Source organism: Phacochoerus africanus, chromosome 6 (genome assembly GCF_016906955.1).
Source record: "Phacochoerus africanus isolate WHEZ1 chromosome 6, ROS_Pafr_v1, whole genome shotgun sequence".
NCBI classification, from domain to species: Eukaryota; Metazoa; Chordata; class Mammalia; order Artiodactyla; family Suidae; genus Phacochoerus; species Phacochoerus africanus.
In genome coordinates, this window is record NC_062549.1 from 64,997,425 (window position 1) to 65,056,965 (window position 59,541).

At 42.8% G+C, this 59,541-nt stretch overlaps 1 protein-coding gene across 1 annotated transcript; it reads left to right on the top strand.

Moving 5' to 3' along the window:
* Positions 1–20,542: 20,542 nt before the first annotated feature.
* On the top strand, positions 20,543–51,803 carry TRAM1 (translocation associated membrane protein 1). The gene is made up of 11 exons (XM_047783774.1): positions 20,543–20,895; positions 28,966–29,029; positions 30,487–30,608; positions 30,726–30,842; positions 31,954–32,012; positions 33,644–33,728; positions 41,571–41,641; positions 41,748–41,852; positions 42,667–42,810; positions 43,312–43,472; positions 50,234–51,803. The coding sequence occupies exons 1-11, from the start codon at positions 20,773–20,775 to the stop codon at positions 50,305–50,307; spliced, it is 1,125 nt and encodes a 374-aa protein (XP_047639730.1). The 5' UTR covers positions 20,543–20,772; the 3' UTR covers positions 50,308–51,803.
* Positions 51,804–59,541: the final 7,738 nt, after the last annotated feature.

Here is a 59,541-nt window from a genome sequence, read left to right on the forward strand (position 1 = left end):
TTTCCACAACTTTTGTCTATATCTGTAGATTACAGGTTTGTTTTCATGTTTCTCTCAATTATATCATGATAATGTATCAGTTCTATAGCCCTGTGTCATGTATATTCTTCTTATAATGGCATCCCACAAGTGATTCATGTAAATCAACGTTTGGTGTTAGAAAAATATTAAATTCCCAGTTAAAGTCATTGCATATAAATAATTCTTTCTGTCATCTATTAATATAACTAACTTACTTTCCAAATTTAGGTTTTAGAATATAGTCATTAACATACATATGAATCATATATCAAAAGGCAGTGACTATTTCTCTTGGAATGGATTTACAGTGAGATCCTACTGTGTAGCATTGAGAACTATGTCTAAATACTTACATCGCAACACAGCAATGGGAGGAAAAAGTATGTATACATGTATGTGTAACTTGGTCCCCATGCTGTACAGCAGAAAAAATAAAAATCAATCAATCAAAAAAAAAAAGGTTGTGAGTTTTTTTATCTTTTTAGGGCCACACCCAGGGCATACGGAGGTTCCCAGGCTAGGGGTTGAATGGGAGCTATAGCTGCCACAGCCACAGCAATGCCAGACCCATCCGTGTCTGTGACCTACACCACAGCTCATGGCTACACCAGATCCTTAACCCACTGAGCAAGGCCAGGGATCGAACCTGCATCCTCATGATTCCTAGTTGGATTGATTTCCGCTGATCCACGACAGGAACTCCCAAAAGTTTTTTTAAAATTAGATTGTAAGACAGGGTATTTCTTTATATAAGTAACTTTTTTTTTTTGGTGTCTTTTTGTTTGTTTTGGCCACCTGGCAGTTTATGGAGTTCCTGGGCCAGGGATCAGATCCAAGCCACAATTGCCACAGCTGAAGTAACACGGGATCCTTAATCCACTGTGTCAGGCTGGGGAACAAACCTGCATCTTGGCACTGCATAGATGCCGCCACTGATCCCATTGCGCCACAGTGGGGATTCCATAAGTAATGTTTTTATAAATAGAGTTATAGGGTCTAAGGTAGCCAACCAATGTTTATTTAACCCATCAGGTTACCGAATGGCAATACAAACGTGAGTTCAGAATCCTGAGGGTTTGCTTTCTCTACTCTTCCCTAAAGGCTTTTTTTAAAAATTCTTTAAAACATTTCCATCCTCACTTCTTCCTGCCCGTTTTCCCAAGGCCCCTAGCATTTTTAAACCATTCTAAACACTGGAGACCTGTTGTTTTCTTGAAACCATTCCACATTCAAAGTAACTGTGAACAACAGAAAACAACCCAATTCAAAAATGGGCAAAGGGCTTGATAGACATTTGTCCCAAGAAGATATACAAAGGGCAGTAAGCACATGAAAAAATGTTCAACATCACTAATCATGAGGGAAATGCAAATTAAAGCCACAATGAGCTAGCACCTCATGCCCATTAGGATGGTTAATTACTAAAAAAAAATCATAAGTGTTGAGAAAGATACGGAGAAATTAGAACCCTGTGCATTGCCAATGAGAATGTAAAATGGCGCAGCCTCTATGACAATCGGTATAATGGTTTCTCAAAAACAGAATTACCATACAATCCAATAGTCCCACTTTTTTTTTTTTTTTTGTCTTTTTGCCATTTCTTGGGCCGTTCCTGCGACATATGGGGGTTTCCAGGCTAGGGGTCTAATTGGAGCTGTAGCCGCTGGCCTACGCCAGAGCCACAGCAACACGGGATCCGAGCTATGTCTGAAAACTACACCACAGCTCACGGCAACCACAGATCCTTAACCCACTGAGCAAGGCCAGGGATCGAACCCACAACCTAGTCAGATTCGTTAACCACTGAGCCACGACAGGAACTCCATAGTTCCACTTCTGGGTGGGTCCCCCAAAGAACTGAAAGCAGGGACTTGAACAGATTATCTACACCAGGTCATGGCACCATTATTCACAGTTGCCAAAAGGTGGAAGCAACCCAGGAGTCCACTGAAGGATGAAGAGAGAAATAAAATGTTGTACATGCATACAATGGAGTATTATTTAGCCTTTCAAAGGTGGGGAATTCTGGCACATGCTGCAATTGGGGTGAAACCTGAAGACATTATGCCAAGTGATCGAAGCCATCGCTAAAGGACAAATACTACATTGATTCCACTTACATGAGATAACTAGAGTAGGCAAATGTGTAAAGACAGTAGAATGGTAGATGCCAGGGACTAGGAGGAGGGAGAAATGGGGAGTTACTGTTTGGTGGGTGAGGAATTTTAGTTTAGGAAGATAAAATTCTGGAGATGAGTGGTAGTCAGGATTGTACATGCCCTGGTGTGAATGTATGCCACTCAGCAGTACACTTTAAAATGGTTCAAGTAGGAGTTCCCATTGTGGTGCAGCAGAAACGAATCCGACTAGGAATCATGAGGTTGTGGGTTCGATCCCTGGCCTCAGTGGGTTAAGGATCTGGTGTTGCCATGAGCTGTGTTGTAGCTTGAAGACACAGCTCAGATCTGATGTTGCTGCAGCTGTGGTGTAGGCCAGCAGCTACAGCTCCAATTGGACCCCTGGCCTGGGAACTTCCATATGCTGCAGGTGTGGCCCTAAACAGCAAAAAAAAAAAAAGAAAAGAAAGAAAATTTAAATAAAATGGTTCATATGGGGAGTTGCTGCTGTTGGTTAAGACTCCAACTACAGCAGTAGCTCAGTTGCTACAGAGGTTCAATCCCTAGCCTGGCACAGTGGGTTAAAGGATCTGGCGTTGCCAAAGCTGGCATAAGTAGCAGGTTCAATCCCAGGCCTGAGAACCTCCATAAGCCACCAGATGCAGCCAAAAAAAATTAAAGTTTAAAATGGTAAATGAAAAAATAATTACATCTTCCCCAACACCACGACCAAAAAAAAAAAAAAATCAAATCAACACAACTTAGAATAGATTTACAAGGAGATCCTGCTGAATAGCATTGAGAACTTTGTCTAGATACTCATGTTGCAACAGAAGAAAGGGTGGGGGAAAAAATGTAATCGTAATGTATACATGTAAGGATAACCTGACCCCCTTGCTGTACAGTTGGAAAATAAAAAAAAAAAAAATCAAATCAGTGCTCCCATCCCTAAGTAGGCACATAACCACAGAATTTAGACAGGAAGAAATGTGATAATGTCAATATGTGAATATTTAGTTACCTCTTATTTGCTTCTCCATTCTTTCCCTTCTTTTTTTAATTTTTATGTTTTTGCCTTTCAGGGCTGCACATTCAGCATATGGATGGAAGTTCCCAGGCCAGGGGTTGAAATAGAGCTGTAGCTGCTGGCCTATACCACAGCTATGGCAATGTGGGATCTGAGCCACCTCTGAGACCTATACCCAGCTCACAGCAAGGCCAGATCCTTAACCCACTGGGCCACAATAGGAACTCCGCCAGGAGTCATTTTTGATATGCCCCCTCCCTCATCTCATATCCAATGCTTTACCAAGTACTTACTAACTATTCCACTGCTAGAATTTATTGCCACATCGTACTCCACCAGTGCTCCTTAGCCCAGGCCTTCATCCTCCTGCCTGGGTTACCGAAATAACCCTTAACTCTGATCTCCCTACTCCCATTCTTGGGAGGAGTTGGTGGCAAGGATGAGAAGGGCATTCTGAACTGGGGGAATCTCACACACAAAGCCACAGACTCATCTTTTTAAGGTACCATGACACACTTCAAGCTGCAATAAGGAGGGGTGAGAATGGGCGGTTACTAAAACGTGTTGGTTATTGAATGAGTCTAGGCAACTGCGCTTTAACCAAAACAATGACATTCACTAAGCCTGTTTTGTGTGGGTACCAGGCCAGGCACTGGGAATTAAGGGGGACAAAACAGCAACTCTGCTCTCACAAGAAGCTCACATTCTAGTTACGGAGACACACACTCACAATATGCAGTAGAGGTAGATTGTTTGGCATAAAGGAAGAGTGTAACATGATTGGGTTAGAGAAGCCTACACCCAATCTTGAAAGATGAGTCAGCGGCAGCCAGGTGACAAAGTGAAGGGTGCTGGGGAGATGAAAACGTGGTTCTAGTTGGAAGAAAAAGTGCATGCACATAAACAGAGAAATGGCAAAGCATCGCATGGTTGGGGAGCTAACTTATATGACTCAACCATGTGGGTTGAGGTCATAGGGCTAAGAAGCAGCTCATGGGGAGACAGAAACCTACAGGAACTGGTGTGCTGTCATCTGGCCAGGCTCCACACAGGCTGGAGGATACACCACTTAGCAACTGGACAGCAGGTGGTGGTCCAGGGAGGGGCTCATATTATTTTGTCGCCTCCTCAACAGCGAGTCTATCCCTGACCGTGTCGGTACTTTTGTTCCTCCTTTTGTTTCCATCACTCCAGCCAATTCCTTTACCCTCCACTCAATACACCCAGGAGTTGTGGCTTACTCATTGCTTCTGCTGGCTCGTTTTCTGTTTACTCAGGAGTTTCTACATTCTCCCAGCCATCTACCTCTGCCCTCTCTCTGTAAATCTTCAGCTTCTGTTTTGCAACCACTGCATAGCCTCCTAGGTGTCTCAGATTGAGATCGCCTCACAGAAAAGGACCTGATTGGTGTAATTACTCTTCCTTATCCCTTTCAGGAGCTCTCCTGCCATCCTGTCTTAGGTGTTAACTGACCAGCCTGTACGGTAATTGCTCTAGACCAAGCATCTGGAACCAGAAGGATCCCAGGAAATTTTATCAGAAAGGTACCCCATTCAACAGAGGCATCATGAGTGTTCCCGTTGTGGCTCAGTGGAAACAAATCCAACTAGTATCCATGAGGATGCAGGTTCAATCCTTTGCTCAGTGGGTTAAAGATGTGACATTGCCATGAGCTGTGGTGTAGGTCGAAAATGGTGTGGCTATGGCTGTGGCATAGGCCGGCAGCTGTAGCTTTGATTCCACCCCTAGCCTGTGAATTTCTATAGGCCGAGAGTGCAGCCCTAAAAAGACAAAAAAACAAACAAACAAAAAAGAAACGAGGCATCACGCATGATAAACATTCCAAGATGGCCTTTTCAGCATGCGGGTGGTGAGGAGAAAAAAAAGGCCAAGGGAGACTCAAAACATAGGAAGAGGAGTTCCCATTGTGGCTCAGCAGTACCAAACCTACTGCATCCATGAAGATGGAGGTTCGACCCCTGACCTCGCTCAGTGGGTTAAGGATCTGGCATTGCCGTGACCTACGGTGTAGATCACAGGTGCAGCTTGTATCTAGTATGGCTGTGGCTGTGGCTGTGGCTGGCAGCTGCAGGTCTGATTCAACAACTAGCCTGGGAACTTCCATATGCCCATAGTGTGGCCCTAAAAAACAAAGCAAAACAAAACACAAAGGTAGTAGAAGATATGAGACGTATTTAAGAAGAGGACGAGAACTTAGAGACCAAGTAGGTCTTGAGGGATAGGGATCAGGTGGAAAGGAAGAAGTCCAATAGAGCTAGAGATTTCTGGGCTTGGGCAGCTGTGTTGATAAGCAGGATGAGGGAATGCAGGAAATGGGGTGGGTGGCGGGGGGAAGGAAGGAATGATGCATTGTCCTACAGATGTGAATTTGAGGTACCAGGAACATCTAGAGGAAGATGCCGAGTGAGCACTTAGATTTATAGAGGTGGGGCTAAACAGAATGCTTTTTGTTGCATATTAAAGAAACTTGTTTTCAACTAAGCAAAAAGGGAAATTCCTGCTGTGGTGCAATGGGATCGGCAGTGTCTTGGCAGCCCTAGGATGCAGGTTTGATCCCCAGGCCAGCACAGTGGGTTAAAGGATCTGGTGTTGCCACAGCTGCAGCATAGGTCACGAATGCGGCTTGGATCTGACCCCAGCCCAGGAACTCCATATACCGCAGGGCAGCTGGGAAAAAAAAAAAAAAAAGGAGGGAGTGTAGTTGGTTGGCACATGTAGCCAACCTGAGAAGGATGAAGGTAAAGCAGGCTTGTGAACAAGAATGAAGATTTGGATCCCATCACTACACCCCAGACCGTCTCTCTTTTTCGGATCAGAACCTCCACCGCCGACTGGCTCCCTCACATGGTGGGGGACATGGATTACAGGCAGCTGTGGGCTACTAATCACTCATAGCCAGCAGGGAAAGCCAATTCTTCCAGCTTCAGCTTGGGAAATCTGAGAGGAAGAACTCAGTGATTTATACTGGCTCATTACCCGTTTCTCAGGCCCATCCCTGTGATCAAGGAAATGTGAGGAACTGTACTTGGCCCAGCTTTGGTCACGAGCCCAACCCTGTGGCCAGAGTGGGTAAGGTCTTTTCTCAGACGGAGAAAAGGGTCAAAGCTTATATTTTCATTTTCTTTTTACGGCCGCACCTGCGGCCTATGGAGGTTTCCAGGCTAGAGGTCAGATCAGAGCTGCAGCTGCCGGCCTACGCCACAGCCACAGCAACACCAGATCCAAGCCACACCTGTGACCTATACCACAGCTCGAGGCAATGATGGATCCTTAACCCACTGAGTGGGGCCAGGGATCGAACCCGCATCCTTATGGACACTATGTCAGGTTCTTAACCCACTGATCTACAAAGGGAACTCCCGGGGCCAGTATTGATTCTGGACCAGTCCTGATTCCTTACTGAACAGCTTGCTCTTCTTTCCAGTGTACGTAAAATAGATAATAAATAAACCAGAGCTCTCTGCAGTAGCTCATAGGATGATGAGGCCAACTCTGTGAAACCTGCATCTTCTCTGTGTGTTTCTGATGACTTTTTGAGTATTTTAAAGTTATTTACAAGTATTTTCCTATCTCCGTGTTGTCACTTCAGGAAAAAGTAAAGTTGGGAGTTTCCTGGTGGTCTAGTGCTTAGGATTTGGCATGTTCACTGCCGCAGCCCAGGTTCAGTCCCTGGTTTGGGAAATGAAATCACACATCAAGCCAAAATAAATCAGTGAATCATAAACATTTCTTCAAAATAAAAGGCCCGAGTCTGTTTCATGCAATCTACTGAGCTAGTCCTCGGAACAGAGGGGAGCTACTCGCCCTCTGGGAAAATGGGAAGCTGACCTGCACCTCAATCTACACAGAAGCTTATGAAGGTCATCTGGGTGACAGAGAGATGAGGAAGGTCCCAGCACTGAGGCTGCAATGAAAGCAACCTTGGGGCGGGTCTATGGGAAGACAATTAGCCAGAAAGATGAAGAAAGCTTGAGCAAGGATAAGATAACCCCTTGGAGAGTGTGTGACAGCTGCCAAGAGGGGCATCCAAAAAGGAACAGTCAGAGGTATTAAATGAAGACTCCTATTTTATGTGCTGGTTTTGCCTATCATATCCATTATTGGACTGGATAACATTAAATGCCCCAAAATGTGGCTGCTTATTACCAGTTTTACCGAGAAAGATTGCTCAAAAATGCTGAAATTCTGAATCCCCAACAAATCCATATTAAAAGCCAGTAACATTGTAGGCAGTTTTAAAAAGCATATTAAGCATTATTCTTTGAAAAGGTCATTTTTGGTACTGACTTATGGCAGATGGAGGGCATGTTTATTGCCACTCCTTCCCAAGACCCAGTAAAAAATAATATATATTAGATTTACAGAGACACAAGTAAAAAAATAACAGGAAAATGTATAAACTTGAGAAGACAGTGCAAGAGGAGACTGCAGAGATTTTAACCAAATTTTGCAAGACAGCGGATAGAGTCAGAGAAGTGATAAAACTAGAGCCTAAAATTGCTGCGGGCGGGAAGAGAGCCAGTTCACCCTAACAACACTTTAAGGAGATGGGGACTTGGAGGCACCAGCTGCTGCAGAAGGTGCAATGCTGCTCTGCTCTAACAGTAAGATTGGTGGGGAGTTCCCGTCGTGGCGCAGTGGTTAACCAATCCGACTAGGAACCATGAGGTTGCGGGTTCCATCCCTGCCCTTGCTCAGTGGGTTAACGATTCAGCGTTGCCGTGAGCTGTGGTGTAGGTTGCAGACGCGGCTCGGATCCCACGTTGCTGTGGCTCTGGCGTAGGCCGGCGGCTACAGCTCTGATTAGACCCCTAGCCTGGGAACCTCCATATGCCGCGGGAGCGGCCCAAGAAATAGCAACAGCAACAACAACAACAACTACTACAACAACAACAACAACAAAAAAAAAAGATTGGTGGGAGTTCCCATCGTGGCTCAGCAGAAACGAATCTGACTAGTATCCATGAGGTGCAGGTTTGATCCCCGGCCTTGCTCAGTGGATTAAGGATTTGGCATTGCCATGAACTATGGTGTAGGTTGCAGACTCGGCTCGGATTCCATGTTGCTGTGACTGTGACTGTGGCTTTGGCTGTGGCCCCAACTGCAGCTCTGATTTGACGCCTGGCCTGGGAACCTCTATATGCCTCAGGTGTGGCCTTAAGAAGAAGAAAAAAAAAGCCAGGTAGAAGATTGGAAGTTCATCTCAGGAGATAGTGAATGATCTAGAGGGAAAAACCTTCACAGACAGTTCTAGGTGTCTATGACAACACAATGGCCACATCCCCCTCCAGTAACACCTACAATTTGACAACATACCCATATCCAGGTTCCAATCACTATATCTTAATATAAACAGAAATCAAACAAGGAGAAAAAGAGTAGGAGTCAGGAAAACAGTACAACATAGAGAAAAAAATTTTAATTATTAGCATCCTTACAGAGATAAGAGAAGGTATGATAACATATAAAACAAGAATGGGATACTGTGAAAAGCAGCTCTGTGAAAATGCCTTGGAAAATAAAAATATGTAACCAAAATAGTTGGAAAACAAAGTTGAGAAAGTTCTTGGAAAACAACAACAACAGCAACAAAGACAGAAAACAGAAGAGAAAAGACAGAAGACTTTAAAAGAAAATGAGGCATTGCCGCAGGCTGCAACAGATACGGATGGTGGTCACAGATGCGGTTCAGATCTGGCTTAGCTGAGGCTGTGCTGGTGGCCAGCAGCTGCAGCTCCAATTCAACCTCTACCCTGAGAACTTCCATATGGCATAGGCACAGCCCTAAAAAAAAAAGAAAGAAAAGAAAAAGAAAATCAAAGGAAACCAGAAAGTACAAAATCAAAGTAATAGAGGGTCTAGAATAATAATACCAGTTGCTATTTTTTGCTATTGTTGTTAACAGAACACGTTCACATATTTCCTTGTGATTATTTCACTTGGACTTGTATCAATTAAGCTCCACAAACTCCATATTTACTCTTTTAGTAAAATCTTACCATAGTTTTATAAGATAAAAATACATTTTTTCCTCTTGGGGGTTAAAATGTCATAGTTGTAAAATCCTGAACAAGTTATGTTATGGAGCCTCTGCTTCCTTACTTGAAATGGGGAAAAGCATCATGTTCCTGGTCGATAGAGGTTAAAATTAATACGGTACATCAACGCTGCTGAGGGGAATGCAAAGAATTGTCTACATTTTAACTGGTTTCACTTGCACTGTATATAAGCTTTGTCTTCCAGCACAAAGGCTGATGCAAACAAGGAAACGGCTCCAAAAAATCCTTGGCCACCACCCCAAGACCTTGGTTCTACTAGGCACTGAGCCATACACCATTCTCCTGATGGCTACAGGATACCAGGTCAGCTCACCAGTCACAGATTCCCTGAGGCATAAGACCTTCTAATTTTAGAGGCAGTTGAGCAAAGCATTTTGTGCAGAATGATGCTCCCATTATTTCATTCTCCTCAGGTGAAAGTGATCTACTAGGTGGCCTCCTTGGCAAAGGTAAATCCCTAGTCGCTTTATGAAGCATTCCCCCCCAGTCTGCTGCTGTGTCCCCATGTACCAGTCTCCCCAGGAACCGTTTACCTACCACCATATTCCTGTCTGTTCATGAGAACTAGGACCCTCTTGCAAGTGAAATAAATTCAAAGTAAGACCCCCCTCCTCTATCCGTGTCTGCTGAGACAAAAATCCATCCTACTACACATCTCCAGAGTCCTTGTCAATCGCCTCAAATACAAGCCACTCCATCTATCTATTCCTCTCATTCACTCATGTCCACACTACTGTTGGATTTTTCTCTCCTGGTCCAACCACTTCCTGCTATTCCTCTACCTTTAGAACCTTCCCACCATATTCCTGACACACTTATGTTGGTTCATGTTCTTATTTGCCCGACAGCCCCCACCTCTGCACCTTCTAAGACGAAACTCACTTACCCTACCCACAGAGAAAATACGAGACCCAGAAATGATCATACAACCAAGCCAACCTGGTCTAGGTCTTTCCTTGGGATTTTTCTGCTAGAACTTGTGAGTGACCATGTTCTTTGCTGTGTAAATGAAGTCCGTGGACTACAAGGAAAAACGAAGCCAACCTGGAAAAAAAAAAAAGAAAGAAAAGAAAAAAAGCTATACCGAGAATCGAGATGAGGTCAAGTGCCGGTTCTAATTTCTAAGACCCACAATGCATCCCAATTCCCAAAGCGTTTCTTTTGAATCTGTTGACTCTTTTAATCTTCTTTTCAACCACTTGCAACTGCAAGAGTTATAGCTAAGAAAATCGATGCCATTGTAAAGAAACCTTGCCTGCATCCTCCACCCCTCATCCCACATTCTCTTGACCAATTGCTTAAACTATATCCTAGCCTTCTCCTCAAAGCACCAAGCCCTCTGCAGTAGGGCTGACTATCTCCTCCTGCCCAAGCCACTCCAGAGCCACCCTGCTCCTGTGGTCATTGGTCATCTTTCACACCACCCTTATAGCTGTCACTCCCCACGCAACCCTTCAAAACTGGGAGATGGCTCCCAGTTTTCCGGGCACTGCCCTTCCTGACCTCATCGCTGTGTGGCAGAACCTCCACTCGGTCTGCAGCTGCCTCGGCTCTGCTGACCTTCCCTCTCCCTCCTTCCTGCCAGTGTGAAAAGAGGTGCCCCTTCCTCCTGTGTCGGAGGTCCCAAACCTTAGAGACCCCGGTCCTCCAATCTTCCCACCTCTCCCCATCTCCCCAGTACCTTCAACCTCTGCCTTTCCCCCTTCTTTCCTTGTCTAAACGTGCTCAACTGTCACATCCTTCGAACATAAACAGAAGGAGCTCCCGTTGTAGCTCAGCGGTAACAAACCCAACTAGTATCCATGAAGATGAGGGTTCAATTCCAGGCACTGTTCAGTGGCTTAAGGATTCAGCATTGCCATGAGGTCTGGCATAGGTCACGTACGTGGCTTGGATCTGGCATTGCTGTGGCTCTGGTGTAGGCCGGCAGGTGCAGCTCCGACTGTACCCCTAGCCTGGGAACTTCTATGTGCCAAAGGTGTGGCCCTAAAAAACAAAACAAAACAAAACAAAACAAAAACAAAAAACCCTCCCTTACTCTTCCTTAGTGACCTACCCTGCTCTCTCCTCCCCACTGAAGCTAAACTTCTGGAAAGCAGTTACACTTCCTGTTTCCACTTCTTCAGTTGGTTTTCACCACTTTCTGGAACTGATCTCTTTTCTACCAAAGAAGCATTAGCTCAGGCCCTGGATTTGCCAAATAAAGGGAGACCAAATAAAATCAAGTAAGGCAGAAGATAAATAAGGATAGACACTCCATCTTGGGCTCCTTAAGCTTCCAGAGGTCAAAAAGTCACAGTCCCGCCCCTGGGGGGACCCAAGAGTGGTCCAGGTGGGTCACAGCCTTTGCATAACCATTGCACAGCCAGCTGTCCCTCAACCGCCAAATCCACCTCCAAGCGTGGCGTGTCCTTTCCTGCCAAACTTTCCTAAGGGTAACAACACTGCATTAGAAATTTGGCTTATAGTTTCCATAGCAGTAAAATTTATACTCAAGAAAATTATATCCTTTCCAACTATTAATGGAGTGATTTTGCTTTCTCAGAGAAATACAATTTCCTCCTCACAACATGAGTGTAATTTTATGTTCCTAAAACTTACTGTAAATGATATAACCAAAGCGTGTAAACAGATAAATGATCTGCTTTGAAAAAGAAAAAAAAAAAGGAGTTCATGTCGTGGCAGCAGAAACGAATCCAACTAGGAGCCATGAGGTTGCAGGTTCGATCCCTGGCTTTGCTCAGTGGGTTAAGGATCCAGCATTTCTGTGGCTCTGGCATAGGCCGGCAGCCGTAGCTCTGATTAGACCCCTAGCCTGGGGCCTTCCATATGTCCGGGGTGTGGCCCTAAAAAGCAGAAAAAAAAAAAAAAAAAAGGCTTTGTGTTTCCAGAACAGAAGTCCAGGGTCATCCTGGTAAGTGAAATCCCCACAAGACTGTATTAAAACAGGAATGGGTTTGTCAGACAGATTCCAGCTCTGGGACTTTGGGCAAATGACTTAACCTCTCTGAGCCTCAGTTTCCCCACTTTTTTTTTTTTTTTTTTGTCTTTTTAAGGCCAAAAACACGGCATATGGAAGGTCCCAGGCTAGGGGTCCAATTGGAGCTACAGCTGTCGGCCTACGCCACAGCCACAGAAATATGGAATCTGAGCCGTGTCTGCGACCTACACCACAGCTCACGGCAACGCCAGATCCTTAACCCACTGGGCAAGGCCAGGGATCAAACCTGAGTCCTCATGGTTCCTAGTCGGATTCGTTTCTGCTGCCACGACGTGAACTCCTTTTTTTTTTTTTTCCTCTGTTTTTCCAAAACTAGTCAGGTTTGTTACTGCTAAGCCACAACAGGAACTCCAGTTTCCCCATTTTTTAGGTTAAAATAACAATTATTTTGCAGGGTTTCTGTGAAAATGAAATGATAAAACCCATGTGAAAGTAAAATACCTGGAACACAGTAGTTATGCAAAGAATATTAATGTCTGCTTTTCCATCCTTTTGCCCCTAGATGTTGAAATCCAGCAGTCCACTTTAGCTCTTACTTTTTTTTTACCTTTTATTTTTTTTCTACTGCACAGCACAATGACCCAGTTACACATATATGTATACATTCTTTTCTCTCACATTACATGTTCCATCATAAGTGAAGCTCTTACTTCTATTAGACACATTCTTATTTACTTTCCCATCATCTCAGAACTGTTTTTTCCCTTTTGATGTAGGTCTTGCACAACCAACTAAAGGAAACCTCTTTGAGGGCAAAGACCAGCTTTCCTTTTTTTTTCTATTTCTCACAATTACAGTGACCCTTTCCACAGATATTCCTGGATAGACCCCATTTCAAACAACCTGCTTTTTGTCCTTTTTTAAATCATTAAAAATATCTTGAAAATCTCCACATTTCGGGGTCCAAGCTACATTTGCCAAAACACCTGTTACCCAGACACCCAGGAGCCAGCATCATGCTGGATACACAATGGCCTCCAAAGCTGGACACAGCTGGGAGTTCCCATTGTGGCTCAGTGGGTTAAGAACCCAACATGGGAGTTGCCATTGTGGCTCACTGGAAACGAGCCTGACTAGTATCCATGAGGATGCAAGTTTAATCCCTGGCCCCACTCAGTGGATTAAGGACCCAACGTTGCTGTGGCTGTGGCATAGGCTGACAGCTGCAGCTCCAATTCAACCCCTAGCCTAGGAACTTCCATGTGCCACGGGTGTTGCCTTTAAAAAAAAAAAAAAAAAAGTTTCTCTGTGAGGCCTTGGGTTCAATCCCTGGCCTTGCTCAGTGGGTTAAGGATTGGTGTTGCTGCAAGCTATGGGGTAGGTCGCAGATGTGGCTCAGATCTGGTGTTGCCGATGGCTGTGGCGTAGGCCCAGCTGCAGCACCGCAGCTCCGATTGGACCCATGGTCCAGGAACCTCCATATGCCACAGGCACAGCCTTACAAGCAGGAAAAAAAAAAAAAAAAACTGGACACACCTGAGCAATCAGTCTGCCTAGGAGAGACCTCCTGAACCAACCCCATTCCCAGCACTGTGACCCCGCTTCAGAGGACTTAACGGCAGTCACGCCTCCCTATAAACTTCTGAAGCCGCCCATCCTGAGAAGGAAGCTAAAATTAGAATCAATTCCCCACTTTTCCCTAAAAGCCCATTTGGATAGCACCCACCTTTCGGCCTTAGTCCCCTCCCAAGGCAAACCTCCAGTGTCACCCATCATCAGCCCGTTCTCTCCTCCACGTGGCTCTCCATCCCCTTATGAGACTTAAGCTCACCTCCCCCCAGCCCTTCTGCTGCAGCCCCTTGAACCCAGCTGTGTCCTCTGCAAAGCTCCACACCCTCCACCCCTTCCCACATGTCTTCTTCGCCCTCTTACACAGGAACTTACCCGCAGCCCCAAGTGGAAACTGAAACCTGCCTCCCCCGCAGTCTTCTCAGGAGGCGACTGCTCTTCCCTCCCACGCCCCACACACCACAGAGCCCAGGGGGGCAGTGGGCATTTCCGTGCACCTGACAGACAGGTCTCCTCCCTCACTCAGAAAGCCCGGCTCCTCTGGGAGTTCCAGATTGTGGCTCAGCGGGTTAAGAACCTCACCAGTGGAGTCCCAGGGGTGCTTTAGCAGTAATGAATTCAACTAGTATCCATGAGGACACAGGTTTGATCCATGGCCTCGCTCAGTGGGTCAAGGATCCGGTGATGCCACGAGCTGTGGTGCAGGTTGCAGATATGGCTCAGATCCGGAGTTGATGTGGCTGTGGTGTAGGCTGGCAGCTGCAGCTCCGATTCAACCCCTAGCCTGGGAACCTCCATATGCCACAGGTGCGGCCCTAAAAAGAAAAATGAAAGAAAGCAAGCCCAGCTCTTCTGGAAGCCCACACTCTCCAACTAAACCACCTACTACCCTCAAGCCACTAACCAAGCTTTCTGGCTCTCTGTGTCCTCTCCCTTTGTGCCAGATGTTAGTTGGCTCCCCCAATAGTCGCTATTCTGCTCCTTCAGTCCCTCTTGACAACAGGAGGTGCAGAGAGTGTGTGGAGAGCACCTTCCCCACAACTGCCTGGACTCCTTGTTTCCAAAATGTCCCCGTCGGTCTGCCTTGGTGACCCTCACCCTTCATCATTGCCAGCGACCCCAGTACTCATCCCAGCATCCTGCTCTCTGACCACTTCCCCTTCAGCCAATAGCCTCACTCCAAGCATCTTCAACCGCAACCCCACGGGCGCACCCCATTCAGAGTCCCTTGCACTCTGTCCTCTGGGTCTGGGGACACCGAAATGGCAAGAACAGATGGCACGCTCAGAAGGGGTTACCTGGAGAGAGTCCCATGATCGGCCCACTGACCGAGGCGGGGGGGGGGGGGGCCGGCTGAGGAAACCACCAGAGACAGAGGCTCCAGTGATGAGGAACCAACAACAGCCTGAAGAGGTGGGGAGGGCAGGAGGTGCTGAGCCCAGAAAGAGCTGGGATGTTGTGAGCAGGGCGGACAGCGTGTGGTCACATGAAAACACAGCCGCCACCAGAACCAAAGTAAGGCAAGGGGGACGGGGGGGGGGGGGTGCCGGGGGGCTGGAGGGATACACCTCCCAACTCCCTTCTGGTTCTTGGTCAGTGGTCTTCATTGGCTGAACTCAACCAGAAGTCAAAGCCAGGCAGCCTCAGGGCCACAGTTAGGAGCGGTTCGCCTTTCACAGCAAAAAAGGTGGCTTGTAGGGTGGTGGGTAACAGATTAATGAGGGGAAGGGCCACATGCTCACAGCCTCTGCTTCATCACCCCTGGCCTCGTCTGCATTCCCCCTCGACGTCCTTGCCTCTCGGTCATGCTGGCCTGGCAAACCCCCACTCTGCCTTCTCCATCCCTCCACCTGTATTTATATTTTTGGCTGCACCTGCAGCATGAGGAAGTCCCCGGGGCCAGGGATCGAACCTGCACTACAGCGGGGACAACCCTGGATACTTAACCTGCTGAGTCACACGGGAACTTCCAGTGTCCCTTTAAATTTAGGTCCCCAAGTTTCAAGTAGGCACTGCTGGCCGATTACATTCCTCTCATCCAGTCAGCCTCCCACAATTTTACCCCATTTTCTCCTCAAACTCCAGTACACTGTCCCCGCTCCTGATGATTTCATCTCATATTTTACTAAGAACATAGAAGCAACCAGAAGACAACTTCATCTATTTTGTTTTTCCCTTTTTTTTTTTTTGGCTGTGCCTGAGGCATACAGAAATTCCCAGGCCAGGGATCAAACCGGCACCACAGCACTAATAATGCCAGATCCTTAAGCCACTGAGCCACCAGGGAACTCTGAAGACAACTTCATCTTGCCCTTCGCCATTCTCAACCTATCAGCAACCTGCTCTCTGGTTACTGTGGGAACCGCACCCCTGTTACTAAATGCCCTCACCTCTTAGGTACCTGCAAGTACCTCCAGTAGAAGAAACTCCTCTCTCTAATGGGTCATTCTCTCTGCCTGCAAATATATAAGAGATCATATCCATGGGAAGGGAGGGATGGATTGGGGGGGGTGGAGGGGTTAGCAGATACAAACTATTACAAACATAATGGATAAACAAGATCCTACTGTAGGGAGTTCCCGTCATGGCGCAGTGGTTAATGAATCCAACTAGGAACCATGAGGTTGCGGGTTCGGTCCCTGCCCTTGCTCAGTGGGTTAACGATCCGGCGTTGCCGTGAGCTGTGATGTAGGTTGCAGACACGGCTCGGATCCCGCGTTGCTGTGGCTCTGGCGTAGGCCGGTGGCTACAGCTCCGATTCAGCCCCTAGCCTGGGAACCTCCATATGCCGCAGGAGCGGCCCAAGAAATAGCAACAACAACAACAACAAAAAAAAAGAAAAAAAAAAGATCCTACTGTAGAACTATACTCCATATCCTGTGATAAACCATAATGGAAAAGAATATGAAAAAAGAATGTATACACATGTATAACTGAATCACTTTGTAAATCATCTATACTTCAGACAAAAAAACAATTTTTCACACAGATCATCTCCAAAAAGAAAACAATAACTTTCTCTAGACCCCTCGACCCCCCTCCAGCTCCTTGCCCATTTCTCTGGCTCCTCTTAGAGGACACTCTCCTCAGATGAGTTCCTTATTCTCATGCCTCCATCCTGGCACTTCCCGTTCTCTCTTGAGCTCACTCCAACGAGCCATTTATTCCCATCATCCCAAAGAAAACCTCTCTTGAATGTCACTACCGATCTTTGTAATAAGTCAGGATCTTAGCAGGAGCAAATAACAAATTTAAATTGGATAATTAGGGGAAATTTTCATCAAAGGGCTCTTTTGAGGTATGGGCAGGGCGTGGGGAAACCACGAGGGATAGTGCATATCCTGAGACAATGACCACGGGATGCTTCAAGGGGCCACGGAAGGGGTGGGTACCAGAGCCTGAGAGAGCTGCAGCCTTCTCTGGAAGGTGGCAGGAGTGCCCAGCCCCTGACTGAGCACAGCAGCAGAACAAGGACCCACACTTCTGCTCAATGTGTCAGAGCTCAGCACTGAGCCAGGGGAAACTTTCTCAGGCTGCACCTCAGTCTGACGCTCTTCCCACCCAGCCCTCCCTCCTTCCCTTCACTGCTGTCAGACCAGCATCGTGGGCTGGAGGTCCTGCCTACCCACTCCTCTCCTGTTTACTTTTCACAAATGCTATTGGTGATAAACTCTTATGATTCAAACTCTGTCTTGACATCCTGGAAAACTGACACGCACCTCTGTCTTGCCAAATCCAGTGGTCACCCCCAGGCCTAGGCTGACCACATTATAGTAGGTTTCTGCAACTGAAAAAAAGCCAGTGGGGGAAGCTCCCATTGCGGCTCAGTGGGTTAGGAACCCGACTAGCATCCATGAGAAAGCAGGTTCTATCCCTGGCCCCACTCAGTGGGTTAAGGATTTCAGTGGGTTAAGGATCCAGTGTTGCCTCGAGCTGCAGCACAGGTCACAGATGCAGCTTGGATTCAGTGTTGGTGTGGCTTTGGTAGGAGCCCTAGCCTGGGAACTTCCATATGCCACAGAGGAAACCCCCCCCAAAAAACAACAACAACAACAACAAAAAACAAATGGGGGTATTTTCTCACACAACAGCGACAACTAAATTTCAAAGTTTGAAAGAGTCCCTTTCAGTTTAGTGGGACAATTAATCTCCAAATGACCTAGAATATGTTCACTGCACCCTTCACCAAAACAAGTCTTGAAAATGCCCATCCCATTGGTAATGACTTGTTTGTTGTCTGTCTTTCATTCCGTATATGAGTTTCAAGAACAAAAAACTAAGTCTTTCTTTGGGGGATAATAAAAATGTTCTCAGATTATGGGATGGTGGCCCAACTTTATAAATATACTAAAAACCATCGAAATATACTCTTGAAATAGGTGACCATAAAGTATATTTCATTAAAAAATTGTCTTTAAAAATGCAATTAAGGAGTTCCTGCTGCGGTGACGTCTTGGGAGCACCAGGATGCAGGTTCGATCCCCAGCCTGGCACAGTGGGTTAAAGATCTGACATTGCCGCAGCTGCAGCTTAGGTTGCAAATACGGCTCTGATCTGACCCCCCAGCCTGGGAACTTTCTTTTTTGGTGGGTGGCCAAAAAAGAAAAAAAAAAAAGCAATTGAATCATTAGAGGGGACCACAGAAGTCAGGGAAGGTTTCCATGGGATCATATGTGCGGGAGAATTAAAGGAACCGTAGGCCTATGCTGGGGAGAAGAGGGGAGGGGATAAAACATTCCAGACACAAGCAGCAGCCAGCAGGAAGCCAGGGGAGGGTCTAGGAAGATGCCATACTATCATATGTATATGGTAGGAAGTCAATAATGCTGGTACCAAGAGACCGGGGCCTAAGCAGGCAGGGATGAGCCTGTGTGGACAGGCAGAAGCCAAACCATGAAGTGCCATTCAGTCATGCTACCTTTCCATGAAGGAGAAGGGAGGCCATCAAAAAATCCTGTTAGAATTATTATTCTGATATAAATTTGGAAGGTGATTTGGAGGTAGGTAAAACTAGCAAGTGTTTGATCAGAAAGTAGGAAAATAATAAGAGCTAACATTTTTTTTTTGGCCACACCCATGGCATGCAGAAGTTCCAAAGATGGAACTTGAACCACAGCAGTGACCTGCCACAGCATTGACAGTGATGGATCCTTAACCTGCTGAGCCACCAGGGAACTCCAATTGCTAATATTTATAGAGTCCTAAATTTCTACTAATCACTTTCCTTGAATCATCTCATTTAATCACTAGAAGAGGTATTACAATTATCCCCTTTTTATTGGTGATATCTTTTTATTGTTTGCTCCTTCACTCTTTCAGGTCTTCAGGCAAATGCAACTTCCCCACACTTTCCCTTGCTTTATTTTTCTCCAAGACCCTCATCTCAATTTTACATATGTTTCACTTTTTACATCTTGTTTAAAGACCCTCTTCCCGGAGTTACCATCATTGCTCAGTGGTTAAAGAATATGACTAGGAACCATGAGGTTGCGGGATCGATCCCTGGTCTTACTCAGTGGGTTAAGGACCCGGGATTGCCGTGAGCTGTGGTGTAGGTCGCAGACGCGCCTTGGATCTGGCATTGCTATGGCTGTGGTATAGGCCAGGAGCTACAGCTCCAATTCGACCCCTAGCCTGGGAACCTCCATATACCACAGGTGCAGCCCTAGAAAAGACAATAAATAAATAAATAATTAAAAAGATCCTCTTCCCATTCTAGAATGAAAGCCCATAAGAATAGGTTCATTTGTCTTTTTCCTTCAGTTCCTTAGCACATGGTAGATGCCCAATAAATATTTTTGAATACATTAATAAATGAGGAAATTGAGCCTATGATCATGCGGGTAATAAGTGACAGAATTCTGATTAAAAAACTCACCTTCTTAACCCACTAAGGGATTCACCAGAGTTGTAATATCACAGGTGAGAGATGAGTCCCCCCACCCCCCCGAGGCTGCAGCACTGGGAAGGGGGAAGGGGTCAGAGTGGTAATAGTTTGGACATGGAAGGATGCTGGAAGGGATTAGTCTAGGATGACTGTGGTTTCTAGATTTGGCAAATCGGTAAATAGCAGTATAGCTCATCGGAAGAAAGAATACAAAGGAATCTTGTTTGGGGCAGAAACATGGAAGAGGAGGACATGTCTCTTCCTCAAACTTTTTAAAAATCACCTCCCTAGGTTACCAAGAAGTGTTGTTAATAAGTTCGAAGCAAGTAAACCCAAACTGATCTCGTCTTCAGTTGGATTGCTATTGGGAGATGGGGATGGGGGATGGGTAGGTGAGACCAAATAGGAATTGCTCTTTTTAAAAAACTAACTCAAGCCTACCAGGATCAGGAGAAAGAATTCAGGAGTGTTTAAAATAACTCTGAAGTTAATATTTAAGGCAGATGCTAAAACCGAAGAATGTGCCTACCCTCGTGTACTTCAGCCGTAGTCATATGTTTAGATTATGGTGACTGTGGCAGTGGCTCTCAAGACGTGACAGGGTGGAAGCAAGCAGTGACACCCAAGCGCTGGGTGGCCAGGAAGGCGGGAAGGCAGACGGGCTGCATTGCACGCCACAGCACGTGGCCGCCCTCGGACCCTGCCGCGGACTCAGCCAGTTAAGCTTCCTGCTCGCGCCTCAAACGACTCCCAACCCCCGCCCTGGAGCGGAGCACAGGAGGCGCGGCTCAGGTTCCTTTACACTCCCCGGCCACGGGCGGACGGCCTCCGGCCCCTAGGCGGCGCTGCGGACTCGCAGGGGCGGCCGCAGCACGAGCGAGCGCCGCCTCCCCACTGCGCATGCTCGCTTTCAGTGTGGGCTCGGTTTTACTTTTTTTTTTTTTTTTTTTTTTTTCCGGGCGGCCCCGGCGGCTGCGTACTGGCTGTGGGATGGGAAGTGAAGCCCCAGCGAGCGGCAGCGGCGGGGCTGTGAGGAGCTGCCAGGGGGAGGCGGCGGCGGCGAGTCGGTGAGCAGCTGGGAAGAGCGGAGCCGGGGCGGAGCACCTGCAGGCACGGGCGGCGGCTTCACCATGGCGATTCGCAAGAAGAGCACCAAGAGCCCCCCGGTCCTGAGCCACGAATTCGTCCTGCAGAATCACGCGGACATCGTCTCCTGTATGGCGATGGTTTTCCTGCTGGGGCTCATGTTCGAGGTGAGCCCGGCCCGCTCCCTAACCACCCCTCCGCCCCCCTCCCCGGGCCCCGCCTGCCAGCTCAGCCCTTCGGCCCGGGACTGGGGGGGACCCCAGCCGCGGGGAGGTGCCGGCCGCCCGGCCGGGAGGAGCGGACCTGCCCCGCCCCGGCCTGGGGCTCCGCGGCCCCGGGGGCCTGGCCGCCGCCTTCCCGCCTTCAGGGGTCGGGGCCGCCGGGTCGCCTCCTCGACCACGGTGCACGCCTCCCTCCCGCCGCCGCCGCCGCCGCCGCCGCCGCCGCCCCCTCCCGCCGGCCGTGCGGCGCAGTTCCTGGTTCCCGCGAAGGGTTACGTGGCAGCCGGCGAGGGGCCGGCGGGCGGCGGGGGCGGCCCCTTGAGCGCCGAGCTGGCTGCGGGCGGTGGGCGGGCTGGGGAATGGCCGGCGCGGCGGGCTGGCCAGGCCCCGGGGGCCGGGGAGCGCCTGGGGGCGGGGGCCGCCGTGGCACGGAGTTTGGGGTGAGACGGACCGAGCCGGGCGTCCGCAGCCCAGTGGAAGGGCGGTGGCCGCGGGGCAGCGAGTGACCGCTGCGGGATTGTTTTAACTCCCATCTCGCAACTGGTATTGTTACCAGTGATCGAACTTTTTGCCCCGACTTTTTGCTCTTTCCGTAAAGAAGCAAAGTCTGGTCGAGAAATCGGGGTTTTGAATAGCAGTGCCGAGGAGTCGAATAATATTCTTTTTGTTTCTTGAAGTAGGAGAGGATGGAAATGTCAGGAGTGTGTAAATTCTCTTCCCACGTATCGAGTATTGTGATGACTTACTTAACAGCTGTTGAATGTGGGTAATAAACTTTGCAGGGTGAACGTGTAACATCCTACGGCTTTCTTTGCCTCGCTCCCCAATGCACACGCCCATTCCTTATTTTCTTTCTCATTTTAATTAATTTTTCTCTAGCTCTTGTGCCCCATCAAATACACGATTTTACTTATTTATTGTGCCTCCCCCCCCCCCCCCGCGCGCTTCCTGGAAGGGCAGAAAAAAATTTTTTTTTATCTTAATCTCCAGCGTCTAGAATAGGGCCTGGGATGTAGGAGGTGCTTACAAAATATTTGATGAGTGACATTAAGAATTCATGAAAAAAAACTAGTGGAATGAGACAGCCAAAAGATGAATATAGTTTTTAGGTGGGTTGTTTTTTTTTTTTAAGGTTCTTATTAGGTAACTTTATATTTTATTTTTGCTTCTCTTCAAATAGGCTTTTCTGGATCTAGATATCGATTTTTTTTTTTTTTAATTCTTGACTGTTATTTATGTCTGTTTAGTCCACTGCTAAGGAGGTAGTAGTTATCCTGAAAGGGAAGGTAGACATGAACTGACTTATGTCACCTACTTCTTTTTAGGCTTGGCCTGTGCTACTTACTTATTTAGTGATCAAAGGCTAAACCTCACTTTTTCTACTCTTTGTAAGGAAGTAACATCACCTGTGGTGTTCTCACAGCCACAGATAAGATAATGTGGTGTGAAGGCATCTCACAGTCTATAAAGTATGAATGTATATGATACTAAAAATGCAATGCAGCATTTGTACTCACTTTTTAAATTTTATATTTATATATACTTTCTGCTTTGTTATTGGAAGTAATACTTTTCTGTATACAGTATGTTGAACAATTTTGTAAAACACGCATAACCCGTCTCCACGTGGAAGGAATTCCTGACTTTAAAGATATAATTTAGGAGTAATATTACCTGCAGGGTATATCTTCAGTGCTTTGAATGAAATGGAATATAAATCAGAAATGCTGACACTTAGAATGCTGTAATGTTGCTTTTATGTAAAATGTTTCCTGTTCTTTTACCACATTTTTGGGGAAGTTCACCACCTGTACCTAGCCTCTCATGTCAGTGGTTTTTTTTTTTTTTAACAGTAAGTGGATTTTCACGTGTACATACATCTGTAAAATATATCAGTTTAAATAGATACAACAAAGATCTAAATAGCAGCATTTAAAGTCAGTTCAAAAAATGTTAAGAGTAGCATACAGAAGGAAGTTTGTGCAGGGTGTACTACATTTTTCTTACCATATGTTAAAGTTTTAAGTTTTGAAAGCATGTTATCTATATATGAGAAGAAATTCACTAGGTTAGTTTTGCTGCTTGACTTTTAAAATAATTGCTGTTGGAGTTCCCCTTGTGGCTCAGCGGGAATGAACCTGACTAGTATCCACCATGAGGATGCAAGTTCAATCCCTGGCCTTGCTTAGTGGGTTAAGGATCCTGCATGGCTGTGGCAGTGGCCAGGAGCTGCAGCTCCAATTCAACCCCTAGCCTGGGAACATCCATATGCCGTAGGTGCCACCCTAAAAGGACAAAAATAATAATAATAATAATTGCTGTTGAATCTCAATGTTAATTATAGAATAACAGTGTTTGTGCTAGGATAATAGAGAATTTGATGTTTTTGCAGCAGAAGTGTTAAGCCTTTTGTGTAAATATATTGAGGAAATGTCAGAGGATTTTTGGTGAAATTGACAAAACAGTAGCAGGTACTATATTACTAGCCAGAATGAAGAATCAGCATAGGTGCTGAATGAGAGTTAGGGCTCTACTGCTCACTAACTGGGTGACCTAGGGCATGTCATTTAACTTCTCACAACTTGGTTGCTTTTCTATAAAATAGGGCTCATCAGATTACTCTGAGAATTAAACTAACTTTGTATAATGCCTAGTTCAGTGTTTGGCTCACAGGAAGCATCCCGTAAATGGTAGTTCATTATTCTTTTGTTATCTATCAAAGTTGGGAAAGAGAAGACAGCAATTTTTTTTTTCTTAGAAGAGAGCATTTTTATATGAGAGAAGGGTCCAACAGTAAGCATCTAAAAAAAGTTATATAGGAGTTCCCATAGTGGCTCAGTGGTTAACTAATACGACTAGGAACCATGAGATTGCAGGTTCAATCCCTGGCCTCGATCAGTGGGCTTGGGTTAAGGATCCAGCGTTGCCATGAGCTGTGGTGTAGGTTGCAGACTCGGCTCAGATCTGACATTGCTGTGGCTCTGGCATAGGCCAGCAGCAACATCTCCAATTAGACCCCTAGCCTGGGAACCTCCATGTGCCCCTAGAAAAGACAAAAAGACAAAAAAATAATTTTTTTAATTAAAAAATAATAAATAAATAAATTATATATACGATAAGGTTAATAAAACTGTGGTTTGGGGCAAATGGAAGAGTTTAATTTGCAGAGAATTTCATGTTATCAGAAATTGCTGTGGGAGTTCCCCGATGACCTGGCAGTTAAGGATCTGGCATTGTCACTGCTGTGGCTTGGGTCACTGCTGGGACACAGGTTCGATTGCTGGCCAAGGGATTTCCACATGCCACAGGCACCGCCAGTAAAATTGCTGTGAATTTTGAAATCATGTTTCTAGTACAGTCGGTATCTGTCCACATAATGCAAATCACGGTCTATAATTAATGGCTTCAAATTGGAGTTAGGAAAATTGAACAGTCGAAAGAGGTAATGATACTTGGGAAACTTTCTGAAAGTAAAGCTCTGGAGAAGGAGCTAGATCTTTCCACTAGGACTATTTTCTTTGGGCAGGGAGTTATTTTCCAGATACTCAGGAGTCTGGGTTGTTTGTGCCATGCCAGGTTTAGGGGACGGTTACAATTATATCTGTCATGGAATGGTCTGGGAGGTTTGTTTTATTTTTAAGCATGACTTAATACCAACATTTCTTTCCTTCTTTTTTTTTAAAAGTCTTAATTTTTATGTAAGCCGGAGAGGAAGTGGGATTTGATACTCAGAAGTTGCCGTTATCTCTGAGGCACCCAGTCAGTGTCGTAGTAACAAGTACAAAATAGTCAACATCTCTGTATAATAAGAAAAGATACCAAGCCCCATCCTGTGCCCACTAAAGAAATATTGGAGTTCCCGTCGTGGTGCAGTGGTTAATGAATCCGACTAGGAACCATGAGGTTGCGGGTTCGGTCCCTGCCCTTGCTCAGTGGGTTAATGATCCAGCGTTGCCGTGAGCTGTGGTGTAGGTTGCAGACGCGGCTTGGATCCGGTGTTGCTGTGGCTCTGGCGTAGGCCGGTAGCTACAGCTCCGATTGGACCCCTAGCCTGGGAACCTCCATATGCCGCGGGAGCGGCCCAATAAATAACAACAACAACAAAAAAAGACAAAAAAGAAAAGAAATATTATGGTAGTCATGATACTGTATACAATACAAAATTAAATAATCAGAATTTGTGGTAACCTGTTTAAGATATATCTGAATAAGTCTCAAAATTTTCTTATAAATGGAGAGCAGGGTTTTAAATGTCCAGGATTGTTGTTAACTCAGTTATTTGTACTTTTGAATACATTGTATATTTTTGTAGCATATTTTATTCCAAACTAATTTGTCTTACTATTGATTAACTGTAATAATTGTTTAACTGAAGCAATGCTGCCTGGGATATGAGGCTTAGGAGGCCAGAAAATGGCCAAGAGCATGATTACTGGTTTAATTTTTCTTTTTCCTTTGTTTTAATTTTTTTGTTTGTTTTGTTTTGTTTTTTGCCGCACCCACAGCATGCTCAAGTTCCAGGGCCAGGGATCAAACCCGAGCCATAGCAGTGACAATGCCAGGTCTTTAACCTGCTGAGCCACCAAGGAACTCCTGGTTTAATTTTTCTATAAACTTTCTGGGGATATGCAGTTTGTATTTTTCCTATTCTTTTTCTACTTACTGTCTGCTGCTAACCTAGCTGGAAGCCAGATTTTAATTTTATTTGGAAGCCTAGCATAAAAAGATAATCTAATTTTTGTTGCTTTGGGAATTTGATATTAAATTTATCTTTGAAGAATTTTACTTGTCATTTGTAAAGGACTCTTAAAAAGTTTTTTTAGCTATGGTAGTAGTGACCTCATATTCCAAACTAAAAACAGTGGTGTGGAATGTGTGTTTATACATGAAATCTAAATAAAGCTGTTAAAACATAAAATTCAGTAATCAGTCAACTTTATTAAAAATAACTGCATGAAAGTAGTGTTCCACTGGAAACTCATGTCATCATTCTGTTCCCATGCATCTGTGTGAATGACCCAAAATGTAGTCAGGTGACCTTTATATGTCGACCCCCGTCATGTCACGGCTTTATCTCCCAGGCCTGCCTTATTTCCAGATCCTGGATTCCGGCAGAGCAGAGCTCAGCCATAGCCTACATGTTGTCCCTCTCCCTCCTCCTGCTGCTCAGCTGCCAGCTCTCCACCTTGTCCGAGCTTTTGTGGTGTCTCGTCCCCTTCTTTTTCTCCAGTGTATTAGCACCTTCGTTGCTTTCCTTTCTTTTCATGCAGGCTTCAACCACTTGTCCATGCTCTCCCCAGGCCCAGCTCCCTCGCCAGCTCGGCCTCTCTCCCTCTTTGGCCTGCGCATCACCACCTGTGGATGCAGCCTGCCAGCTGCCTTTTCTGTGCCTCCCCTGGGTTGCTAAGGGTTGTCAGAGAAAGTCAGACACTCATGCTGATAGATAATGTTATAAATGAAAGGTTTCTGACCTCATATCAATAATACCCAGGGATCTTTTTACTTTCCTCTGGCCAACTTCTTTCCCAAAAGAACTATAAAAATACTCATCATTTGAGTCCTCAGCTATGCTTAACAGATGACATTGGTTTTTTTTCTCCCATGGGGAAAGTGAGAGTTTATCAGATGTGAGTTTCTTCCGTTTCTTGTCTTTTGAACTTACAGGTCTCATCATTTTTGCTTCTCCCTGGTCAAAGAGGAAAACTGCTCAGGATTAACCTGGAGCGCTGTCCTTGTATTTCATTCCCTACCAGAGCTCTGGGTCCATTCTGCCCTGACATGTTTAAATTCTCCCTGGCCCCAGCCCCTTTCCTGACTGCCCCCGCACAGGCTCGTTCTCTTTCATCACAGAACATCAGCCCTGCCCTGGCATCTACCGCTGGGAGCCCCTTTGTTCCTTTCGTGCTCTGCAGTCCTCTCTGATGTGGCTTCTGCTCTCACTTCTTCATTGGAATCACACAAGCTGCGGCCACTGGTGACTTTCTTAAATTGTCCTTTCCATTGCACTCTTTTCCTGACACAGCTCTTTTGAAATTATGATTTTATCAACACAAAGTTTAATGCCTGTTTACCTTTGAAAACGTTTCCCCTTTGGCTTTGGGGCATCAATCTCCGTTCTCTCTTCAATCATTCTTATTTCCCACCAGCTTTTTCTGTGGTCTCTCCATGGTTCTGATCTTGTCCTATTTCTCATCAAGTTCTAACTTCCACAGCCTTGACCATGTACTGTGTGCTGTCTGTAAATAGAGACTTCCAGATGCTTAAGATAGGGTCTCCCAGCAGAGTTCCAGACGTGGTTCTTACCTGCCTCTTGGTGTTTCCATCTGTATGTCTCGCAGAAATCTAAGTTTATCTAAAACTCAATTTCTTCTTTTCCTAAAACCTCCCTTCCTCCTGCATTCCACATTTGTATTAATAGTGTCGCTTTTCCCCTAGTTGTTGAGGCATCAGTACATAATCCTTGATTCTTCCCTCTTGCTTAGCAAGCCTTATTCTGCCTCTTTTATCTAATACTTATTCAGTACTATTGATTGGTCACCTGATATGTGCCATGCGCAGTGCTGGGCTCTAAACATGTGGTGATGAGCAGAAACAGGTGTGGTCCCATGGAGCCTGCTGTCCCAGGAGTGAGGCAGGCAGCAGGTAGTAATATAATCCCACCAAGAGAATGTGTTCTGTAAGGGACACCGGTCTCTGAGGTCATCTAACCTCAGAGATGACCTACCCGAGGAGATGGAGGGGGCTTCCTGGAAAAGGTGTGCTTGAACTGAGATCCGAAGCAGAGAGGTTTTCTGACAGTGTTTGAAGTAAAAACCAAGTCCCAGAGCCTGTGGCAGGAGGAATGCAGGGAGCTAAGGACGTGGTCTCAGAGAGGCTGGAGAGGCTGAGCAGAGGGGCCGGCCCCTGGAATGTGCTGTGGACCCCATGGCCAGTTTTGTTCTTGTCCTAGAAAGATAGGGGTCCATGAAGGCCCTTCAGAGCCCAGTAACCTGCCGCAGTGAGCCATCTTTCCAGAAAGACAAATAACTTCCCCCTGTTCATCATCTAGTTGGGCTAAAGTAAAATCTAAACTTCTTACCTCAACAAAGTAGACCCTTTCTAGCTCTTGGTAACTTTTCTAGGCCCTTCTACCACTTCCTGAGGTTTGCCCAGGCCTGACCTCCTGTTTACTGCTCCTTGACCTTTGCACTTCTGTTTCTCTTAGCCTCTTCGTCCCTTCGTGAGCCCAGGGATTTTTGTCTTCCAGCAGTAGAGCTCCGTGCCACATCCCTGCGAAGCCTTTCCAGAGCATGCCTCATTCCTCACCCCAGGAAGGAATCAAAAACCAAGGAAATACTTTGTTTATCTTGAGTTCGATTGGGCACGGGTTCTATGGCACTATAACAATTTGTTTACCTGTCTCCCAGGCCCGACTAAGTTTCTAGTCATCAGGATTCTATCATTCATCTTTGTTATCCTTTCTTGCCTAGGACAGTGCCTGGTGCCTGTAAATATTGAGTAAGTGCTCCATTTCTGTCTTCTGACCACTTTTACCCGTAGTCGGGTCAGTTAAGTATTTATGGACCATGTAACTCTGCCAAGTGTGTGGGAGATGAACGCACACGCCACAGACCCTACCTCATATCCATTTTTGTTATGGTAACTATGCTTCCTCCTCTTTCATTAATTTACATTCAAAAAGTTTTTGATGGGAATGCTGCCTTCATTGTGCAGGTCTAGAAGAAACACGTAATCAACACACTGTTTACTGGCACGACAGTCTCTCTTTTAAAATCTTAAAGTTAGGGTTGAATTGCACAGACTCATCTGAAACTGCAGGGTGAATATGTGAAATTCCAAGCTCAGCCCCTTGGTGATCAAGAATTCCAGGTGTGCTTTTGGGGGCGCCACAGGAACTGGAGTGCTCTCAGTCCTTAGCTGGGGGCACAGAACTTGCAGCACCCCCCCGCCCCACCACCCTGTTTGCTGTTTGGGAGAAGGTCACAAACTCACTTGATCTTCTTTTCTTCTTTCTAGATAACAGCGAAAGCCTCTATAATTTTTGTTACTCTTCAGTACAATGTTACCCTCCCTGCAACAGGTAGGTGGCTATATGTTTTGGAATTTTCTAGTTAAGTAGAAGAGTTCAGTTGGACAGTCTTGGAAATTTCCATAAACACTAGGTTCTTCATTATTTTCACAGATCTCATGATAAGACTGAATATTACTGCTGGTTTTGTGAGGCAAGATTGATGTTTTTGGTTGACTGCACCCTAGATATTGTATGAAGATCAGTTTTTATGTGTTTAATGTTTATTGTATATTTTTGTAAGTGGATTTGAAATTCCATCAAAGACTCCTTTTTTTTTTTTTTTTGGTTTCTCTTCCTCTGATCTTTTCATAAGAAAACCCTAATAGATATTTTACATTTGTCTGAAGTATCATTGTTCAGTCAAGATTTCTAAAGGTCCAATGTTCAGGTTCAGCTTTTCTGACTGCGAGTTCTGTTTCAGACATGTAAAACCCATTTTATTTTCCCATTTTTGTTGTGCTCTACTGTTCTGTCCTCTGTTTTGATTAGAGAAAATGTCAGTAAGCTCTAGGAATTTTCTGGTAATAGCATCCAAAATACACTTTTAGTTTTTATCTCAAAAAGTTTTTCTGAATGATGCTATGTGAAAATCAAGTTGTTATTGGAAGTTGATTATACTTGAATACAATAATATACTTAACTAGCATGGGTGAGGGAATTGAGGTATTTAGTAAACAAAATGTTAACATAGGCAGTAAACTTGCCCCGAGTGTCTGTGTTGAGAGTGTAAGATCCATTATACAACATGGAGTCAGTCGGGTTTTCGTTCAGTTACATCGTTTTGTAAATATTTGATTTAGTAACTTGGTTTTGAGTCACGTGACTCAAAACCACAAAGTTGTTCTGAAATTTGAGTTTGCCAGAGAAGAACAAAGCTCTTTCATCAATTCATAAGTATTTGATTAAGGTTTGTTCTGAAAAACTGTAGCAATTTTAAAGATGGAAAACTATTATAAGTAGCAGTTTCCTCTGTCTCTACTGCTTAAGAGTTCAAATCCAAGTTAAGTCAGTTTTTCCCTCATAATCATAAATGTGGTGGTATCTAGTTTGAAAGTAGAGCTAGAAAGTAGAAAGTTTCTAAAGTTCTTTGAAAAGACAGGCAAATGGGCTAAGTATAACTTTACTATAACCTGGGAGGAGAGCAGTTTTCAATTTCCTCCAGGATCTGAGTGTGCCCTCCCCTCCCCTCCCTGTTCTTTGGTCTTTGATGGCTGTGACTAACACGCGTCAAGTCTTTGTAAGAAATCTCTGAAGCTTTGGACTTGTAGGTGGTCTCCTTGGTTTTCATTGCTCCTAAGATTCAAGGTCTCCAAAAGCAAATCTTCATGACGTTCCTATAGAACTTATTTTTACTAGGTTAGTCTCCTCTTGTTTGTTTCCATAACTATGTTGTACTTAGTGCTGTTTTTATAATCTCATGTATATTTTTGTGTGTGTGTGTGTGTCCTGTCCTTTTTGGCCTTCAGAAGAACAAGCTACTGAATCAGCGTTCCTTTATTACTATGGTATCAAAGATTTGGCTACCGTTTTCTTCTACATGCTAGTGGCGATAATTATTCATGCCATAATTCAAGAGTATGTGTTGGATGTAAGTATACAATCTTAGAAATCTATACTTTGTAAAATACTAGCTCTCCATACTGTGATAGTCATATAGTGAATATCTTATATGATCTTAATTATTAATAGTTGTTTCCATTTTTAGAAAATTAACAGGCGAATGCACTTCTCCAAAACGAAACACAGCAAGTTTAATGAATCTGGTCAGCTTAGTGCATTCTACCTGTTTTCTTGTATTTGGGGCACATTCATTCTAATATCTGTAAGTATGCTCTATGTTTAAATTTTCATCTCTCACCGTATTTACGTTTTATATACCCAGAACGGAAAATGATGTCCTATGTTAATGCTCATAAGCAAACCGTGAACCTTGGAAAAATTCCTCTTCTATTATTGTTCTTCTTTGCTAAGCTTTGAATGAAGTTCTGCTGCTGAACTGGTGTAACTCAGTTTCCATCAGTAAGCCTCTCTTTTAACTAGGTTTTATATAGCAAAACTTGCCAGCTAGGTTTAATGCTTCAGGAAGCCTTACACATTTTTTGTCAATCCAAGTCTTGTTTTCATATCTTAGAGTCATTTGCAGATATCTCTGTATTGCAAAAAGGGAAAAATGACAGTGATACTTTTACTAGGTTACCTGAGTTGTACAGTTTCCAGTCATTTCCTTCTTTAAAAACAGTCCAGAGGTCCTGTCATGGGTCAGCAGAAATGAACTGACTAGAGTCCATGAGGGACATAGGTTCGATCCCTGGCCTCGCCTAGTGGGTTAAGGATCCAGCGTTGCCATGAGCTGTGGTATAGGTTGCGTGTAGGCAGTGCCAGATCCTTAACCTGCTGCACTACTTCCAAGGTTTTTTTTTTTTTTTTAATGTATCCGTGTGCAATAATTCTCATAAACAGATCTGGTTATCTAGGGAAAAGACTTGGTTATTGTGTGGACTTACTCCTGTACAACTCGGCAGTACCTTGATCTTCTGTCCCCTTTCCGATGCTACCTCCTGATCCTTTCCCTGATTACGCAAGACAGCATTCACCCCCCCAGTAGCTGCTGGACCCTGTTCTGTACCATTACTGTTTTTCGGTTGTGTTATGTTTGTTTGCATACATGTCTCTTTCATTCTACTGGATTGAAAGAATTTCGAAACCCAGAAATTATGTCTTATTTGACTTTACGTCACTCAAATTGATTTTCATTACACTCAAGTAAGCAGTTGAACTGAATGGAAAATAACAAACATCTAAAAAGTTTGACTTTGATAGGCTTTTTAGAACTTGATGTGGAGAATTAGAAATGTGCAAGAAACGAAAACACTATATTATTTTTTAAGAAGCTTGCATATTCATTAAGCTAATTTTTGTATCTTCTCTCTTAGGAAAACTACATTTCAGACCCAACTATCCTGTGGAGGGCCTATCCCCATAATCTGATGACGTAAGTCAGTTTTGGGTGGGCTTTTCTTAGTTAAGCACCATGCAAGTCACTTTTAAGCAGGATTTGTTCTTGTTATTCTCATTAGGACCTTAGGCAGATTCATACAATAGGTATGTCTTTGGCAGTCCTACCACCATAAGAAAAATAAGTCTTGTGTGCTTTGTTCATGTATGTAATCTTTTCAGCGTGTTGGTTACCCATAGAAAACTGATTTACTGATTTCCGCAGTAATCCTGATTTAATCCTCTGTCTTCCCTTTCTTCTCCCTCATCCTTTCTTGTTGCTGATCCATCTTCTGCATACTTGGGCTCCTTTTCTCTGCCCTCAGTCTCTTCACTCCTTCCATTTCTCAGTCTCTCACACTATAAACTAGAGGGTAGGGGCTGTTTCTTTTTTTATTTTGTTGGCCCTGAGGTTTCTGTACAGTTATTCATTCTTCAAGCCCAGCTCTAGGACTTCTAGTCCATATTTTCCTTGCTCCTTTAGCCTATATTGGCTTCTCCTTTCCTGAATTTGTCATTTGGTGTGTAGTATTTTAGGTTTGTACATTGTCCTAGCTGTTCTGTAATTGTCTCATTTACGTAAGTTTTATATTAGACCCAGGCCCACCAAGCATGTCTGTGTACTTGTCAAGCAAGTACTGTGTCTTCTATTTCCTTTGCTGTGCCAGGCTGTAGCTGCTTATCATCTACACAGTGTTCAGTAAGTGCATTGTGATGTGAGAATTGGAGAAAAAGATAAGGAGGAAATAACATGGCCCTGCAATATTGCCCACTCTCCTGAGCCATTCTAACTTTTAAAAGTTATATTCATTCAGCACACTCTTATAGACTGAGGAGATAGACATCATACGTGTGTGAAACTGTACCTTCTCCCTCTCCCCACCCCCCGGGATTATTCAGAGCGGCTTTGTGTCCTGTTAGACCTCTGGAGGAGAGGCCGGGGGGAACCAAGAGAAAGCAGGAGGACTGGAGGGGTGGGCTGTGAGGAGGAGACTGGATTCTAGGCTGATTAGGATCGTCTCCTGGGGGAGGGTGCCAATGCCTTACTCCTCTCTTGAATCCTGGTGGGCTTCCGTTTCTTTGGACTCTCGATGTCTGAACCAGGCCGAGTTACCGTATTTCCCTTTAAAAAAGAAAAGCCAGGGCATGTTTGAAATTGGGACCATCCCAGTTTCAGGTGATGCTAGATCTGTGCACTTTCACTTTTCCATCCATCCTTTTGCCCTTCAACTTCCCTTTTGATGAAACCTTACAGATCTGTGATTTGATTCTCTCAGAGTCTTATGTTTTCAGTAGCTACCATGACATACTCATCAGTAGCAATTAACTAATAGGTAAGAGACTGCTTCCTCACAACTCGCTTGCATGTTAACAGAGTTCTGCAGGTAATGGCTTTGCTTCTGCTGTTCGTTCCAGAGGAACTGACTGAGGGTGGAGAGGTCCTAGGGAGCTGGGGCAGGGGGTGGCTGTTGGACAGTTGTGTAAAGTACACGAGTATTGTAAGGGAACCTGAAATGATGACATCGAGGCAGTTCCTTAATAGATCCTGATTTCCAGTGTTTGTTTTTACTTTATTCTTTAAAACCATTATGCTTTAAAGGATATTTTTTACCTTCTTATGTTGTACAGATTTCAAATGAAGTTTTTCTACATATCACAGTTGGCATACTGGTTTCATGCTTTTCCTGAACTCTACTTCCAGAAAACCAAAAAAGTAAGCAAGAACCTTAGAGTTTTAAAAATTGTCTTGTCATTTTTCATTTTTTTCCTTTTTTTTTTTGAAAAGTCTTTCTAAAATTAGATATTTCCTGGGAGTTCCCAGCATGGCTCAGCTGAAACAGATCTGACTAGCATCCATGAGGACACAGGTTCGATCCCTGACCTTGCTCACTGGGTTAAGGATCCAGTGTTGCCTCGAGCTGTGGTGTAGATTGCAGACGCCGCTTGGATCTGATGTTGCTGTGGCTGTGCTGTAGGCCTGCAACCACAGCTCGGTTTCGACCCCTAGCTTGGGAACCTCCCTATGCCACGGGTGTGGCCCTAAAAGGCAAAAAAAAAAAAAAAAAGAGAGAGAGAGATGTCCTCATGTCTCTAACCTCTACCCTTCCCCCATGGTTCCCTCACCTCCTCTCTTTCCACAGAAACAAAGTATCCTTAGGTGTTTTTTGAAAAAACCTTTAGTAATTATTTTTAACTTTGGGGGGGACCTTAGACATGCCAGTATCTCATTTTAAAACTATATTTAAAATAAATTAAAATTTAAACAAACCTTAAAATGTAATATTCATTTTCTGTTATTGGTATTCTTTGCAGTTGCACAAGTGAGACCAAAATGATTAATTATTCTACAACTAATGGTACTATGTTTTAGTCCCAAAGAAAAAATCAGTATTAAGAAAAGTAAACCATAGTTAAGTTCAGGAAAAGCTTCATTCACCTTGAAGCTTTTCCTGAAATAGGTGGGAAAAATGTTTGTCTGCTTCGTTTGAACGGTAAGTGAACTACAAGAGCACTGCAGTAGCCTCCTTTGTAGTTTATAGTTTCTATATTTCCTTAAAAAAAAAAACAAAAAAAAAACAAAAAAAACAAAAAACATTTAAATTGAGCTGCTCACCTGTGCTCTAAACATTTCTCCCATCTGTGCCCGCCACCCTCCCCTGGTCCCTTTATTTTTTTTTAGGGCCACATCTGCAGCATATGGAAGCTCCCAGGCTAGGGGTCCAATCGTAGCTGCAGCTGCCCGCCTGCACCACAGCCACAGCAACTCAGGATCCGAGCCTTATCTGCAACCCACACCACAACTCACTGCAGCGCCGGATCCCTGACCCACTAAGTGAGGCCAGGGATCGAACCCACATCGTTATGGATACTAGCCAGATTTGTCACTGCTGAGCCACAGCAGGAATCCTCCCAGTCCCCTTTTCTTCTGCTCCCTCAATGGGCCTCATTCACACTGACACTCTCTGATTTTATAATCCCAGCACACCAGTTTTCTCATATATATAAATATATTTTTTTTATTTTTATTTATTTTTTTTTTTGTCTTTTTAGGGCTGTACTTGCAGCATATGGAGGTTCGCAGGCTAGGGGTCTAATCGGAGCTATGGCTGCCAGCCTACACTAGAGCCTCAGCAACACCAGATCCAAGCTGTGTCTGCGACCTACACCACAGTTCATAGCAACGCTGGATCCTTAACCCACTGAGCGAGGCCAGGGATCAAACCCGCAACCTCATATATACTAGTCGGGTTTGTTAACCACTGTGCCACGACGGGAACTCTTCTCTCTAATATATTAATCAAGTATTTTTATTCTCTTTTTGGGGGAGAAATTATTTTAAAATCTCTACGTATCAAATGGTATGCAGATGAGGCAATAGATAAAAGAAGTCTAAAGATGAGTTAACAACCATGATGTTGAATGATATGTACATGGGGATTTATTACAGTCTGTTGTATGTATTTTAAGTTTTTCCACACTTAAAGCATTGTTTTAAAAATCCTCTTACTTGAAGAAGCTTTCCAAAATAGAAATATAACCACCCTTGCAGGGACCATTTTATCTCTGCCTTCTCGAAAGCTATAAACACTTATTTCTATATATACCCTAAAGAGTTAGTTCATGAGTCTAGGTACTTGAGCATCCATGAGGATGCAGGTTCAACCCCTGGCCTCGTTCAGTGGGTTAAGGATCCCGCATTGCTGTGGGGTATAGGCTGGCAGCTGTAGCTCAGAGTCGACCCCTAATCTGGGAACCTCCATATGCCATGGGTGCAGCCCTAAACTCCCCCCCCCCAAAAAAAAGAACTGTCTTAAGATAAAAGTCTTTGACTCACCATTTCCAATAACCCTTCATATTCAGTAAGCACTGAGTATGAACCATAGGCATCCAAAAGCTGCACAGTCCAAAACGGCAGCCCCTGCCACATTTAAATGAATCAGAAACAAAACTTCTTGGTCACACCAGCCCTGTCACAAGTGCTCATTTGCCACACATGGCTTCACTCTCTGCTATTTTTTTGTTTTGTTTTGTTTTTTTGGTCTTTTTTAGTGTCCTTTATCTCATCTTATAATCCACTTCCTCTCACTTTCTGTGTTTCAGCCCCACTGGCTTTTTGTTTATTTGTTTGTTTTTGTTTTTTGTCTTTTGTCTTTTTTTTAGGGCTGCACCCTCGGCACAAGGAGGCTCCCAGGCTAGGGGTCCAATCTGAGCTGTAGCCACCGGCCTATTCCACAGCCACAGCAACGCCAGATCCGAGCACTGTCTGCCACCTACACCACAGCTCATGGCAACGCCAGATCCTTAACCCTCTGAGCAAGGCCAGGGATCAAACCCGCATACTCATGGATCCTAGTCAGGTTCACTAACTGCTGAGCCACAACGGGAAATCCTCTATGCTGTTTTGGATTAGAGATAGAGAGTGCGTCCATCATGGCAGAAAGTTCTGGTAGGCAGTGCTGCTGAGACCGTCATGGCTCCTTGATGTCTTAGTACCATGGCTCAGATATTTAAAGCTTTCCTCATGTACTTTTATACCCTTGGACATAATACATCTGGGTTTCGTTATTAATTCATACATCTATATCTTGTTCATTGACCATGTAAGTAAAGAGGGACATTTCAAAGTAATTGTTCACTTTAGTTCTCAAAGCTCTTTTCTTACCAGTTCCTGCCAGATGGCATTTCTCCAGAAATGCAATCTAATTTTTATGGACTAATTTGCATAACTTAGAACTTAACTGAAACTATTTTTAACACCTACATATGACAGTCGAAAGTAACTGTTGCAAGTAATTAGCATAATTTGAAAGTAACAGCTGCATATGTGTTAAACAGTTTCTTAAAATTTACTCTATAAAAATTATTTTTGGAAGAACTCTTTACTGGAGAAAACTAGTACAGTGATTGTTTTGAACCAATCCTACAAAGAAATGGAGAAAGGAGCACTGTTAGTAGCAGTTCAAGAGGCTGTTAGTCACAAGTAACTTTCTTTTAAGAAGAATATTTTAATTACTTGTAATATAATATATATATGCTTCAATATAAATAAGTAATTCTCTGTTTTGCCCAGGAGAGGATTCAAAATGTAAATTCTTTTTTTTTTTTTTGTCTTTTTGCCTTTTCTAGGGCCACTCTTGCGACATATGGAGGTTCCCAGACTAGGCCGCCGGCCTACACCGCAGCCACAGCAATGCAGGATCCAAGCCGCGTCAGTGACCTACACCACAGCTCACAGCAACGCTGGATCCTTAACCCACTGAGCGAGGCCAGGGATCAAACCCACAACCTCATGGCTCCCAGTCGGATTCCTTAACCACTGAGCCATGACGGGAACTCCCCAAAATGTAATTTCTTAACCAACTTGAAAATACGAAGTTTCAGGGAGGTATGGATGAAATAACCACGTTTTTTTTTCCTAACAGTTTATTTGGTTTAATTATCCAGACGCATAATCGTATGCCATATAAAGTATATTAAATTAGAAAAAATGTTTTTCCCCGACTCCTACTTCATAGTGGTTGTAGTCGCACTTTTCATATGAAACTTTGTGGTTAATACCTGTTGTTCATCACTAGAACTACTTTTGGACTCATCTAACTCAGTTTTTCCAGAACACAACCTCTTTACTTCTATTTAATTGATTCCTCCACTAGATCTCTGGAAGCATTTAGAAGTGACATTGAGTTTTGCGGGCTGCGTATCTTACTCAAACATTTATTTGCTGTTCAAAATAATCAATATAGATCTCTGTAATAAGAAAGCTTTGGATTTTTTTTTTTTGCTTTTTTTTGCTTTTTAGGGCCACACCTGAGGCATAGGTTTTCAGGCTAGGAGTCGAATCAGAGCTGTAGCTACCAGCCTACATCACAGCTCACAGCAACACCAGATCCTTAAACCCACTGAGCGAGGCCAGGGATCGAACCTACAACCTCATGGTTACTAGTCGGATTCGTTTCTGCTGCGCCATAAGAACTCCTGGAAAGATTGAAATATGATATTGGTCTGTGGTTTAGGGGGAAATCTTTGCCTTACATGTGACATTGAGTTTATAGTAAAGATTGTTTTTTAGTACAGTTTAGTTAAGATAAGCATTTTCTTATAAAAAATAGAAATTTACTAAAGGATATATCTGACTGTTTTAATAAAAAGATGTTGGAACAACAACCACAAGTGTTACCTGAAGTCATTTATAATTTTAGACTTTGTTTTCATTCAAGTGTACTATATTTATTAGACTTCCCATGAAAAACTAAGACTATCAAGAATCCTAAGCCAGAGTTCCCGTCGTGGCACAGTGGTTAACGAATCCGACTAAGAACCATGAGGTTGCGGGTTTGATCCCTGGCCTTGCTCAATGGGTTAAGGATCCGGCGTTGCCGTGAGCTGTGGTGTAGGTCGCAGACGTGGCTCAGATCCCGAGTTGCTGTGGCTCTGGCGTAGGCTTTAGACCCCCTAGCCTGGGAACCTCCATATGCCGCGGGTGCGGCCCTAGAAAAGACAAAAAAAAAAAATAAAGAATCCTAAGTCATCACTGCATAACATCGTCCTTATATAAACTATGGGAACATTAGCATTAAGAATATATCAGAACTTGGCAGACTTGTCTAATAACTCACTTTCATCATATATTTTTTCTCTTCAAGTATTTTTAAAAGTTTGTTAATCTTTATACCAAAAAAATTAGTAAAATTTCATTTTTGGCTCCTGTTAGAAGTTTGTCTACATAACAAAATCATAGGATAATGTGTGAAAATATCTTGAAAAACCAAAATAGCTTTCTCTCAGCCACTTTAATGTCCTTCTGGACTCGAGACTCTGGAACAGTGCTGACCCTTGTTGAAATCTATAAGGTGGCCAGTGAACTGACACCATGAACTAACTGCCTCTTCATCCGGCCTCCTCTGTTCTCCCCTGACCCACACTCCCCATGGAAACTTGTCCACCCCAGAGACCATGGTGCTGGGCAAGGTCTTTATTGTTGCCCGCAGACGTGCCAGCCCCAGGGGAATTAAAGAATGGCAGAGAAGTCTGACCTAGAACAGGCCTGCTAAAAGCAGCCATTTTCTAAATGGACTCTACATAAAAGTTTCTCACTCTAAAAATTATGCTGCATCCCCCCCACCCCCGTTACCTTCATATTTTTAAAGTAATATGGGAATGCCTGTAATCTACACTCCCCGCCACTCCTTGTAGTGGGCGCTTCTTGGTCACGCATGTATTTTTACATTTTCTCTGGCTAGGCTTTGAGTGTGCAAACATTGCTGACAGTGGTCAGTTTGTATAAGGCTAACCTCGCCAATGCTTAGAAAAAGGTTTCTTGGTATTCTGTCCTTTAGGAAGGCGAAGAAATCATTGGAAAAGGTCTCGCTAGGCACTTGAAGCTTGTCAAGATGGAAGCGGTGATGGTATTTCACTCCATTATTGATGCAGTTGGCTATCAAAAAAGCGGGGTGAGATGCAAAGTTCATTCTGAATTTAGGGAAGAAGATTTGTCTGTACCTCGATGCAAGTGCAACTTTGCCTCAATTAGATTGAGATTTAAGGATAAAAATTAAAAGAAATGGAATGTCTCTCCCTTTTTTTTTTTTTTGGTCTTTTTATCTTTTAGGGCTGCACTGGCGGCATATGGAGGTTCCCAGGCTAGAGGTCCAATCAGAGCTGTAGTCACTGGCCTACACCACAGCCACTGCATTGCAATATCCAAGCCGCATCTGTGACCTACACCATAGCTCATGGCAGTGCTGGATCTTTAACCTTATATAAGCAAGGTCAGGGATGGAACTCGCATCCTCATGGATGCTAATCCGGTTCGTTAACTGCTGAGCCACGTGGGAACTCCTAGAATGTCTTTTTGAAATCTAGTCTGTTTACGATTTATAATAGTGTTTTTAGGTTTGTTAGAGAGGAAAAAGAGTTGATGTTCTCTACTAAGTGGCGTGTTTTTAAAACTTATTTGTGTTTCTTTTTTATTTTATTTTATTTTATTTTATTTTATTTTTTTGTCTTTTGTCTTTTTTGTTGTTGTTGTTGTTGTTGCTATTTCTTGGGCCGCTCCCGCGGCATATGGAGGTTCCCAGGCTAGGGGTTGAATCGGAGCCGTAGCCACCGGCCTACGCCAGAGCCACAGCAACTCGGGATCCGAGCCGCATCTGCAACCTACACCACAGCTCACGGCAACACCGGATCGTTAACCCACTGAGCAAGGGCAGGGACCGAACCCGCAACCTCATGGTTCCTAGTCAGATTCGTTAACCACTGCGCCACGACGGGAACTCCCAGTGTTTCTTTTTTAAAACATTTGTTTTTGGAGTTCCCGTCGTGGCTCAGTGGTTAACGAATCCGACTAGGAGCCATGAGGTTGCAGGTTCGATCCCTGGCCTTGCTCAGTGGGTTAAGGATCCAGTGTTGCCGTGAGCTGTGGTGTAGGTTGCAGACATGGCTCGGATCCTGCATTGCTGTGGCACAGCTCCGATTGGACCCCTAGCCTGGGAACCTCTATGTGCCACGGGAGTGGACCAAGAAATGGCAAAAAAGAAAAAAAAAAAAAAAGACCAAAAAAAAATTTGTTTTTATGTAATAGTGAGCAATTTAAAAACCAAAAAGCTTTTACTAGAAGTATTGAGGGTCCCCCTGGTGCTGTTTCCCCCTTAGAAATTTGGAGCCTTGGGAGTTCCTGTTGCGGCTCAGCAGTAATGAACCCAACTAGTATCCATGAGGATGCATCGATCCCTGGCCTCATTCATTGGGTTAAGGATCTGGCATTGCCACAAGCTGCAGTATAAGTCACAGATGCAGCTCACGTCCCATATTGCTAGAGCTGTGGCATAGGCCAGCAGCTGCAGCTCTGGTTGAACCACTAGCCCGGGAACTTCCATATGCCACAGTTGCAGCCATTTAAAAGAAAAAAGAAAAATTAGAGTTTACATCATAATTCTGTTTGTGTGTATGTGTGCGTAATCTGGGATAAAATTTTCATAAAATAATACAATGTGTTGTTTCACTGGCATTTCATGATCTATTTAACTTATGTCTTTGAAGACCACTGTTTCTGAAATAACCAGGTCAGAAGGGATTGTGGAAGAAAAAAAGAAACAAAAATAAAGTCTGGATACCTGGTTTGTGGGCTTATTAAGAGGAGAAGGACTATACAAATAAGTCGTATCCTAAGTGAGAAGGTGAAGTTTAACCTTTGGTTTTAGTGACTTAACTGACAATGAGATGAAAGCACAAGATAAAGAATATGAATTCTGTTTAGGTAAACAAGCATCTCTGCTGGTATAAACAGAGCAATTTTAATATTATAAGGGCATTATGGTTATTAATACTGTCATTTAACAAACGTTTGTTATCAAAAGAACCACAGATTCAGTCCTGAAAGGGATTGTGGGTCCCTCTGATTCAAGCAGGAGAGGTTAAAGGACTGTGGCTGACAGGGGCGAGCAGTTGGGGCCCACAGCCTGCTGCTCTGATGGTGCATTTTCACTTTGCCACACTGCTCCTCGGAGCAGAACTGCTCCACCATGTTTTAACCTATTACACAATTTCCTCTTTGCAGGAAGATATTCCTCGTCAGCTCGTCTACATTGGCCTTTACCTCTTTCACATTGCCGGAGCTTATCTTTTGAAGTGAGTTGGGATTTTTCTTGGCTGTGTATCTGGATTGGGCAAAGCGTATGCTAATCTGTCTTAATTCATAATTAATTGTGTCATTTTAAATGTGTTCTTTTAACAGCTTGAATCATCTAGGACTTGTTCTTTTGGTGCTGCACTATTTTGTTGAGTTTCTTTTCCATATTTCTCGCCTGTTTTATTTTAGTGATGAAAAGTATCAGAAAGGGTAAGTTGTTGAGCCATTCTATTTCTTGTGTAATTAAAGTCAGTGCCTGTGTTGCCAAGACCCATGCTATTGCCAAGGTCCATGCCGTGGGCAGTTACATTGTTTTATAGTGGTTAGTAGCACCTTTAAATAAAATGACACTATTTAGCAATTGAAGTTGGTATTTTGTTCTCTCAGACAGAGTCTTTCTTAGCTATGGAGATATTATATTAGAACTTGTAATTTTGAGGGTTTAGAAGGGTTACTTTTCTGTTACAACTTCTGTCTTGCTTAGTGTATGTTTTTCTTTGGGAGAAGGAATAAGAGGGGAGAGTAAAGTTTCAGAAGAAATTGAAATAGTAGATTGTAGAGCCTTAAAGATAGTAAAATATTTTGACCGGAATATTGAACTTCAAAACAGAATTGAAGTGATAAGAGCGTAAATCCTTTAAAAAAAAAAAAGTAAAACTAGAGAATTGTAGTTCTCTCATGAGAATCAAATACACAGCTTTTGTTTTGTTTTATCTAGCATTTTCCAAAATTGTTCCGTATACCAGTAGTTCTGAGAATCCTTAATAGTTTTGTTACACAAAAAAAGAGATCAACTAAACAAAAAATCAAACATTTCTTTACTGGACTTCTAGAACGTGAGGTATGCTGATATGTTATATATCCCCAAGAATGTGATATAATACGAACAATTTATTTCAGAGTCATTTTTGCAGAACAATACAAAATGCTGTTTTAATGTGCATTTATTTAATAGGAATCTGATTTCTACTAGTATCTTTTCTCTGCAATGTTGTGCAACTGACTTGTGACATTTTTCTCACAGATTTTCTCTGTGGGCAGTTCTGTTTGTTTTGGGAAGACTTCTGACTTTAATTCTTTCGGTACTCACTGTTGGCTTTGGCCTTGCAAGAGCAGAGAATCAGAAGCTGGATTTCAGTACTGGAAACTTCAATGTGTTGGCTGTTAGGTACAGTCAATTTAACTTTCTTCTCACTTTTCTGTACTGTACAGTATGTATTATCAGTTTATGATAGAATCATCTGAAAAAGTAAAGGAATAAACATCAGGGTTCGAGGAAATATTCATTCGATTTGATTTCATACCTGTTACAATTTCATGTCTAAATTGAAGTACTGAAGCATTTATTTAGGAGGTAGCTTATTCTATTTATTCTGTGGTGGCTCAGCAGGTTAAGGATCCAGTGTTGTCACTGCTGTGGCTCTGGTTCCTCTGTGGTGTGGGTTCAGTCCCTGGCCTAAGAACTTCTGTAGGCTGTGGGTGCAGTCAAAAAAAAAAAAGAGGCATTTATTTAACTTCTGGAATTAATTATTAATGCAGTAATTATTAACGTAAACTTGTCAACAGTGGGAATTTAGCACTAAGTTAAATGTTTCCAAAGCAGGATAGACTATTCAATGGCATGGTTTTGATGGATTCTAATTTTCTGTTTATTTCTTCATATTCTCAGAATTGCCGTTCTGGCATCCATTTGCATTACCCAGGCGTTCATGATGTGGAAGTTCATTAATTTTCAGCTTCGGAGGTGGAGAGAACATTCTACTTTTCAGGCACCAACTGTGAAGAAGAAACCAATAGTGACAAAAGGCAGATCTTCTAGAAAAGGAACAGGTTTGTATTCAGTAAACAATGAAAAACCTGAAGTAGAAAACATTTTTTTAAATGTTGTGGAGTCTTATTTATAATCTTATTAAGGTTTAAAATCTTCTAAAGGAAAGTTTATTCTACTTATTAGCAAAATTAGAAACAAAATTATCTTGCCTCATCCTACAGTTTTGTGGTTCCCTGGGGTCAGTTACTCCCTTCCAGAGCTGTCCACTCAAGTTCTTTGTCACAGGTTTTCCACGCTTGATGACTTTGAGCCACTGTGGACCAGGGCATGCATGGGGAGTTTTGGTGAATGATTAACCTGGAGAGTGATTGTACTTTCAGGTATCTTACCCATAGTTAAAGAACAAAACCTCTTTTTAGCCCCTTCCCATCTGCCCTTTAGTCCCAAGTATAACTGCTTTTTTTTTTTTAATAAGTTCTGATCCTTTGATCCTTCATCTTTGCATCTGTATCTAACCTCTTTTCTCCTTCTTTCTTTTGGTTGAAAACCCATCAACAATGCAGTCATTTTGTTCAACTTCTGGTGTTAACAGTTGGAACTGTAACGCGGGGAATTCCATTTTAAAATACAGATCTGCTCTGGTTTGCCCCTTCTAGGTCTTTAGAGCTAATACCTTATGTCCTTCTTCAGGCCGTATCAGCAACTCTTGACCCTTTGCGTTTCATATAAATTCTAGTGCATCTTGGTCAATTTCCACACACAAAACACTTCAGTGGGATATTGAATTAAAATTACATTGGATTTATAGATCAGTTGAGGGAGAGTTGAGTATTTCAAGCCATAAATATGGTCTATACCTCCCACTTATCTAGATTATCTTTCATTTCTCTCAGTGATATTTTTTAATAACTGCTCTATTGGAGTATAATTCACGTAACATTAAGTTCACCCTTTAAAGTGTATGTTTCAGTGGTTCTTAGGTATATTCACAAAGTTGCGCAAAGCACTGTCTTAATTCCAGAACGTTTTCATCACCCAGGAAGAAACCTCCTGCCCATGAGCAGTCCTTGCCCACGCCTTTCGTTGCCGTGCCCACCACGTACCTGTTTTCCGTCTCTGGAGATTAGCCTTTTCTTTCCATGTCGTGTCAGTGAACTCATACATGTGTCATCTTCTGCAGCTGTTTCTTTCGTATAGCATGTTTTTAAGGTTTATCCCTGTTGTAGCATGTACCAATACGTCACTCCCTTTTATGGCCAAATAGTGTCCCAGTGTATGGATATACTATATTTTGTTTATCCATAAGTTGATAGGCACTTGGGTTGTTTTCACTGTTTGGCTACTATGAATGATGCTGTTAACATTCATGTATAAGTTTTTGTTTGAATACCTGTTTTTCTCACTGTCGTGGTTATATACCTAGGAGTGGAATTGCTGGGTCATAATGATAACTGTATACTTAACATTTGGGGGAATTGTAAAATTCTTCCAAAGTGGCTACACCATTTTACATTTATTGCTTTGCATGTTGACATTCAGTTGTCCCTGCACCATTTGTTGAAAAGACTAATCTTTATTGAATTGTTTGGATACTCGTGTTGAAAATCAGTTAATCATAACAGTAAGAATTTATTTCTCGACTCTCCATTCTGTTCTCTTCATCTGTGTGTCTAATCTTATGCCCTTGTCTTGTAGTAAGTTTTCAAATCAGGCAGTGTGAGTTTACCAGTTTGGGGTTTTTGTTTTTGTTTTTTTTCCATGTTTTGGTTATTCTGGGTGCCTTGCATTCTCCATGTGAATTTTAGAATCAGTTTGTCAATTCCTGCAAAAAAGCCAGGTGGGCTTTGATGTGGTTTATCTTAAATCTGTAGATTGCCATGGAGAATATGAGCATAGCTGTCTTTCTGTCTATTTGGGTCGTCTTTAATTTCTTTCAATTAAATTTTATAATTATCAGTCTGTAAGTCTTGTACTTCTTCATTAAATTTATTCCTAAGTATTTTATTCTTTTGGATTCTATTGTAAATGAAATTGTCTTCTTACTTACATTTTTGGGTTGTTTATTGCCGGTGTTTAGAAATGCTGTCGACTTTCACATATTGATCTTGTATTCTACAACATTGTTGTACTTACTAGGGTTTTTAGATTTTACTTTATTACATAATAATACTTTTGTGGATTCCTTTGCATTTTCAGTGTACAGGATCATGTCATCTGCAAATAGAGATAGTTTTACTTTTTCCTCTCCAGTCTGAATGCCTTTTATTCCATTTTCTTGCCAAATTACCCTGTCTAGAACTTCCAGAACAATTTCAAATACAATTAGTGGAAAGAGACATCCTTGTCTTATTACTAATCTTAGCAGGAAAGCATCTAGTCTTTCATCATTAAGTATAAGGTTATCTGTGGGCTTTTCTTAAATGGGCTTCATCAGGTTGAGAATGTTCCTTCTATTGCTACTTGGTAATTTTTATCATGAAAGAACCTTACATTTGGTCACTTTATCTGCATCTATAGAGATCATCAAATGGTTTTTGTCCTTTATTCTGTTGATATCATGGATTATGTTAATTGATTTTTGAATGTTAAGCCAACACTGCAGTCGTGGGATAAATCTCAGTTGGTCAAGTACATAATCCCCCTGAGACGTTGCTTATTTGGCTTGCTAGTATTGTGTTGAAGATTTTTCCTTACGGCCGCACCTGTGGTATATGGAAATTCCTGGGCCAAGGGCTGAATTGGAGCTGCACCTGTCAACCTACGCCACAGCCACAGCCACGCCGGATCCGAGCTGTGTCTGCGACCTACACCACAGCTCACGGCAACGCTGGATCCTTAACCCACTGAACAAGGCCAGGGATCAAACCCGCATCCTCATGGATACTAGTCTTGTTCGTTTCCACTACACCACAGTAGGAACTCCCTTGTTGAGGATTTTTACATCTCTATCCATAAATTTTGGTGTAAATTTTGGGATAAATGTATTGATTTTCAAATGTAAATCCAATCTTACATCCTGGCATAAACCCAGATTGATGATATATCCCTTTTACCTGGATCGATTTTTTCAATATTGTTAGGATTTTTGTATCTGTGTTCATGTAAAAGATTGAGTTACAGTTATAGCCCTTTTCTGGGGCGGGGGGGGGATACCTTATAAAAAAAGTATTGGGCAGTTTTGTCCTTTGGGTAATATCAGCTTTTTTTTTTTTGTCTTTTTTAGAGCTGCACCCACGGCATATGGAGGTTCCTGGGCTAGGGGTCTAATCGGAGCTATAGCCGCTGGCCTACGCCAGAGCCACAGCAACACCAGATCCGAGCCATGTCTGCAACCTGCACCACAGCTCACGGCAACACCAGATCCTTAACCCACTGAGCAAGGCCAGGGATCGAACCCACAACCTCATGGTTCCTAGTCAGATTCATTTCCACTGTGCCACGACAGGCACTCCAGCATTATTTTTTTATTTAACTATTTGGAAAGGAGTTCCCATTGTGGCTCAGCAATAACAAACCAACTAGTATCCATAAGGATGCAGGTTTGATCTCTGGCCTTGCTCAGTGGGTTAAGGATCCAGCATTGCCATGAGCTGTGGTGTAGGTTACCGACTTGGTTCAGATTCCACGTTGCTATGGCTGTGGTGTAGGCCAGCAGCTTCAGCTCCTATTCAACTCTTAGCCTGGGAACCTCCATATGCCATAGGTACAGCCCTAAAAAGCAAAAAAAAAAAAAAATTATATATATATATATATATTTGGAAAGACCAGAGAAGCCATCAAACCTAGACTCTGCTTTAAGGGGAGATTTTTAACTATAGACTCAACATTCTTTAATAGATGATAGGATTATTCAGATTTTCTCTTTCTTATTGTATCCCTTTTGGTAAATTGTGTTTTTCAAGGAATGTATCCATTTCATCTAAATTTGGAAAATGTATTGATGTACAACTATTCATAATATCCTCCTATTAATGCCTGTAGAACAGCAGTGATTTCCGTTTTTCATTTCCTGTGTTAGTAACTTATTGTTTTGTCTTTTTGGAGCCACACCCAAAGCATATGGAAGTTCCCAGGCTAGGGGTCAGATTGGAACTGCAGGTGCCAGCCTACGCCACAGCCACCGCATCGCAGGATCCAAGCCATGTCTGCAATCTACACCATAGCTCACAACAATGCCGGATCTTAACCCACTGATTGAGGCCAGTGATTGAACCCAAGTCCTCATGGATACTAGTTGGGTTTGTAAGCACTGAGCCATGATTGGAACTCCTGTCTTTCTCTCTTCTTTTCCATCAGCCAAGAACCAATATTTGTCTTCTTTTGCCAGTTTTCTCAGTTGTATCATTGATTTCTGTTCTTCCCTTTCTTTGGGTTTAATTTGCTATTTTGTTATTTGTAATTTAACTTGTTGAGGTGAATCATTGAATTTCATCCCTTCTTATGAATTACTTGTAATTAAGGGCAAACCTCCCTTTCATCAATGCTTTACTTTCATTTCACAAGTTTTTGTATATCTTTTTCATTATTATTCAGTTGCAAATGTTTTATAATTCCAGTTGTGATAACTTCTTTGACCATGGATTTATTTTTAAGTACAATGTGTAATTTACAGAGATTTTGGCATTTTCTAGTTTTCTTTTTTGCTACTGATTTCCACCTTTATTCCACTGTGGTTAAAGAACATACTCTGAATGATTTTCAGTTCGTTGAAACTTTCATTATGGTTCAGCATGTGTTCAGTTTTGGTAAATGTTCGGTTTGGGCTTTGAAAGGATGTGTATTCTGTGTTTCTTGGGCACTTGTTCTATAGGTAGGTGCCAGATCAGTTTGTGTTGTTCAGTCTCTTGTATCTTTCTCCCTCGGTAGCAGGAATTCTGTTTGTTCAGTCAGTCATTGCCTGAGGTATTGACCCATTTTTCCTTGTAGTTTCTGCTTTAAATATTTTGAGGATGTGTTATAAGTACTTCAGAATTTGGGGTTGTTATAAGTCCCTGTGAAAACTGTCCTTTTTCATTGTTAAATGTCCGTCTTCATCTCTAGTTTGACTTGACTCCAGCTCACCAACTTTCTTATGGTAAAAATTACCATGGTGTATCTTTTTCTATGTTTATCTACTTTAAATCTTTCTTCGTCCTTAAATATAAATTATGTCTCTTGTAATCAGCATGTAATTGGATTTTAATTTTTTCATCCAGTCTGATGATTATTATCTTTGTTTTTGACAGTTATACTATGATGTCCCTGGGTATGATTTTCCTTGTATTTGTCCTGCTCTATGTTGTGTAGAGCTTCCTGAATCTTGGCTTGGTTTCTTTTGCTATTTTTGGAAAATTCAACATTGTTTCTTCAGCTATTGCTTCTGCCCCATTCTCTTTCTCCTGTCCTTCTGGGATTCCAGTACATGTGTTAAGTCCTTTTACCCTGTCCCTTTATATGTTTTCATTCTTTCTGCCTTTTCTATCCTTTTTTCTGAGTTTCAGTCTGAGTATTTTTCTAGTTCAGTGATGTCTTCTTTTAATATCCCTGTCTGACAGCTCCAGATCTAGATGACCCTAAGGATCTGTTTCTGCTTTTTTCTTTTTCTCTTAGTTTTCAGTCATTTGGTCTCATCTTCTGTACACCTGGTGATTTTTAATTGAATCTGGATGTTTTGTGTAGAAGCATGTAGAGACTCTGGATAATTAGTAGAAACTCTGGATTGATTGAATATGGGTAGATCATTCTGTGTCACAGAAGCTGATTTGTTCCCACTTGTCCTTGTTCCTAGGACATCACCTGTTCTAGGAGCTTTCCTCTCTGATAGGCTCCTAATTCATATTTTTGTCTCCCTATCATGAGATTTCCCAATTCTCTGTATAACTTTGTACTTTCTTAGGGGTTACTCTCTGCTTGATTTCTCTGAGTCTTGCCTGCTGTGTGCACATTTAGTAGTTGGCAAAGACCTTGAGGGAGAAACATCCATAGCCTGTGTGGTTTTTTTTCTCAGTGCCTTCAAAGAGCCATTTTTGTGTTTGCCTTTTACAGATATTTTTGGAGGGAGGGTTGGTCTGACCTCAATTATTCCATCATAGTTTGAAAAAGAATGCCATAATAGATCTTTTTTTAAAAAAAAAAAAAACTTTTTAGTGCTGCACCTACAGCATATGGAGGTTCCCAGGCTAGGGGTCAAATTAGAGCTGTAGCCGCTGGCCTACGCCAGAGCCACAGCAACTCAGGATCCGAACCAAATATGCATCCTACAGCACAGCTCACGGCAACACCGGGTCCTTAACCCACTGAGCAAGGCCAGGGATTGAACCCACAATCTCATGGTTCCTAGTCAGATTCGTTTCTGCTGCGCCACAACAGGAACTCCAACAGCAACTTTTTTAATATGTTGTAAAGAAGCATATCCCCAAGAATCTCCCTTGTCTGCTGCCAAATGTGAAAAAGTTCCTTTTTTCTACCAAAAGTATTGCTCTGCAGTCTCCTTTATAATTCTTGTAATTGTTTTTTAGGTTTTTCTGTCTTTGATAACTTTTTTCCATGCTTTCAATAGTAATTACTTTCCTTTTTTAACTGTTTTTTAAATTGAGATATGATTAACATATTGTAATTACTTTTAATTTACTGCTTTCAGTTTATTATGTTTAACATGTTACTAGGTTTCATGGTTGGTTAAATACTAGCAAAGATTAAGGACTAGTAAGTTTTACCTAAGGGCACAGGAGTATATATTGGGTCTTAAATATTCTTTTCTAAAGGTACCTGTATGTATAAAGATAATATTATTTGCATTTATTTACAAAAGAAAGTAATCTTGAATTTTTTCTCTTTTCAGAAAATGGTGTGAATGGAACAGTAACTTCAAATGGAGCGGACTCTCCCCGTAATAGAAAAGAGAAATCTTCATAATGAATTATAATCTTAATTGATTAATGTCCCCAAAGAAATCTGCTTTTTACTATATCTTTCAGCACTAGAGATTTTTTTTCTGTTCTTGAAAATACAGTTTGTGCTCTTTGATTCTTGCTATTGTACGGTTTCATGCATTTTTTTAAAGGGCATTTGAGGGGAGGATGATGACTATGAGTGAAAAAAATAGTTTAGCTTAGACTAAGCTACCTGCCTTCAAAGTAGTTTAGGGACCACCATATTTTATTTGTCTTTTTATCCTTGAGCATTTTTCTAATGATTTGGAGAGAGAACTATTTACAAAAATTCTACATATCAGTGACAACAATTTCTTGCTCTCACCAATTTTTTATATTAGCAAGATGGCCTATTCCAGCAAGGTCATATTTTTTAAGTTATCTTTCAGGGTAAAATGGAAATACTACAAAGTTGGATGTCAAACTTTAATATGTTTTCAGTGTTCTCTAATTTTTAGGAATTTTTGTAGCCTTTACACATGGGAAAAAAGATTTGTAAATTCACCAGAATAATTGTGTGCTTTATTTTATAGTGGTTGTTAATGTTACATCCCCATTTTTTAAGGGAAAAAAAACATACTTTTGGTTACAACATATGGAGATTTATTGCCATATGTATTGAATCAAAGTATCTTATATTAACATAAAAGTACTTGTGAAATAAAATTTTCTTGTGCATTTTCAACACTTATAAACTGTAAGTCAGAAAATTAACTATTTACTATAAAGAAAATTTGACCAGAGCCCTTTTTGATACATTTATTAATAATGATTCTTAATGGGGCTTGTCATAAGTTTGATATGCACAGCATCTTAGAAAAATACTGTTTAACCTGAAAACCCTTTTAAAAAGTAATGCCTACTTGATTTATATCTATAAAAAGATGTCAGGTAATTATATTTGAAAAACATTTAATGCACTAACTTAAATTGAAAATTCAGGGGGATAAATAGTCTTACAAAAGACAGTGCTTTATGTTATAACTATAGCTTTGGTCCCATCTTTAATTGAGAAACATTTATCTGTATAAAACATATTTTTGGATAAATATATATATATTTGTATCTCTACAGAAAGGCTCTAAAAAACATTTGAGTAAAATATTTGGTTCCCTTTTCTATAATTATCCTTTAAAATCTTTATAGCTCTATTTGGGTTTTTGTTGTCTTTACAGGACGTATATCACTCCTTTCGATGTTCACATCTTGCTCCCCACTTCTCACTTTGTCACCAGCTAATGTTTGCGTCATTTTTAGTATAAAAGTTGCAGACCTAGTACGTCTGCCGTTTAATAAGTTGCCATATGCTGCTAGAAAGTTGTGCTTTCTGTTTCCAACTGTTTACCTACTTCCTGGAAAAAGTAGTAGCTCTCTGTAGCATCATGGAGTTTCAGTGGAACCAAATCTCTGCCATTGAAAACTGGCATTATATCAAACTATACATTGAGAAATCAATCAGAATAAAAATTTTTACTTTCACAAGCTGTATCCTGGATGTTTTTCTTCATTGTTAGCAAGTTTTTGGTTCTTATGGTATTTTAGTTTATAATCTCATTAAAATGTACAAATGCTTAGAGTATATACTCTTGTAGTTCCCTGGTAGCCTAGTGGGTTAAGGATCTGGCATTGTCACTGCTGCGGCATGGGTTCGATCCTGGCCTGGGAACTCAGGCATGCCATGGGTGTAGCCAAATAAATAAATTAAAAAGTATACTTTTGATAGACATTTAGAATAGCCTTTCCTAAAAAATGTGTTCTGCCAAAAAAGATAATTAGTTTCATTTATTATTTATGAGGGCAAGTGGGAGAGAAAATGGTTCATAACCAAGTAAATTCAAGGACTATTGAGTTAAACTTCAAGGTGTCTCTTTTACCTTTATATGCAAACATGCTTCCTGCCTCACCTGGAATGATGACAGTGGACACAACATGTAGTGTTTCCCATTCATTCAAAGAACCTTTCTGTGAAACTACTTACAGCATTTGTGTTCTGCAGAATACACTATGGGTGTAGGGGAGGAAAGCCCTTCGTATGTAGCTAACACCTTACAGGACAGACATGTATACACAAGTGTAGTTATAAGTGATAAGCTCTACACCCGTCCTCCCAATGCTGCAAGGAAAGTCTTTACTGGCTTCTAAAGCCTGCAGAGTCTGCCACTGTCACCCAGCCTCTGGTCAAACTTTGAGACCCGATGGGAAGCACCAAGGTAGGACCGTGAACTTGAACCGGGCAGCAGCTGTCTTCCTCACTTAGCGACCTTGAACTAGTTGCTTTGCCATTTTGGGGTTGTCGTTCCCTCCATAAAATGCCTTCTTGGCCTACATGTTAGGATATGGCTGTGAGTAGTCCAGGTGGATTATTCTAGAACAAATGTATTAACTACATTGGAAAATTAAGTTATTGTGGTGTAGTCCTTAAGTGCAGAACTAATGCTGCAGCAAAGCTTGGGTAGGTGAGGAAATGGGAGAAAAATTGTTTGTGGCACAGTTATTAGCAATAGCCAGTTTATCTCCAAGGTATTGCCAAATGTTTTCACTGAAAACTAACTCTGCTGCCTGTCTGTATGTGGACACTGATAAAAACATGAATATTGATCACCTGTTGGCATTTTTTAAAGAGTGGCCCTAAAAGTATCCCTGGAAAAATCTAGGGTTCTTCTTAGACATGTTTTTCCCCCAAAAGCCGAGGTGGGATCAGTGATTCAGTTAAGAATCATCTACTCTTAAAAAAAAAAAAGGGAGTTCCTGTTGTGGCTCAGTGGTTAACGAATCCGACTAGGAACGATGATATTGCAGGTTTGATCCCTGGCCTCGCTCAGTGGGTTAAGGATCCAGCATTGCCGTGAGCTGTGGTGTAGGTCGCAAATGGAGCTTGGGTCCCGAGTTGCTGTGGCTCTGGTGTAGGCTGGCAGCTACAGCTCCGATTCGACCCCTAGCCTGGGAACCTCCATATGCTGAGGGTGCGGCCCTAGGGGAAAAAAAAAAAAAAAAAAAGAATCATCTACTCTAAAACTTCAATGCAAGACAATTTTGGGAATTTCAAAGTGGATGTTAGCATGGGTTAGGAGGGAGAATTAAAGTAACCCAGAGCCTGAAGAGAGGGAAGGGGGTTGCACCACCTATGACCTTTAGAAGCCCTGGCTCTACAGCACAGACCACTGGGATGAAAGGAGAGGCAAGAAGGCAAGTCTGATAATAGGGCTTTGAGCACCAGGTAAAGCCATTGGCCATTTACTACAGAGGGCAGCAGCCTGCCATGGCTCAGCTGTACTCAGTGAAGACAGTGGAGAGCCCAGTAGTTAGAAACTAGTCTCGTGCTACCTAACAACTTGCTTTGCAAAAAGCTGCACTAGATATCTGTGTGCTACATGGCAACCAGCTTCACCCAGTGTCGTTCATGAAAGGGCTAAGCCAGTTTGCCCTGCTCAACTATCTTTAGTGAAAAGATTATTACTGTATCTAAACCAGCTATAGTGGAAAAAAAATTAAAATCATTATATAAAAGAAAAAGTTTATTACTGTATTTGCTTAAGGCTGAACTAAAACCCTTTACATGTCCTAAAAACAAGCAAGTCAGAAAAAAAAAAATTAAGAGGCTTAGTTAGGCTCCATCACATAACTCTTGGTAACTTAACTTTGTATATTGGGCAAAGAAAGAAATCCCTTGTTTTGAAGACCAGAATTTCAAGTGATAAACAACCTTGTTGATTTCCATTAATATTAATAGGTACATACTGATAAGACTAACTGAGCAGAGTTCAAATCTTGACCCCTAAAAAAAAAATACCTTTGACTCCTCCATCAGTCAGCTCTGTATGATCTAATTAATGTCTGCGCCTCGGTTTCCTGAGATAATAGCACCTACCCCATGAGGTAGTTCTGAGGACAGACTGTGCACAGCTCCATGCCTGATGCTTATTAAATGTTAGCTGTTAGCTCATAAGTTTGCAACAAACAGCATAGGGACTGAATGGCTCATAGTAAATATTGTCATTTTAGTTGTTACTACTTATCCCTATGAGGCCCCATTGTACAAGGTTGATGAGCACTCTTACTCACAGGCCAAGTACAGTGCTCCATGGTTGCTGCCCTTGGTTGTGGGATGGGGGCGGGTATTGATGCTGCAAGAGAGGTTCAAGCCACCATCACAGCCTTTTAATCCTTGGAAGACTGCAGACACTCTTACCCAGTGTGAAAATCCATAAAGCAAACTTCCAAGACAGTGCCAAATCATTTATGCTTATGCAACACAGTAAATATAAAAGCAAATAGCACATAGAGTTTCTAAAGAATGATTTTGTTTATTTATTTATTTTGCTTTTTAGGGCCACAGGTGCGGCATATGGAACTCCTAACTCACTCAGGTTAGGGGTCAAATCAGAGCTGCAGCTGCCAGCCTACACCACAGCCACAGCAACACGGATCCAAGCCCCGTCTGTGACCTACACCATAGCTCACGGCAATGCAGGATCCTTGTCCCACCAAGGGAGGCCAGGGATCAAACCCTCATCTTCATGGATACTAGTCGGGGTTGTTTCCACCAAGCCACAATGGGAACTCCCAAGAATGATTTTTTTGTAATCCAATATCTATGGTTTATGAAACCAGACTTTCATTTAGGTGGCGTCTACAACTTCTAGAGGACTGTTAAGTAGCTGCTTAGAGTTGACCTACCTTCTAATGGGAAGAATTAAGCTCCATTAGGTAAAGGAGAATATTTACCTGGGAAAGGAAAAGAGGGTAGTATGAGATCATGTTTATCAAGAAATTTGAGAAGTTCCCGTCGTGGCACAGTGGTTAACGAATCCGACTAGGAACCATGAGGTTGCAGTTTCGGTCCCAGGCCTCGCTCAGTGGGTTGGGGATCCGGAGTTGCCCTGAGCTGTGGTGTAGGTCAAAGACACAGCTCGATCTGACTTTGCTGTGGCCCTGGTGTAGGCCGGCGGCTACAGCTCCGATTAGATCCCTAGCCTGGGAACCTCCATATGCCGAATATGTGGCCCTCAAAAGACAAAAAAAAAAAAAAAAAAGAAGAAAGAAAGAGAAATTTGAACTGATCTCATAAAATGTCCCAGAAATTCCAATTCTGCAAGTTGACTGGAAGGCCTGGATGGAGTGGGGTTAGGGGGTGAGGGGTGGGATAGAAACCTCAGTGTGAATAATACATGAAAAGAGACCAAAATCTGAAGCCTGGGGTTGTTGGTCTGTTGTCTATTTGTTAATTGACTTCTGGACTAGCAGTTTTTTCCTCCCTCAAATATGAGAAACTATAATAAAATTCCTTATGAGAACCATTAGGGATTAATTTTTTTTAATGCACCTTGGTCAAACTAGTTTACTAGTGATCTTTTGATCTTCTCTCTTTCTTGCTGATTCCATTCACAACAAACAAAACAGTAAGACATGGGTTATTTGTAACTCAGATCAGAAGGGAAATGTCTATACTGTATCACTGCTAATAAATGAAAAGTGAAAGATTTGGTATAGCTTTTAAAAAGTGAATTCAGGAGTTCCCGTTGTGGCGCAGCAGAAACAAATCCAGCTGGGAACCATGAGGTTTCGGGTTCAATCCCTGATCTCGCTCAGCCGGTTAAGGATCTGGCTTTGGAATGAGCTGTGGTGTGGGTGGCAGACACGGCTCGGATCCCACGTTGCTGTGGCTTTGGCGTAGGCCGGCAGCAACAGCTCCGATTGGACCCCTAGCCTGGGAACCTCCATATGCCGGGGTGCAGCCCTAAAAAAAAGACAAAAGGAAAAAAAAAAAAGAATTCAATTCTATAGGACTGACTACTAGGAGAACGTGAGAAGATTGGTGATTTACCTAAATCCTAATACACATAGGAAGCTATGAAGAATTCAAAAGAAACTATGTGAGGCTTGGTTCAACTTTACCTTCAAAGAGAACTTGCAAAATGGTACATCAGTCATTCTCAGTGAATAGAAGCCCAGTTCCAGCCTAGAGGTCATTTCTCCATTGATACCCTAGCATGATGGGTCAACTCAGTCTCAAAGCAGAGACAATGCTACTGAGGAACCAGGGTGGAGGTGGGGAAATCACCATTTAGCACAAAAGAAATCTCTTTCTGAAGTGAGAAATATTCTGCAGTGATTTTCATTGTAATTTATAGAGCACATCTCTAAATATTGGCCATTCTACAGAAAGCAGGCTTATCTCATTCTATTATATAGCATCTTATATAATGCTATTACAGATGCTATTATATATTTTGCATGCCCTGTAGGTTTTGGGTTTTTGTTTTCCTCTTCAATGGACACTAAAACAATAAGGAATTTGAAAAGCGAAGTCATCTTGCAGAAGGTAGCTTCCGGTTTAAGTAATCACAGCTCTCCTTGTTTAACTGTATTTTGATGCACGCCAGCATTCTAATTACAGCCCAGCCTCTCGTTTGGTTAAAAGTGCCAGTCATCGCTATTATGCTATTACCTTTGGACGTGGAATAAGTACCCCCTGGTGGCGGCTGCAGTCACCATCCCTGTGTTCCACTCACACTCCAGCCACGTCAGCGCTCTGGTCTCCGTGGGCAGGAGCAGCTGTACTCGCTGTACTCATTAACCCAGCTGTCCTTGACATTTGTTCCTTTCTTTCCTTTTCCTTTTTTTTTTTTTTTTTTTTTTACTAATGTTACAAATTCTCTACTAGAGGAAACATTTCCAGCCTGTGATTTTTTTTTTTTTAAGGGTTGATTATTTCAGCTGTCTCTTTATGCAGGATCCACACTTTCAGCTAAAATAGCTCTCTTCCAATTTCACACCGTGGGCTTCAAAAACGCCAAGCAGAAGCCCTACGTTTTTTTATGATTTGCTGTGTAGAATGGCCAATGGGAGGAAGTAAGCTGAACACAGCCAGACATCACTCCCTGATCTGAAAGCCTGGCTTTAAAATTTGTTTCTTCTTGAATTTTCCAATTGTCTTAAAAAAAAAAAAAAAAAAGGTTATCAGTCAGGTAGGGCTATTTTATACTCAGTGAATCTCATTTCAGAAAAATCTTAGTTTTAATGCATTCCTACCCTACTCTGCCTCCCCTTCAACTCTGCAAACCTCTGTTCTTGGCAAGGTAGTGTCCATTAATTTGACACATCCTCAGCTTTCCCTGCGTGCAGTGGGACCCCGATGTCATTACATAAAATCAGGTATTATGGTTAGGATACCAGAATTTCAAGTTCACCACATGGACCTGTGTGGTTACTCCTAGAGGGACGAAGAAAGATGAGGCCTGCTGGTGGACAGATTTTGGCAGGAAGATGCTGCAACATCCCCAGGTGGCTTCCTTGCCAGTGGGTCTGAGGACATGCCCACTGAGCCAGCCTTCAGCCATGGTCCTGGGCAATCGAAATTTACCTGTCCTTAGTGGTCATGGCCAGTCCCCATTATTGGTATTCTTAGCTGTTCTCATATGTCTTCAGCTGGTGTTTTCCATTAGGCTAAATTAGTTGGATTTTTGCAGGCAGAAAAAAAAATTCTTCCCGTATCTTTTGTAACATTCCCATATGCCTATTACATTCTGTACCCAGTGGGTTCTGAGTAAATGTTGACTAACCCATTAATATAATGATGTTAATCAAACAGCAGGTTCTTTTTTCCCACTTTTGAAGTGCATTTCTTTTCCTTGCTGGCATGCGGTTGTATTCAAGGCTCCGTGAATTTGATTTAAAATTTTGGAATGAAAGAACATAGAAAAAAATAATACAAAACAGTTCATTTGTATCCCAGGTGCTCAGGTATCACACCCACTCAAAGAACTTGGCACATATATGTCAAGACCCAATTAGCTCAGGCAAAAATCCAAGCTGTCCACTCAGCAGCAGAAGCTCCCACCAGTGAGATTTCTTGTAAGGGAATTAAAACTGAGACTAGGGAGTTCCCGTTGTGGTTCAATGGGTTAAGAACCCAACTGGTATCCATGAGGATGTGGGTTTAATCCCTGGCCTTGCTCAGTGCGTTTAAGGATCCGGCATTGCGTAAGCTCTGGTGTAGGTCGAAGATGAAGCTCAGATCCTGCGTTGCTGTGTCTGTGGTGTAGGCCGGCAGCTTCAGCTCTGATTTGATCCCTAGCCTGGGAACCTCCATATGCTGCAGGTCCAGCCCTAAAAACAAAACAAAACAAAAACAAAAAACAAAATACAAAAAGCCTGAAAACTTAAAGCACAGGCTTTTTAACTTCCCTTTTCTCATCTCCTTGAATTTCCTGAAAATTAATACAGGAAGGCTCCCTGTGTTCTTCCTTTTTTTTTTTCCTTGTCTTTTCTAGGGCCCCGCCCACGGCATATGGAGGTTCCCAGGCTAGGGGTCTAATCGAAGCTGTAGCCACCAGCCTATGCCACAGCCATAGCAACGTGGGTTCCAAGCCGAGCCTGTGACCTACACCACAGCTCACGGTAAAGCCGGATCCTTAACCCACTGAGAGAGGCGAAGGATCGAACCCGCAACCTCATGGTTCCTAGTTGGATTCGTTAAGCACTGAGCCGCAATGGGAAGTCCTCCCTGTGTTCTTTCTTGACCACAACATCCAGTGAAGGGGGCCCAGCTCTGAGGGGCCTGAGGGATTGAGGGTGGCAGAACTAGGAGGGAACAGCCTGGTCGATGAGAGGACCCACAGCCCATCACAGTGGACACAAGCTCCACTTTGTGCAGAATTGGCGGCACCAAAGGAGGAAAAATTTCCTTCACTCTTCCCTCATCATCCCTTTGTCCCCTTCTCCCTGGCATCCACCCCCCCACATCCCCACCTCAGTGCAGCCAAACCCATTTCCCTTCTCATAGAGAGAAGAGGGGAGTTTGGCTGGGGTTTGAGGAGTGGCCCACATTGTGTCCTGTGTCATTGTGTCTTGTTTCATTTCTACTTGTTACCCCCTGGCCTCTGTTACCCCGCAGACCTACAGGTGGAGACACAATTCCTTTGAAAAAGACCCCAAACTCTTCAAATAGCCTGTCTCAACCTCCTAAGGAAGACTGTATGGCCGCTAATGAAACTCTTCGAGCATCACAAGTCACATTTTAGACTCTTGTTTTACAACTCGTTCCAGAAAAGGCATATCCAGTGACATCCCTGTAATGCCACTTGGTAGCCGTGTCATTCATAGAATGAGTGAGCACAGGCCATGAGAGAGAGGTTAGAGAGGGAAAACGGAGCCTGTAAAAATATGGTCAAACAAGTAGAGGCCCAAGTCCCCGGACTCTTGCTCTTTTTCAAAG

Coding starts and splice junctions, on each gene's coding strand:
- TRAM1 (XM_047783774.1), top strand. CDS start 20,773: ATGGCGATTCGCAAGAAGAGCACCAAGAGCCCCCCGGTCCTGAGCCAC. Junction 32,013..33,643: donor TATCCCCATAATCTGATGAC/GTAAGTCAGTTT, acceptor TATGTTGTACAG/ATTTCAAATGAAGTTTTTCT. Junction 42,811..43,311: donor TTCAATGTGTTGGCTGTTAG/GTACAGTCAATT, acceptor TCATATTCTCAG/AATTGCCGTTCTGGCATCCA.